Source organism: Leptonotus elevatus, chromosome 19 (assembly GCF_054856555.1).
Source record: "Leptonotus elevatus isolate MCC_2025b chromosome 19, RoL_Lele_1.0, whole genome shotgun sequence".
In the NCBI taxonomy this organism is placed as follows: Eukaryota; Metazoa; Chordata; class Actinopteri; order Syngnathiformes; family Syngnathidae; genus Leptonotus; species Leptonotus elevatus.
Genome location: NC_141257.1, coordinates 14,695,905 through 14,767,993, shown reverse-complemented (window position 1 = coordinate 14,767,993; position 72,089 = coordinate 14,695,905). Strand labels below are relative to the sequence as shown.

The window sequence follows — 72,089 nt, the reverse complement described above, 5'->3', positions numbered from 1 at the left end:
GTTGTTGGCTCTCTTGGGAATGCTGAGCATCACGTCCAGAGCGTCCTTGACCTCACTTTCGTCTTCTTCATAGCAGCTTAGCAGCTCCTGAAAAAAAAAAAATTGTCAACTATAACACCCATTATTCGTTGTTCCCACAGAGCAGAGAGAATTCATAGTATTGTTGTACTGTATACTCTGTGTATGTTGCTGCCCCAGTTCTCTGAAAGTTTACAATTACTGTAACATCCATGCTAATTTCTGTTTATGGTGTTTCAAATTACATGTTAGCAGACTTTTATTAGTCATGCTTATGTTTCAGTATACAAAGTTTTAATTCCTTTGTTTTATGTGTCGCTTTGTTTCTTATTTGGAAATATGCAAACAAGTCTTCTTTTTGTTTACGTGAATATAAATATCTGTTCTGAATTTGACACCACAGGGAAGGGGGTCGTTCATGACACTGCCAAATTTAAACGCAGATTTTTTTTCCCCAAGAATAGAACAGGGATGTCCAGATCAAGATTTATTTGGCTGATACGATCTCTTTGTTGCAGCAATTGGATGTCGCTGTTCGACTAATGTTTTGTTGTAGTGAAAAGTAATCATAGCAGACATGTTGGTGTTATGATTTATGGCAGCCATAAAGCGCGTCAACACCGCAAAAACGTGCAAATCGATTGGACCGATCACATGACTGAATCCGAAAAAGAGCCGGATCAGGACATGCCCTGTATATAAAATGAGGCTTCAATATCATGAAAAGTCTCTGTCTTCTCTGTGGTTAAAATATATCTCTCCTCTGAGTCATTGCTATGCTTTCCACACTATGGAGAAAGGCATTAGCCACCAGCTAGCCCATGAGCTAACGGCCTTGGACCTGCTAATTTATAACTAAATAACTTGCAGCTGTGCCAGAAAATAACTGATGCGAACGGAGAAATGAAGTTCTTATATAGTGTATGGATGCTCGAGGCCGTAATGTGTCATTGAGTGCCATTTTAGTCAAGTAAAAAAAAAAAAGAAGTAAAACCTAAATGCTAAAAAACAGGATCTCCCTCTTTTTCAGCAATTATTTTAAATACATATTTAATGTACAAAGAAACAAATTTGTGAATTTACTTTACAGGGTCTTTAAAGGGGAAGTCAACTCAAAAATTGTCTTTACAATAATATATTGCATGTGGCCCCCTTACTCTAACCACAGAATTCTGATTACTAATGCGTTTGTGGAATTAAAGCTGCATTAAGCAAGTTTAAATGTTAAAATTACAGATTTTTACACATCGATATGCAGAAGCAATGCCCTGATGTGTAGAGCAAGCCCTAACGTGTTTACAACAACTGCGTCAATAAGCTTATAAAGCTCTTCTAAATAGAGGCATTCGGGCAAAAACGCTAACAATGTAACGTCATGCGCGCTCCCATCTCTTGGTAGAATTTTTGACTCTTTTTTTTTTTCACTTCCGCATTGTTGTTTTAATTTCTTTTTTTGCTCAAAAAACTAAATCACATAAAAATAAAAGTTTCAACTTCTGCACCATAACGCGTAGATTAGACGAAGTAGTGCTCACCGTGAGACACTTGGGATAAACAACACGACTGCAAGTGCAAGCTTTTACATTGATGAGTGGAATCTTCCGGGAGTAAAAAAAAGGACATGTTCGAGCACAGCTGGAACTCTGGCACGGATCCCCCAAAAAAGAAGAAAGGAGTTTTATCCAGCGCGACAAAACGAGCCAAAATATAGTCTGATAGGCGCAGACAGAGGATTCGTGTAAACGTCGGAGCACTGACAGTGACAGTTGGCTTCCTTTCTACTGAGAAGGTAAGATATGATAACAACTATACGTCAACGTAAGATGTAAACAATAATGATGACAAATGAAGGTGGAAATCAAAAGCTAATACTGCTTATGAACATTGTAAATGTGATCTAGAGGACATGATCTGTGTATGGCTGATACATACCGGTAAGTGTTCCTGTCTGCATTCTGATGTCCCAAGTGTTAGTGTACGCATTGCACGTCTGGCGGGGGAGAAAGGACTCATAGCTACACGTTTTTGTTAGCTCGTGTGCTAATTTGGCTCGCTGGTTAGTTTCTTGTTTCCGGCGTTGGCCGCGGCCAACAAGCTACTACTAGCCGGTTGTGTGAAAACAAATAAAAAGGGGAGATTACCAAGATTACCAATCATGAATCGGTCTAAACATAGTATTCTCCGTGACAAATTGGGATTCACGGAATAATAATAATAAGAAGAAGAATTTACCTTTAGCAGGAGTTGATACTTTGTGATTCTCTGCACAGGCTTAATCAAGAAGGAGCTGATTGAGTGGACCAGTTGGTGCCTCTTCTGAATGTTCTGTTAACACATCAGAAAGAGAGAGAAAATAATGTAAGACAAGGTAATACAATAATCTTGTGATTATCCTTGATATTTATTCAACTTACACTGAAATAGTTTACAGCACGCTGCTCCAGAATGAGCTGAGAGGAGTCCGGTTGGTTCTTGCAATAATCCACATACATCTGGAACTTTTCAGCCTACAAAAATTAAAATTAAAAAAATTATTGAGGTTCTTTTTGGGTCATTCATCAGTTTGATTATTGAGTAGGTGATACATACCCATGTGACAAAGCAATGGCAAACATCTTCAGGCAATTCAGATTTCCCCAGCTCTTTGAGAAAGATGCTGAAGGAAGAGAGAAAATTGATACATTTCAAAAAGTGGGTGTACAGTTGCAGTCAAACGTTTGCACACGCTTTTTCATTCAATAACATGAGCAAACCTTGATTATTGGTCTTTGGTAATGTGAGGCAGGCAATATGTAAAGTGTTAATTGAGTGTGAGAAGCTGTATTATTTTGTTTGGTCCACTCTGTGTAAAGAGCTAATTGAACACTAGGAGGAGCTATAACAACATCATAATGGCTCATTTTGGTTTGTTTTCTTTCTTCTTCTTTATTTTTTTTTATTTTTTATTTTTAGTTACGTAGACAAAGCTCCTCTGGGGTAAAAAAAAATAAAGAGAAAAAAAAGTGTAATTGCTAATGCTTACTTATGGTGGAATTCATAAAGATCTTGCAAGTTCCCAAAGATGACATGCTGCTTATTGAGGATTCCTGGAGGTATCTCCGCCACCCCGCTGGTCATCTCTGACAGGTAAATCTGCATGAAGTCACACAAAAGTTCATTGTGCTTTTTTTAGTTAGTTAGAGTTAAAAAAAGAATGTTAACAGAAGTGAAACTCACATCAATGCATTCCCGCAGGTTTTGCACGTAGCTCTTCTCCGTCTCAATCAGCTCTGCAATGATGAACCTATACAAAAACATTAAACAAGGCACGATTCTGTTTGTTATTGAGCTGCCAAGCAAATGAGATGCTTAGGAAGGCACTTGAAATCTTGCAAATGTATTTTGCATTGACGTCTTCTTGTAAGCCAGCCAATGGCTAATAACTAAACCACAATCTACTTTAGTTTAATTCAGTAAAGCCACCCCTTGTGTGTTGAACTGTATTTTCAATTTCACAAATAGTATAATGAATCACTTACACTTTTTTGCATGCAGACTTTCTTTTCTTCTCGTCGACATTATGGGTGTTATCTCTCACCTTGACGTCTGACCCCGAAGCTGTGGCAGGAATTATATCCGGTTGGAGATCCTTACTCTGAAAAATGAGAGACAGAAAGTACTGCATATTACTGCATATACTTACTGGAAATTTAGGTAAAGGAATCTGTTGACCTAAGCAAGTTTTTTAGTACTTGTACTTTAATTTGGCTTTGACATTGACTTAAAAAAAGCAAGGCAATTGGATTTGCAACTTTTTTCTTATCCATCCATCCATCCATTTTCTGTACCGCTTGTCCTCACAAGGGTCGCGGGGGTTGCTGGAGCCTATTCCAGCTGGCTTCGGGCAGTAGGCGGGGTACACCCTGAACTGGTTGCCAGCCAATCGCAGGGCACACAGAGACGAACAACCATACTCACAATCACACCTATGGACAATTTGGAGTGTCCAATTCACTTGCCATGCATGTTTTTGGAATGTGGGAGGAAACCGGAGTACCCGGAGAAAACCCACGCAAGCACGGGGAGAACATGCAAACTCCACCCAGGAAGGCCGAAGCCAACTTTTTTCTTATGTTATGTACAATTTGAGTTATGTACAATTTACAGTGTCTGAAAGTAGTTGGTAACATAGTCAAATTAGACTTACAGCCTGGCTAGCGTCGGACGAGGTACTAAAGGATTTCTCCATGTTGCGGCTGTACTTGTCCATTCGCAGGGAAAAGTCCTGGTAGCAATTGTCCATTTCTGTCGCCCATTTCTTGAACTCACATTCGTGACGGTGACCTTTGCCGCAGTGTTCGTCCGCCTGTTGGATGAGCAGCTTCACACACTCCTCTATTTCCTGCAGATGAGTGAGTAAAAGTATGTATGCATGCTCGTATTATTTGTGTTGGAAATTGCTCCACAGAAAAGTTTCTAGACAGGAAAATAGTTGACTAATATTAACAATATGTGAATTTAAAACTAAAACCAAAAGAAAAAAGAAAAACTAATTGTCATTTGTAATATTGTCATATTTTTATTGTTTAATAAAACTAGGCATGTCCTGGTCACACCTTTTTGGCACCTTGAAAAAATAATCACATCTTGAATCACAATCGCAATATTTCATTATGTTCACAATTAGATTATGTTTAAGAAATCATTCACCCCTAGCTTCCATCCAAATGCCAAGACAAGAGTGTGACGCACAACCCACCTTGGCAATGATGTGGAAGTCCTCGCACTCTTTTAACAGGTCCTGCCTGCTGTCGTAGATGGCAGAGCCAGTAGAGCAGTGTGTGGACAGGTAAATCTCCTCCTTGTCCTGAATGGTCCCAAGCAGCTAAAAACAAACAAACAGATGTGTGATGTTTTTGATTGAGTTTCACGGCCAGGAAGTCAGATATAATGTTTTCTAACTCTTTCACCTTTTTGGCATGGCATACAAATGCCACATAATTCTGGCACTGCTCCAAACTCTCCATCTTCATGTTCCAGAAGTGCAGGACTCGGTCCTCTCTCTCCAGCAGGCCATCAAGGATTTCTGTGACAATAAAATAACACTCACACATTAGGGTAACTGAGATGATGAAAAGATTATTTGATTAAAACTGTATTTTACAATTTTCTAGTGGTGCTCTGAGTAATTTTTCAAGGACAATTTGTGCTCAATTAAAGACACTGATTATTTGTACAAGTATCACATTTTCTTATGCTAGCATTTGGTTATGGCTCAAATTTGGCAAATACATCTAATTATTTTGTCCATACTGACTTTTAACTTGTTGCTTCGGTGAGTCGACGTGACTCTGCATTCCCAACTTGACACGGTTCCTTTCCCTGTACTTAAAGAAGATATCCGCGATTCTCCTGGACATACTGCACGCCTGAGTGACAAAAATGACAAACACTTAAGTTAAGAGGTATAACAATGTTTGTATTTTCCAGTGTGTCATTTTAACCTTGAGCAAGACTTCCTTCTGCTCCAAGTGTTTACTGATCCTGAGGGTCAGATCCGCCTCACATTTGGGGTCGAGATTGTCCACTCCTCCACACCAGTCCTCCTCTTGCATGTAGTCCTGCTCCAGGTAGTCCAAAGAATGGCACACCTGCAAGGGAGAAATGAAGTCAGTCCATGGTGTTTTTCTTGTTTCCCAGGAACCAACCTTTTAAGAATTACATGTGTTAAAATTAGCCATCAAGGTAGGTTAATTCATTGATATGGAATCAAATGTTGACGTCTAATGCATGTCCTACTTTTTCTGAGGTCTCGTAGAATGCCACAGAAGCCATAACCAGCTTGAGTTTTTTCGGCGTTTTGCTCAAGAGCTGCGGCCAGTCGAATGTCACACCCTCTGCACAGTCTCTGCCCAGGTCCATGTCGTGGGTTCTGGATTTTCTACAGCAGAACATCCGTCTTGTGTGCACTAATCAACTCTCAAGGCGCACAGGTGGGCCTTCTGTAGGCAGAAGGTGTAGAACAGAAGATTGTTGTGAACTAAAAAGCCTGATTTCGTGGCAGCATTTCTAGTGATTATATTACTCAACTTACACAACAAAAAACAATAGCAGCTGTAATAAAACGTTGTACATAAATTGCACATGGAACATAATAAATAGCTCCTTTCGCATTGGCGGTTGGTACACAGAACATGGACACATATATGACGTACGTCATCAGGTTGAATGCAAAATGAAGTTTGAATATGCAGTAACGGCAGATTTCTAGCATAGTGGACAAACGGAGAACATCCAAACACACACACACATAAACGCAGTAAGGCCTCATAGTGCAAACGGTTTAACATCACGCAAAAAGAAGGCACATTTGAATAACAGTTATCACACATAACCATTCTACCAAATAAAATTTAGTTCTGAATCGAGAAAGTTAAATCAAAACGGAGCCGTTGGGGAAACTGTCGATTCGATTACTCGGCATCCACAATAAGCGCGGTTCTCTCACGTCACGGCTAAAATTCTGTAGTTCACAACAAAGTTACACGCACGACGCAAAAGGAACATTAAATGTTTACAAAAAGAAAACGTTTGGAAAAAGTAACACAAATGTAAGAAGACGTTTGCGAAGCTCTTGTAACGGCTACCAACTCACAGGCATCACACATTCAATTTGATATTTTAACAACATGACAAACACATACACACACAGAAAAATAGCAACACTAAAATGATACAAGTGGCTGACCCACATATTTTGAAAAGTCCGTTTCTAACCAAAAACCTAACAAAATTATACAGTCCCAGCAGCAGGTGGCCATGTCTCTACTACAGGACTATACTTGGTGAACATACCATGCATGCGTAATAGGACTCACCTTCAGCTTTTCGAAGTTATCAGCAGGCTTAAATCCACTGGGTTAAGAAAAGAAAAGAAAAAAAGAAAGTCTCTGTCTTTAGATGATATTTGTGTGTACTCCAAAAACATCCACATCAGCTCCTCCAAAACTCGGGAAGTTCTGTTGATGCGCAGTAGTTTTCAGTTGATCAAAGAGGTTCTCGTGACGTCACGCTCTGTGATCTCGACAATAATTTCAGCACCCTGGTCAAGGTCTAACAGGTGATAAATGTCTGTGATGGGACTATTTTTTGTATATATTATGCCAGATTAAAAAAAATATATATATTTTTTTTATTTTTAAATAATATCAACTTCAACACCAGGACATCACACAACATGTAACCCGAAAGGGAGCCTGGACTTAAAAAAACTAAAAACTAAAAAACTTTATTGAGTTTAAATATATAGGCCTAACTAATACAAAATAACAATTGGGTGAACAGATATAACAGCAGTAGTATTTTAAAAACAGCTAATTTTGGACATTCACTTGCAAACTTTACATAGTAAATGTGAAACTTTAACAAAATTAAAAGAGGGTTGATAATATATACCTTATCTAATCCGGGTAGGCATTGGTTTATGAAACCTCTTAGCTAATGTGGCTAAATATCTCCTAGCCTCACTAGAGTGTAGTCACAACATCATGTGTGTTTAGCTACAATTAGCCAGTCCTCATCACTGGGAAGCCAATGAGCTTGGGGCTAAATGATAGGAAGAACAATCTTATCAGAATTTTGCTGTATTTTATCTAGCTCAGGAAGTAGGACAATTACACTTTACACTTGCTCTTGTAACAGATTGCAAATACATGCAGGACAATTTCAAATAACATTTGTCAATTTTGTCAAAATTGACCTAAGTACGTACACTTTATTTCTGTGTCAAGTGCATCTTTTCCAGTTGGAAAAGTCCGTGACATTACAAATGTCAGACTAGGCATGGCCCAATATTAAATTCTATGATAACCGTCAGCAAATTATTGCCGTAGCACTGTATTAAAATTACAGCTTTGAATGAACTTTATAAAAGTATTTGGGTAAATCAAAACATTAAACCAACCTCCCACCCCCTCCGTTGAACACAATATTTTTTATTCATTCATTTGTTCATTCAAACCTAAAGCCAAATGTGCTTCAGTTTGTGGTAAAAAACTGTTGGACAAATATTCTCCTTCAGGATTTTCTGGTAGAGAGCAGATTTCATGGTTTCATCAATAAGAGCAAATCTTTCAGGTCCTGAAGTAGCAAAGCAGCTTTATACCATCACACTAGCATCACCATGATTGACTGCTGCTATGGTGTACTTTTTCCTGAAATGCTGTTGTCACAACACACACCTTTCATGTTGTTAGTCGCTAATATATTCTCCGAGAAGTTTGGGAATCATTTAGATGTTTGTGTTTTGATTTGTTTTTGTTTTTTTATCTTCTAATTTGGTCAGTCCAGGTTTTCATCTTGGAACTCTGCCAGGGATGTCTCTTCTCCACGGAGTTCTTTAGAGATGTAATCCTCAGATCCTTTGTGACTTCCTGGATGAGTGGTCGCTGTGCTTAGCCTCTAGTGTCAGTTAGTGATTTGACCCAGCATGTTATGTCAAGATTTTGATCCAACAAGGGTACTAAAAAGTAGTCTGAGTCTTACATTTTACTCTTAAAAGACTATGTTCGATCCCAGTTCAAACTGAGTAAACTTTACACTTGGAAGAGAGTAAAATATAAATGTATGTATTTAAAATCACTCAAGGGTTGAGGAACGATCGGAGAACCTTCAGGTTGGGAGACAGCCAATCTACCCGCTCAACCATATGCTGCTCATGGTCAGGTGGAATCCTCCATTTTTGGTCTCCTTTTGCAATAGGTGTGGCATACCTAAAGTGGACGTAGTTGAGTGGCCATCACCCATGCTGAAGGTTGTGGGATCGTTCCTCAACCCTTGAGTAATTTTATTCTCTTAAGTCTAAAGTTTACTCTGTTTAGACTGGGACTGAATATAGTCTTTCTTAGAGTAAAATTTAAATAATTTACTGTGTACTGACAAGTTAAACCTACCAAGAAATCGATTACCAGGTTGTCATTATAGCCGCGGTTAAAAAAAAGAATACTAATTTTATTACCAATATTTTCTCAGAAGAATATTAAACTTTCCCTTCTCATGTCACTTGATTCTATTACTGTATGTTCTGTATAGTTTTTGCACTGGACGCCGGACCAGGATATGAACCTCCAATTATTTATTTATTAATTATTTATTACGGTGTTACTGAGCCATCTAGCCCCCACAAAGTTTTCCAAAAATGTCACATTATATTTACTTCAGCTTTAGTATAGCCTACAGCTGTCAAAATATAGTGACCATCTTCAGCTCTTCAGCCTGCCTAAACCCAATTTTCCATCCAATCTTTATTAATCCAACCTTGGGTAAAAGTAACACAATTTGTTCTAAATCCACAGTTACCAAGGGTTAGAAAAAAATTTGTGCGCAGGATTGTATAATTTTTGAATTTATCTAATGATATAAATTATTTTCTCCACAATATTCTAATTAAGATGCGCCTGTTTATCATTAATAACACTATTTATTATTTATGATGCAGCCTCTCCTCTCAGTTCTGCCCCAAAGCAGCAGTAATATTCCTGGAAATTCCCCAAGATATCTTATATGTGTCACACACGTTGCTCAGACTGCAGCAGTCGCCACGTCATGCAGCCCAATTAACCAATCAGAATCGATCCGGGCTTCTCTTTCACGCGGAATTCGCAAGAAGGGACATAACGCGTGCCCGGAGACGGTCTTAATGACCAGCCCACAGAGGTGGTTATAAGGCAATAACAATTAAACAAAAAAGAGAGAGAGAGAGACCGATGGGTGGTTAAAAACCGCGAGACTGGCATTGGATATAGAGAAGAGTCTGAGACAAAGTGATGCTTCAGCACGTCGGACAGCTCCTCTCTGGAACACGATTCCTGAGGGTTTTTACGTCACCTCGCCTCCAATAAATTCCCAAACATTAGATTACAGGTAAGAATATTGCGGATTATATTGACGATGTTCGGTCATATAGTGTTTTAATGGGTGCACAAGTAATGCAGTTCAATTCGTGGACGTCCTTAAAGTATAATAAACCGGAGAAGTTGTCCTTTCTGCTGTCATGATTGTTTTGCTTCATAGCTCAGTAAAAAGGTGCACACGTGCACGCGTGTGGTCATGGGATTTATTGACGTATTCGCCTGCAGATGTGCTATATTGCAGACAGAATGCGTACGCTGAGTGATTTCTTTTTGCGCATTAGGACTTCTTGCAGTTCACGAGAAGAGGGCGCTATTGCACCACTGCTATTTGTTGGCTGATAACCGACAAATGGCTTCATTAGGCTACAAGTTACGCATACATTTGTCGTTCAGACACTGAGTTAGGTTTTTCAGTCATCTTGTAAGAATTGAAAGTCATACTCATAGTGAATATGTGGCTCATAGAGGAATTTAATTGGCTGTTGATCATATTGTTTATGTTTTAATGTAAATGTGTCTGTTCCATCCGATCTATCTATCTATCTATCTATCTATCTATCTATCTATCTATCTATCTATCTATCTATCTATCTATCTATCTATCTATCTATCTATCTATCTATCCATCCATCCATCCATCCATCCATCCATCCATCCATCCATCCCTTCACCCACCTTGTGCTATCTTCTTGAAATCTGCATTGTGTTTTTAAAACCTGATTTTGATTTAATTGCATTAAATGCTTTTCTTGTTTTCAGAGTCTGACTGCCAGGATGGCAAGGAACCTTTCAGTGTGGGTTTCCACACCTGCATATCCTCTATTCAACAGCTCTGCCCTTTCTCCGTTGAACGCCACTTCACCGCACTGGGAAGCGCCAGCCTTCACTGTCGCCGCCCGCTGCCGAGTGGCCGCCACCCTGGTGCTCTTTGTCTTTGCTGCTCTCAGCAACCTGTCAGTGTTGATCAGTGTGTGCTGGGGCCGAGGTTATCGCCTGGCAGCGCACCTGCGCCCGATCATCGCCAGCTTGGCGTCGGCCGATTTGGTGATGACGTTCGTGGTGATGCCACTGGATGCTATTTGGAATATTACGGTGCAGTGGTATGCAGGGGACATTATGTGCAAGTTGTTGTGTTTCCTTAAACTCTTTGCCATGCATTCGGCAGCATTCATATTGGTTGTGGTGAGTCTGGACCGATATCGTGCCATTCTTCATCCTCTGGATTCCCTGGATGCTGGGCTGAGGAACAAACGCATGCTGCTGGTAGCCTGGACACTCAGCTTGTTGCTGGCATCTCCACAGGTACACTACGATATTGTCTATGTCGCTGATACTGAGCTTGTCAGAACACACGCTTATAGCTTTTCTCCATAGGTTTGGCACATTTCTTAAAACTGAGATGACATTTTCAAAACTGCACGCTCATTTGGCACAACCTATCAGTTCATTAGCAAAAGCATATATCTATCCCAAAACTGCTCACACATGCTTCACTCCAAGTTCCTTTCCCAAACAAAGAGTCGGTACAGTCACAACTGCAAAGATCTTTCTCAATTGCTTTGGCTCATCTGCATTCACTTAGTTATTTTACCAAAAATAACTTGGATGATTTTGCACAACTCTTTGGATCATCTGCAAAAGCTCATATGTGTCAAAATCAAATTTCTATGTCATACAAGTAATCAGTGCCCCCAAAATGCATCATCCCTTTGGCATTCTGTGAACACCACAAGTCAAAATCATTAGATGTTTTCTCACAACAGCTAACAAAATACAATTATATATAAAACTGAGGGAAAAAATTATTTTACAAGAGCAGTTTTCAAAGTTTGCGGTTTTACATACTCAGAGTCAAGGAAATTGCAACACTTTATTGACACAAAGTTACTTACACATTAGAGTGCGACAAAAGATAGTGTAAGTCGAAATCTGTATATTCATGAAAAACTAATAACTAAAATTATACCTAGCACACAGCGTAAATGAAGAACCAACTACTGTAACACTTTCATTACACAGTCAATTTTGTCGAGTAAATTCGACTATTTAGAGTGGGACCAAATAGACTCAGTTTTAGAGTAATATTTACACTTGTAAGAGTGTAAAATAAAGAAGTGAAAAATAAAGAAGTAAAAGTCACTTAAGGGTTGAGAAACAAACTCACGACCTTCAGCTTGGGAGACAGCCAATCGATGCCCTGAGCAACAGAGCTCCTACTGTGTGTTACTGTAGTAAGTATATCGCTCGTGTTAGCTGGAATCTTCATAACTCAGAGACCAAAAACATCTTGGAGCTGAGCAAACAGTAGAAGTGGCGCAGCTCAGGTGGTACTGCGGCCGTCCCCCAACCTGAAGGTTCCTCAACCCTTCAGTGACTTTTATTTGTTTTAATCAATTCTTTATTTGACTCTCTTCCAAGTGTAAATATTACTCTAAACCGAGTTTATTTGGTCCCACTCAAAATAGAGTCAAATTTAATCTAAATAGAGTCAAATTTACTCTACAGAATTTACTGTGTAGTCACTATCGTTACCTTCCCCCTCTTGGCCATTCATACGCTGCTCTTTGTTTGGCCAAAGGTTTTCATCCACATCGCAGCCGATATTTTCCCTTGCAATGCTGCAAGGAAAAAAACGGTGTGATTGTCTCAACCATCCTCTACACTGATCCCCTGTGATATGCTTGACTAATTTGACAATTGAACAGATGATTTGGCATATTATGATTTACACACTGAAATTCTGCTGACATGTTTTGGAGAGTACAGCCATTAGGCTGAAAAACAACTAATCCAGTTCGATCAGCAAGATCTAAATGTGGGTGTCGTGCTAACTGTAGGCTAAATGTACACAACCATTTGCACAGATCCACTGAGGCAATTGAGACATATCCTAAGACGTTGGCAATTTGATGAGAGCAATGGGAAATGCCATTCAGTTGAGACCAATTGTAAGGTAGTTTTGGGATTTGTCCATGGTATTTTGAAAATGTAATCTCAGTTTCAAGAAATGTGCCAAACCTATAGAGAAAAACTGTAACAAGAATGGATCTCAAGACGGTTTTCATGAATTCTGCTAAATATTTATGACAAGCAGGTTGCTGAGGATTTTGCTTTGCTTTGTAAAAATATCTCAATTATCCTTGAGGAATACGACTGGTTTGGTGTCAAGGTGTCCAGTTGTTAACAACTCATAACATCTTCATGACAGGTGTGCTATTTATTACTTTAGTTTCACAAAACAGAAGCTGATCAAGAATGTTTGTATTTAAATCATATCATATCACTCGCCTCCATGTACTCGCATGGTGAGATGACATATCGTATATCTGTAAAGGTTAAACCTATGACACTTTGCCTCTGCAGCCTTTGTTCTCCACAGTTGCCTCTGTGAAACAGAGGAGCTAAAAATAGTGCTAGTGAGCCAGCTTGTTGAGGCTGGGACCAGATCTATCATTGATAGGAGAGAAGGGTGGATAATGGGCTGACAGGGAGCTTGCATTTGGATTTCCTGTCTGAATAACCGAGACCGCAAGCACGATAGCTAAACAATATGCTTGACAATCGCGTCATTGTGATGGTTTTTGATTTGGTATTTCCAACAACAACAAGAAACACTAGGAAACAAACTGGGTCATTTATAGCCTGGGAGAAGCAGAACATTTCACCAGAATTACACTGTTGTGCCTCTGTCACCCCACCTGCCAACTTTGACTTATTTTGTCCCAACTCAATCACACAAGAATTGACATAAATGAAATGACAACACCAGCTAGCTAGCTAACAACGAGCTTTAGCTGGCGACTTGTGCTGATAAACATATTACGGAGTTGCTAACTGGTATGTACTAAATGGTAAATTGGACTGCTTTTTATATAGCACTTTTAATTACACCATATGGTGCCTAAAGCTCTTTACAATGCCTTACATCATAGGTGTCAAACTGCGGTCTTCGAGGGCCGCAGTCCTGCAGGTTTTGGAGGTTTCCCTCTTCCAACACAAGCTGATTCCAATCAGCAGGATCGTTATCAAGCTTATGCAGAGCTTGCTGATGAGCTGATCATATATCAGCTGTGTTGGAGAAAGGAAACATCCAAAAACTGCAGGACACCTATGCCTTACATTCACCCATTCATACACACATTCACACACACCAGTGGTCGGCTTTTGCCATGGAAGGTGCTGCCAGGTTCACTGGGAGCAAATCGGGATTCATTGTCTTGCTCAAGGACACTTTGACATAGTCACCAGTGGTGAGGATCGAACCCACAACCTCACAAATGGGAGACAACCACTCTACCACAGAGCCATGCCGCCCATTTCCATTTCCTAAATGAATAATTATGGCCTCCATAGTGGTAAATAAATTCCACTTCTTATAAGTACTGTTCTCACAAAGGGATGACGAGTAGTAATTAACCAAATATGGAGAAGCCAATGCTAATTGTTAAACCATACTAATTGTTAAGATAACTCAAGACTGACGTGATCATGAAACACAAAAATTACGACGCCACGTTTGGATTAGATTATTTTTTATTAATATGTTATTTTACCTTTAGTTCCTATTACTAATACAGTCATGGGTTTATTAAATAATTGTCACATAAAATAGACACACTTTATATATATATTCTTATTCTTTTTTTTAAAAGTGTGTCTAGTTTGGAAATAAGTCGTCTTACAACGAGGAATGATAAAGTGCTGGTTGAAATACAGTCACAAAACATTCTACAGTTATTAGTAACAGAATTTTTTTTTTTTTTAAATCCAATTGGAATGTCTTCCTAAAGAAACATTTGTTAAATTATCTTTTGATTTATTTATTTTTATTGGGGGACAGTTAATTGAGGGTACTCATCAGACCACAGTGACCTAACAGGATTATTAAATGACACCAGCTGGACTAAGTATGGAGGAGCCGGACCATTGAGGACTCTGTAAATGTCTGTTAAAATTTGGTACGGAATCCATAGAGACTAAAACCCCTTCTAAGGTTATGGCAGAAAGAAGATTTACAGACTCATGTGGATCAAATTTTATTTTCTGGTAAAATTCACTTGTGAGTTACACAGAGTCCTGCTATTATGGTGTCACATTATAAAAGGATCTCGTGCTACTCTCTGCTACGTCACAGTGGAAACACTAAATTGTGCTGATACAGGGAAAAATATAACCATGTGAGCGTGATGAAAAGGTGGCCACGGCCAATAGCAGAAGTGTAAGGTAAGAGGTCATAATAAGCTACCTAGTGGCGACAGCTGTTATTTTGTTCCTGAGTCGATAAAGGGGACGTCAATTTGTGGAGAAGTGTTCATGCATTTTGTGGACTGACTAATTGAGGCATGACATTAATTAGAGTGGAGGGCCCCATTTGTCATGATCTGTGTTTTGGACCGTGGCTTTGTTCGTTCATTGTATTTTCATCTGATTTGGTTTTCTTTCATGTTTTCTGGTGTTCGCTGTTTCCTGCCTGTTTGTTCTGTCATTTGCTGTTTCTCATGATCAATAATGCAGTCTTGTGAACTCCAGTACGGTCTTCCTAAGAATGTACTTGAGAACGTACTCCCTAAGAATGCTAGTTTCTTTGTAAAATGGAATGGCTGTGTACTTGTGAACTTACACTCTGTCTCTGGTCATTTTACACTCTGTCTCTGGTCATTGTCCTGTGGTGGTGAAGCTGTCCCCTGTGTTTCTTTGTTCATGTAATTTTTTTAATTCCGTTAAGGTGCCTTATGGTCCCTCATAGATGGAGATGAAATTACATGTACAGCACTTTGTATACAGCAATGCTTCTTTTTAAGTGCTTTATAAATAAAGTTGAGTTCACTTGACACACTGGGTTCTTGGCTCAGCCTTGTTACCTCCACTCACAAAGCCGTATTTAATATGGTTGAGATTTATTTTTTAAATACTTTTCATGATTTTAGTTGTTGGGTTTCTTCTACCACTTCTTCTATATACAGGTAAATAACAGTCTGATGCCTTTTTGTCACCTAGTGGCAGGAAACTAAATTGTAACTGAGCATCTCCATGGAAACAAACTAATTTATATTTATTTGGTAAAATATACTGTAGAATTAACAGTGACTTTCTGTAAAATAATGACATCAAAAAGTTGTAAATCCCAAAACAACGAAGCATTGTGTAATTTACATTCATATGTTGTAAAACTGAACCAAACACAACTGTGGATTTGACACTAAGACTTGTTTGTTTGTTGTTGGGGTTTTTTCTTTTTTTTGGGGGGGGGGGGGTTAACAAATTACTGTAATTTAAACACAGATAAACTGTAAAAAAAACAAAAACAAAAAAACAACACACACACATTGGGATGCAGTTAAAATTACATCATAGCAATGTTACAATAACACTTTTTGTCAGTAGGTTTGTTGGTACATTTTGTTTATGCCAAAATAATTTAGAATATTTAGATATACAGTAAAACCATGTGAATATAAAGGTTAAACTAAATGTATCATGTTCATTTAAAATTGATATACTGTAGACCTATTTATGAATTTATTAGCACACTTTAAAAAATAAATCTGTTATTTTACGGAAAAAAATGGCAGCTGTTGTTACCAGAATAATTCTGTTAAAACGGTACTTTTTGAACTTGTAGATTCAAAAGTACTTTACTCATAACTTAACAACAAAGTGGTGTGGCTCAGTGGTAGAATGGTCATCTTACAACCCTGAGGTTGTTATTGGTTCGATCCATGAGCAAGGTAATACAACTCCAGTTGTTCCTGATGCTGTGTAGTCAGTAGGTGAATGAGTAGTTAAAATGCGAAACTCTTTGAGGGCCTTGCAAGGTAGGAAAGTGCTATACAAATGAAGTACCAGAGTATGTTAAATTTACACTATTTTGTTCTGTAAAATTTACAAGCAGATTTTGTTTATTGTACAGTAAATCCCGGCAACATTTAGAAGCAATTACTGTTTATTGTACCGGTACATTCAATACCAGTAAAATGCACAAGTTGGTTTATAAAGTTGCTTACATTTGCACTGTATTTTTTTACAGAATTTCTCTGGCAACCACAGCTGCAAGTTTTTTCCTGTAAAAACAACTTTTTTTTTTACAGTTATACGCTACCCCACGATTCTTGTGGCTGCACAATTGTAATGATTTTGCGGCCCACTCACTGGTGCTCACGAGCCAACTTTGGACTGTGAACACAAGGTTAAGAACCAATGATCTACAGTAATCTTTGTTTGTTTTTGTTTTTTACTCTAGATTTATGTAGTCAACTGCACACATAATCCCCATCCCCCTTTTTTTTCAAGGCAAGCTTCATAGTGCTGCAAATAGATAGCTGACTCTTGCCTTTGAAATTGATGCACCCCTTATTAATTAGTAAAGCCAGAGCACTTTACCAAGATTGTTGTCTTTACAGGGTAGATTGTTGTCTTTACAGGAGTGGGGTAATTCCAGATTAGTGTGTTGTCGCTTGGCTCAGGTGGTCAATTGATGGCCTTCTAACTGTAAAAAGGTTGCAGGCTCGATCCTCAAGTCTCCTTTATAACCATGTCGAAAGCCCGATTTGCTCCTAACGCTGCGATTGGATTTGGTGGGCTGAAGAGCTGAGGTTAGCTGCCGTTTTGTGTACTGAAGATCTTCAAAATGGTTTGGACAAAATGTTTGATGCACATTTTCATTGTTGAGTTGAGCTTGTACATGTAAGACTATCACCATATGGTATAAGTGGTGCATTAAAGGGATTTAATGCACACAACAAAGAACTATTGGTTTCAAAGTTCTTTGGCGTTTGTATGAGCTAAACAAATGGCACATTTGTTTACTGCAAACAAACGACAAAAGTGTTTACCTGTGACTGCGTGCATGCTTCATCTTTTCACTCTCCTCATCCTCAGCTTTTCATCTTTCGGGCCATTAAAGCAGATGGAGCTGACTTCACTCAGTGTGCGACCCACGGGAGTTTCCAGCACCGTTGGCAGGAGACGGCATACAACATGTTTCACTTTGTGACGCTGTATGTCTTCCCTCTGCTTGTCATGACCTTCTGCTACACCAGCATCTTCACCAAGATCACTGGGCAGATGCACAAGAGCAAAGGTGTGTGAAAGTTGGCACATTTATGGCCCATTCAGTCCCTTTTTTCCCCTCTTTTTTTCTTATTATTTTCTTCTTCTTTTTTTGCGAGAGAGGCCCAATTCAGTCCCAACACAGCAAATAGATGACTTGAAGAATTTGTCAATTTGTGTTTATAATTAGATTTATGGATTATAGTGCATATGTATTGATTGTATCTAGTTTATATGTCTGCCTCATGGCTGAGATGTTCTACATTTGAAATCTCTGATCAGACTTTTCTGTGTGACATTTGCGTATTATGCGATAATTGAACCAGGCCAGGGTGCACCACCATTAGTTGTTATAATGTCACTGACTCTGAATTAATATACAGTAGACACCAAGTGAGCCATGCCACACTCTAAAAAGAGTTGGGTCAAAAGTAACCCAATTATGGATAATAAATGGACCAATCTACATTATGGGTCAATTTGACCCAACTTTCTGGGTTGTTTTATACAAAATGACCCTTTTTTTGACCCAAGTAAAGGATCGGACTAATATTTATGAGTTGTTTTACACTAAAAGACACATTTCTTGACTCAAAGTTCGGTCAAATTGACCCAAGTAGAGGATCGGTCCATTTTTGACCCATAGTTGGGTTATTTTTGACCCAACTGTTTTTAGAGTGCAGCTTTGAGTTATTTTCTCCCAAACAGCTGCAGAAGTTTGACATTTATTTAAAAATGCATTGATGACCTTTAACAAGACAACAATGCCAAAACTAGACTAAGTGCAATTTCTGTAGAAATTGCGTGGGAATGCTGAAAGCTGAATGCTAATAGCTGGATGCTAAGCTGAATGCTTATGAAGTCAATTCAAAGATAAATTAAATAGTATTAATTGTAGTTCAAAGATAAATGAATAATAAGAACACTTGAACTGAGCATTCACACAATAACCAATTATGCCAAGAATGATCACTTTTATAGGGTTGCTTTCAGTTTAACTTTCATGCTTGTTAACAAAATCAAACACCCAACCATTAATTAGTTATCCTGCTTGTTCTCATCTGGGTAGTATATTACCACAATTGTATTGGTAACAATTTAAATGACTGCACTTTATTCATGGTTGAAATGTGTCTTACAACATGACTCCCACATGTTGCTTTGTTGTTTATACAGGTGCATCTGAATTAATACGTATATTTAATTTATTTCAGTACAGTGGTGCCTTGAGATATGAGTTTCATTTTGCTTCGTGACCACGCGAATAACTCAAATCTATCACATCTTAAATCATCTTTCGCCATTGGCATAAATGGAAACACCATTAATCTGTTCCAGCCCCCAATCCTTAAAAAAACTAAAAAAATGTGTCTTATGTCCTGTTACTACGTCTCCTCTAGCCTCACGATTCACAAGTGAGTGACTGCGAACTGACGTTACATGCGGTATATCCTGTTGAGACACGTTTGTTTTTCTTTTTAAATATATTTTTAATCGATTTTCTGGAAAACTTCTTGGGTGGTGGCCAATTTACTTGGGTGGCCCACCCAAGTATTAACATGGTGTGGGAAACATTATCTCAATGCATGCACCACTTAGTTCATTTAAGTCACTATGTCGCCGGTGCAAGAGCTTTAGTATAGATCAAATTGACCGTTTTTATGTCTGCAGATGGTGAGCGATGCCTGCGACGGAGTGGAAAGGACAAGATTCCCAAAGCTCGCATGAAGACCCTCAAGATGACCATCGTGATTGTCAGTTCCTTTGTCATCTGTTGGACCCCTTACTACATTCTGGGGATCTGGTACTGGTTCCAACCGACCATGATCAAGCACACTCCAGAGTATGTGCACCACATACTGTTTGTCTTCGGCAACCTGAATACATGCTGTGACCCCATCATCTACGGCTTTTACACGACCTCCTTCCGGGCTGACCTGGCCGATGTGATGGCGTGCACCAGACGCAACAGAAATGATTCGCCGCGCTCTGTGGATCGCCTTTCAGCAAGAAACGCTGGAGCTGCTGGGGAGATGGAGTCGGACCTGAGCTCCAACCCACACAGCGGTAACCCGTGAAAGACAGATGACGTTGTTTTGTTTGTTTGCTTTTTTCTGGTTACCTCGGATGTCTCTTATGGAATAATCAAGGGAATAGTGATTGGGGGACTTTTTTAAGAAAAAGAAGACTCCAGTCATGGTAAACACTTTAACTTCTCAGATACAACTGAATATGCTGCACCATCCATGTATACTATGTTAAATGAATGTACACTAGGTGAGCCAAAGTATTGGAACACCTGCTTATTGTGACACGTACTGCAAACTAAGAGCTTGTTTTCCATCTTCTAGCTCCCTGTACTGTACTTCACTCTTCTGGGAAGACTTTGTAAATTTGAGGTTTCTCTAAATTCTAAACAAACTCTTTTAATTATGGTTATTGTGGCACAGGCATGATGACACATAAAAAGTCCCTAAATTGTTCCCACAAGGTTGGATAGACTTTAGATAGATAGATAGAATTTATCAGCAGCTAATCAACCAATCTCTCTTTGAATAATTACCAAATTATATGCATTTGCCGCCGCTATTCTCTTTTAATTCAACAATACAACTCTTATTATTTTTTCTTAAGCTAAGTGCCTAGGGACTACAGATGGAAATTAGCTGTATATCTGATACCAGTGTTAGGCAAGCTACTTGGAATATATAGTGGGCTAAGCTATATGCTGTTCTACCAGAGAAATGTAACAAGCTAAGCTACAATAAAATGACAAAAGTAGCTAAACCCAAAAGCTACTTAATTTAGGTGGATTAGTGTACTATTAGTGTACTATTAGTGTATAAATCAACACTTTTCCCATTTTTTCTTACCTGCTACTGTGGCTACAGATAAAAATTAGATAAAAAGCAACAATCTGGTATCAGTGTTTTAGGCAAGCTATGTCGAAAATGTCGTAAACTAAGCAACAAGCTATAGGCTAACGTTAGCTTAACTACACTATTAGCTACCTGCCAGAGAATTGTACAGTAATTAGCTAAGCTACAATAAAATGAGACAAAACTCAAAGCTACTTAATTTGGCTGAAGCCTCTAAAATAATTTTGTGCTGTACATTTGGTGTATTAAAAAAACAAATACTTTATGCTTACCTACTGGCTTGGTTAGCTAGTGTTGGAAATCGTTTCTTAGATTTCTGCGTGTTCAAACTCAAAGTTGAAGTCTCGTGGAGAAGTTTTTTGCCAGCTTTATTTTCAGAATTCTGAAGACACTTAAGAACCTTGCTCAAACAGCATCTGGTCTAGAAGTGTGCCCCCTCTTTCCTTTCTCCCTTATACACAAACAGTTTACTCCCCCCCTTTCATCTTGTCCTGTCAGCAGAGTGAAATACACAACTTTATTATCTTACTTCAGTTCCTATCTTAGTCCACTCCAGATGTGGGTAAACAATTGTCCCCCGGCTTTTTCAGTGGAATAAGCATAGCATGTGTGAGGTTTAACACTAAATGTTGTTCAAGAAAGCGTGTCGCAATGTATCGGCAGATGTAGATTCGTTCTTGCTTTGAAGTCATCTCTGGTTTGTTCTTTGTTGAATGAGAAGAGTGTCACAGTAGTTTTTCTCTTCTTCTAGAATTTTGGGGTAGACTTCCCTAAATTCTTTGATTTGTCACCGGGATTATTCTGCCCGAAAATGTGACTCTTCGTGAAATGATTGCCCAAGAAAAGGCACTTGATTTGATCTCTGTTGACTGATGTCCTCAAACGGCCGCTCCAGAACCGGACACTGGGTCATCAGCTGACGTGGCTCCCAGGTCGGAGGTGATAAGATTGATGATCATCAGTTGATGAGATAGCTGAGCCTGGGACGTTTCCGGCAGCCTTGTAGACCAGTTGTGGAATGTTGTCTCCTTCTCCTGAGAACTTCGGATAGCTCTCTCATCAAACTGAGAGCGAAAAATGTTCATTTAGTCTCTCATAAACTCACATAAATTTTATTTGGAGAAAAAAACCCTGATAGTTTTTCTTGGTTGGGATTAGTAAATGTTATTTGATTAAGATCCGTAGGTCCTGTGCTGTTGGAACAGGAAAATATCTATTTTTGTGACAGTGAAAATAGAGCCCAGCCTTTGATTGAGTTGAATGACATTCGCTCATTCATTAATACAACAGACAGAGCTTGTAAATATTTATTTTTCAAATAGATTTCATATAATAGTAGGTAATTTTTTACCATGACATTTACTGTTCTAAATTTGCATGAATGTGCCTTTCACCATCCTGAAAGGAATCATTTTACTAGCATATCATATAATCTCTTGCAAACACTGGGCTCCAAACATTACATTTTTCAATTGTTTCTGAGATAAAAGATATAATATAATATAATTACCTTCATTTGGCGATATGCTTCATTATTGTCTTCGCTTGCTTCAAACTTACTTTGTTTCCGTTTGATTTCCTCTGGTAGATTTATTCATATTCAGACTGTGGATTATCACATTCAGACTCACCCAGTCAATTGGAGTATAGGCCGATACCCCACAACCTTTTAATTTTGTTTTTAATCTACTAATTCGTCTACATTAATTAATTTCTTAAACATGAACTGTCCTTTTGTTCACTCTCCCTCTTTTTGACAAAGATCCACTGATCTTTTCAAACACGCTTGGTACATCAAAGGGAAGACACATCAAGACTTCGTAGCTCATAAATAAGGAATACCAGACTATAGCTTTCCGCAAAATACGTCGTAAATAACACAACCCTCTAAATCAGATTGTGAGGTAAACGAGAGAGCTGCAGGACACTGCAATAAAAATTAGCACAAGCAGATACAATCTAAGACACAAGTATATGAGGACTTTGGGGCCATAAAAATAGAGGTAACCACATTAATCCAATTCAGGATACGAATTACACAAAACCTACAAATATCTACCCTCTCAACGAGTAAAACAAAGGTTCATAATCAAAAGCAAAAATTTAAAACAATACTCCTAGATTTAAGCAAACTAAAAATTATTCTCAAACTGCTAATCAACCTCACCTCTTCTACAGAGTAGTGGGGCTCGTAAAAAACACAGCACAAAAAAAAATATCTCTGGGATTCATAAATCACAGTGCTGTGAAAAAAAAATAATCTAAAATTAACCATCAAACTCGCTGTTATTTGTTAAATAACATTAACTAGTACGATAAGATGTATGGTTCAATATTATGTATATAGAACATATACTTAGATAATATATATATATATTTATAATATATACTACTGTGAAGACTTCTGGGAAGTCTTCTACTCATTGCTGCTCTTTTTATTCTATCATCTTTTCTATACCATAGCTGCAGCTGGACGGAGTCCAGGAAAAAGTTCCCCACGGGGAAAATAAAAGTATATCGTATCGTATCAGTTAAATTCCCATTGTACCAATTCAGAAACTGATTCTCCCAAGAAAATAGGCAAACATTTAGTAGGCTAAACCCAATAATAAAATAGAGTAATTATTAATCCCTCATTTCAAATTCACATATGTCGTTTTCAATTTCCTGAAATACCTTGCTATAGATCACATTTCCCCATCCAACACATTAAAAATGCCTTGCATACAACCCGTGTAGCATATCAATGATTAAAGGGTCGCATCCCAGTCGGACCACCAGCTTTTAGTAGTCAATGTTCAGTCCTGGCCAGCAGATGGCAGGGCGGCGGTTGTGTCAGGCAATGTTCAAAAGCAGGCATTGAGATTTCCACTGGATGCAAAACAGCCGTAGGGGATATGTCTCTGTAATGAGGCGTGCACACAGTCACTGGGCATTGTGGAATTTGAGCACCATGTTTGTTGGTCACAGAGGAATGACTTTGCTGTGGCGTGAAGCTCTTTGATCTCTGCTACGTCCACCCAGACGCTGGAGGTTGCTGTCTGCAATCGTGGACCCGATGACACATTTCGGCCCTCCCAGGCGCTCACCTGACCAATGAATGCTCCTGCCTGATCCAATGCACTTCAAATGCCAGACTGAGGATGGTGGGATCATAGCAAGATAGTTCACTTCCTGCTTTCTCAAAAATGTTTCAACTATACCATAACTTGTTTTTTGGGAATGCCCTTCAAAATAGCCACTAGAAATACTTGCAAATACAACATATCAGCAGAGCTGGGCGCATCCCGTTCGCAGATAGTCATCAAACCCCCATCTGCTTTGGAACTTAAGCATCAGTTTCTGAAATGACACACTCAGAGAAAAAACAAATATTAAAAATCATTATTATCATGTCGACTCCAAAAACATTTATAACTTCTTATTCAACTATCTTAAATCTAGCCACAGCCATACAGATGTAGGTATAATTATGTTAACTCAATATAGCTCAAATACAAAATACCATTATATTTTCATTATTCTTGATTAATTTGCCTAGAAAAGAAAAAGGTAACAAGTTAATTGCCCGTATCAAAAATAATATAGTGTAAAAGACTGTCAATTCAGTCAGTAAAAAAAAAACAGTAATCTAATATTCTTCTACAAGAACTCAGCAATATCCTTCAAATACTGTTACTTATTTTAATTTTTTTATCATTCTTCTCTTACCCAGAAAAGAGAAAAACTCCCATCACGAGGACACATTATTACAACCCCCAACTCACACACACACAGCCCCCCCCCCCTTGTTTTTCTCTGTTTTTTAGAGACAGAGGGGGAGCGGAAAAAAATCTTTAACATTATCACATCACAAAACCTATTTTACCACATTCCTATTCGAAAAACAAACGCCATTATCACACCAGTCTCATCTTACTCAAAACCAACCCCAAACTTACAGTTAAGGATATGGAAGAAAAACAAACAAAATCTCCATACCCCATTTCTCACTCACAATCACAACCCACCAGGGCAGCCCCCACCTTTGGTAACTAGGTCACACACGATTACTTAACAAGCCTCTTAATTTCTCAAACTTTTGCAAGTACATACGCACACACTCTTTATTCATTCTAAAACAATAAACGGTTTTGTTCTATCAATTCGCTATCTGCAAATCATGCAGCATTCAAACCGCAGTTTTATACGGTAATTCAGTAAACGGGTTAATAGCTCTAAACAAATCACCCGTACGGCTCAGCACATTTCGGAGGAGAAGTTATTATAGCATCAAAATCAGCCACTGTATCATTACCAGCTTCTATCAAAGCCCCTCCGAGCTATTTTAGCGGAACTGGCCAAAGCCAACATTCTAGCATTTCACATAATTTGATCCACTTATTTCACAATTCCGTACGACTCTCCCATCATTCAAAGAAAATACAAAAGTCCCTCGTACCATTTTTTCCAGCGACAGCCTTTCATTCAATCAACCAATAAGTTTTTTCATTTTTCGTCGACGTTTGTCGGCATGGCTCCGACTGCAACCTCGGAAGCATTCTTAACTTGTGCATCCAAGAATAAGTTCCGACTATAAACCGGAAGCACTTTTAGGTCAAACCATTCGGTGTTGCGTTCAAAATCGCCCTCCATTTGTAGTTTATTCACCACTTCAGTCTATATTCTACTCAAGTAGTATTAATATTTATTAATGCAGTGACGTCTCACTTGTAGTATGATAGTTCAATAGGTTACATTTTTTCGACAACGTTAAACAATTTTACAAGAACAACACATGCGCCCACAAAAACATACACACATCACAGATGTCTTGAACATACATAAATAACAAATCACGTGATCTCTTGATCGCAAATACAGTGGTACAAATCCAATCCCCGCTGCAATCAACCTGATCTCCCAAAACTGTTCAATTTCAACAGGGCGCGCAATTTTAAAATAACTTATCACGTGTAAATGGACGCTTATGTAGAGGTATCATGAACTACCCACAAAGCGGTCCTCACCAACAAAACTGCCGAGGCAGGCGCGCTACCATAATCTCTTAATATTCATAAAAACAACAATTATGGTCTATCGGATCCTTGACAGCGGGACGTAATAAAACAAAACAAATTAATAAGCCGCTGCTTCTTCCTGTATCAAACTGCGCACAACATTTCAGGTCAGCATATACGTCACGTTTCATGCTCCACCCCACGTACGTGTACAGTTGAATGTCGTAGGAAAAATCCCAAATCAAGGACTCCGCGTCCCTTTCTTAATAGAACGACACCAAACTACAACTTGTTCACACAGACCTCATGTAAAAATTTAGACAATTTAGAAGACGAAAACCAGTTGCAGCGGTCCCAAACAGACAGAACTTCCCTACGTGGACAAAAGTCTCCACTTACCGTACTTATTTATCTAGGCCTAGAAGTTCAACCCGTCCGTGAACGCTGCAGCTCGCAAACATCTAGAACGTCACCATTCCTTCAAGAATTCAGCGTCGGGTTCACCAATTGTTGGAAATCGTTTCTTTGATTTCTGCGTGTTCAAATTCAAAGTTGAAGTCTCGTGGAGAAGTTTTTTGCCAGCTTTATTTTCAGAATTCTGAAGACACTTAAGAACCTTGCTCAAACAGCATCTGGTCTAGAAGTGTGCCCCCTCTTTCCTTTCTCCCTTACTTATACAAAAACAGTTTACTCCCCCCCCCCCCTTTCATCTTGTCCTGTCAGCAGAGTGAAATACACAACTTGATTATCTTACTTCAGTTCCTATCTTAGTCCACTCCAGATGTGGGTAAACAATTGGCCCCCGGCGCCTCCTCGCACCAGGGATTTTTATGGACAGACCTCTGATTGCATTTACAGACATCCCCTCATTTAGATTGAATCAGAAACCTTACTTCCCCAGGGAAGAGAACAAAGACTATAGATTGACTAACATCTGAATGAACTGTTGTCTTATTATTACACATCTCTAACTAATATAAAAAACAATTAAAATATAAATTGAAACAGAAAAACAATGTTAATAATCTAACACTAGCTTCTTTCCATCACTGCAAGATCAATGTTTCGGGCTAATGTAGTGACAACAGTGTGTACTAAATAATGAACTATCAGTGCAAATGTGGTTGGTCAGAGTTCTCCTCTATTAAATTGAGTATTTAAAAGTCATTAAGTATCAAATTAATCATTTAAAGAGACTGTAGCAATTTGGTTTGTAGAAAAGAATACAACTGGCACAAATAATATTTCGGATTAAGTTATACTTTAAACATTTTAAACTTTTTTTTTTTAGGATAAGCATGACATTCAATTTAACCAACAACCAACAAAAGTGGTTCATCAAACAGTAGGCGCTACTGAAAGACAGAAAAAGCTGAAAAAGTTTGACACAAGTGAATTCAATAGCTCCACCAAGTAGACTTCTATTGAACTTTTTCAGCATTCTTTGTCATCCAGCAGTGTTTAATTAACAATTTTTGTTGGTCGTTTTGTTAAATTACCTCCTTTGGTTATCTTAAAATAGATATAAAAAAAATAAATCAATAGAGAAGGAAGAGAAAGAACTTGTTAAATCTCTTACACTGTTTACCTACATTTGGACACCCGTGCAAAAATTCATCCTCAGCTTATTTTCCCCACTCAAATTGCAAGCTCAGGTCCCCCGATCCAATATTACCTGTAAGCCTAGATTGTATTTCTTGTTTTTGTTCAGCATCACTCCGTCTGTGTGATGATGACATGCTTACTGATGTCGCAACCAATCAAAGTTCTACATATCGGAAATTGAAGTGACGGTAAAGCCAATTAGAAAATGCGGCAAAGATACCCCACATGTTCAAAAAATGTAAGTGTCTTTGGAATACCTAACAAAGCCTACTTCTTGTAGGATACTATACTTGTTCCTATTTTGGAATTTTGCACCACCCCAAATTTTGCACTCGAGGAAACCCCCTACTTCGCACCCCTAATGCGTGGTAATAACGTGTTTGTTTGCATTTACAGCAATTCCCAGACTAGCAACATTATTGGATCTAATTCAGATTTTTTCCTGTTCTGCTGTTTATGGGCATGAAACACAGCAATCACCCACAATTTGTAAGAAAAAAAAAAGCATTTTCTATGGTGTACATATCATTAGTGTGATAGTCACTTAATTAGGGTTATATCGGAAACTTTTGTCCATACAAACATAACATGCAGTTGAATCAGGCCAGCCTATAATTCACTACAGTGTTTTCCTCCTCCATATAATGAAATTAATTTCAGTATACTGGAGTTTGGTATACTGTAATTGTAAATACTGCAGTGTACACAAAGTAATACAGTTCTGGCAATAAAAAATGGTTGAGCAGCTTGATTGGTAAACCGTTGCCGGGGTCTTAAAAATGGTACATCAAGCACACATTCATGACCCAGACATGAATTACACTTAATATTATATCAGAATGTGTGTTTTTCCCACCAAAATACAGACAATGGTAGTATTTCTATAACCTTGCATGATTGTGAAACACGGAATGTGATATGTGATGTACAATTGGTCACTAGTCAGTGTTAAACTTAATAATTCTAGTGATTGGCAAGAAATAACCTGTTGTGCATAGACAGTACAGTATTTGTATGCTTAAAATACAGTAAGTGCAATATATAATTTACTGAATGAGACACTATTAAACTTATTCGACCAGAAGTCATGTGAAGAATCAAATACGGTACTCAATAAAATTGATGTCAAACTATGTACTAGGTGTGGTTCATGCAGCCTGGTTTGTCTGCAGAATTTTAAACATGGAGTAATGTATGTCCAGTGCCCTGCAAAATTATTCAGCCCCTTAAGTTCTTTTTTTTTTACCCTTGTATGTGGAAAGTTGTATCATCTAAAAAAATCTGCAGTAAAAAAAAAACATTTTTAATTTTTAACCACAGCTTAGCTGATGGTAACCCGTTTCTTCGAAGCTGTAACTCATCAGCATGGGTTGTTTTACCCCTTGTTGAATCTAAAATCTTAACCCAACATGATAGGTCAAATACTTAACCCAATACGGTGGTTATAAATAAGCCATAATTTGCTCAGCCCAGCATTGGGTTAGCTATTTTACCCAATTGGGGTTACTTCTGACCCAGAAGTTTTAAGAGTGTATACAGGGGGCATGTTATCACTGGACTGACTGGGCAAATGTGCTGAAAAATAAAACTGACGCGACACAGAAATTAATCAAAAATGTCTTTATTTGGTTTTAGGCATGTTGGAATATGAGAAATGTAAGTCCAGACATTCAGAGCAGTTTGCAGACAAAAAGAGACCAAGCTGTACAGTAGGAATTAATAGAATGCTTTTTTTCATGAGCTTCAATATGTTCGGATATTCAATGTATTAAAAACATTCACTTTCATATCATATCATGTTGAATCTTGCAAAAATAAATAAATAAATAGCAAGGGTCTGTTCTCACATGGTATGATGCCATGAAGTTAAACACTGACAAATAAGAGACCACTGTTATGTGTGCGTGCGTGTGTGGGTGTGGGTGTGTGCTCCACATACTATGAAATTAACACAAATGCAAATGGATAACTCTTATTTTTAATATAGTGTGCCAATTGTGAGCCAACACTGTTGATGACTAAAATAAATCTAAAATCAAATTTAGTCACAGCTTGGCCTCGGTTCTCTGCTGCAGCTTTTCTCCAGTCTGGTTTCTTACATTAAAACCTTTTCATTATTTTGGTGAAAGACCTCTGTGACAACAGGTTAAAGCTTTTTCTTAAATCTTCAGCATACCGGTGGACAGTTTAGCAAACAAAGAAGCACTTATACAATTATTAAAGCATCATTTCTTCTTGGTACTATAGCAGCCTCTTTCTACTTCCTACATTTTTTTTCCTACCAGTAGATGGTTCTTTCACAACAGATGGTGTGTTTGGCTACCAACAATATCACAGCCTTAGTCTCTGGAAAACACACCCTGCTCAAAAAGCACCAATTTTCAATTATATGGAAAAGAAAATCCATCATCGCACAAGAGAAAATCATTTCAAATCATCATATGTATCAAATCTAATAATCAGAACAACAATAAAAAATAAACATTCAGAAAATATGAACATTTGTTTGGCAACTTTTCCTCTTAACGAGGATGAAGAAACGGAATATTAAAGAAATTTCCAACAGAAACAGTAAAGGCTTTCCTTTTTTCTTTTTTAAACAAAACTATCTTGACCACTACAAAGTTCCCACTACCAAAACACATCTTCTATATCACTTTTTTGGTATCTTGTTTAACAGCTCTCAGGTATGTAAGAAAAGAGACAAGGTGAGAAAACAAAGGCCCTTATCATTATAAACTGCTCTGCTTTGTATAAACCTTTTAAAACTCGTAAAGAGATAAGAAACACTTGTAGGGAAATAGCAGATTGAGACAACTCACTCGAATCCATCTGAAGTCATGTTTTGCAGACAAATTTGGTCAGAGGTGGCAAATCCAGGTCCAGAAAGTAAAAACCCTGACACAGTTTGGCTTTAGTATCAGGTGCTAGCTAGCTAGCACCAGGGGCGAAAGCCAAACTGTGGCAGAGTATTTACTTTCTGGACCTGGATTAGGCACCTCTGAATTCTGTTGATAGATGTACAATAGCAAAGGCCAATTTCAGCATTATCTATAGAGGATACCATATCTAAATCCCTGTTTAGCTTAAAATAGAAATATTGACTAGTAAGAAGTAGAACAGTGGCAACCCTATACGGTGGCCATCAATATTGGCGGTCAGGGCCAAATACCTCAAGAAGTGTTCTTGAATTGTGACTACGAGGGTTCAATTTCAACTCATTTATTTGAAGGAGGGGGCAGACAAAACTAGTTTTACTTCCTTCTGTCCCCTTTCATTTCTTTGACTTACTTTGAATTTCAATATTGCTTTATATTGTTTTTTTCTTTTACAAATGAATGAAATACATTGAATTGAATTAGGTGTCAATTTATGAATAAAGTTTTTTTTGTTTTATGGAAAACAATTATTATTATTATTTTTAGATAAGCGAGTTCTTCAAAAGGACCCCGTAGATGCTGGTCAAAACTGCTGCCCTCAAGTGTCTCTTGCTGTTCACACAAATAATTCTAATGTCATGCACACCAGCATGTTTTTGTGCTTTGGTTGTGACAAAGTTTAAAAGGTAAAGACTATGAATGTTAAAAATGTATTTGGTTACATATTTCTCAGAGGTATCTAAATATTTGGCAAGAAATTCTGACTATTGACATCTTACAAAATAGCTGATATTTTCATTCGTTACTCTTAAAATGCTTGTATTAACAAAAATATCTCCATTTTGGAGATGGCCAAGGAAGGACGAACATGGGAAAAAATGGCATGAAATTATGAAGAAAAGCTTTGTTTTTTGGCTTGGGTTCAGTTAAAGCAAGGCAGGTGACCCCTTTCAAACAAGAACAATCCAAAATGTCTTATAAAAAAACAAAAATGAAAGAAAACCATCAAAATGTTAACGTCTTTGGGTGTCATTTAGCTTGGTTTTCATAGAAGAACTTTTTTTGGATAGGCTGACATCAAGTCTCTCCTTAAAACTTCTTCAGCCGCCAGTTGGGTACCATCGAGGGCCCTGGAGTGACCAAATTTGGCATCTGGAGAGCAAACTCAGCAGCGTCATTTGGCATCTTCTGACAAACGTCCTTCAATTTGGATTCTTTGAAAAGATCTGAAAAGGTCTCAGGAAGGAAATTCCAATCATCCTCTGATGTCACATCAGAAGAAATGAGGATTTACATCACAAGTGGACACAAAAGGGCTGAGGCGAGAAATTCCAGTTTTGGAGATGGAAAAGATCAGACTGCCGCAGTGGTTTCTCTCCATGGTAGTCGACCCACTGAGCTCTCGCTGGACTGGCACGGCACACTGGCATTGGCACTGGTCAAACAAGAATTGAACTGAAAGTGGAAGTCAACCTTAAAATGTTATATGTGACCTCACTTAGTCTAAACATGACATTAATTATTAATATTCAATTTGTGGAATAAGAGGTATGAAGCAAAATCCAGCCATTTTTATCCATCTTAGGGGGAGGCCATTTTGCCACTTGCTGTCGACTGAAGATGACATCACTGTTGCTCAGGTCTCAGGTAACAACCAATCACAGCGCACCTGGATAAAAAGTGGCTGGATTTTGCTGCTTTACTCCTACTACTTTATTCCACTAATGCAATATTAAGCAGAATGCCACCTTTAGACCAGTGGGACTGCCTGGAACATATTATTGTCAAAAATATATATATTTTTGGGTTGACTTCCACTTGAAGGGATTTTTTTTTTTTTTTTTGAGGGGGTGAGGTAGGTTGGCACAGACAACATTAACCACTTAATGTTAATCTCAACTATGGCTCAGGCATTCTGAGGTAGCTTTCTTTGGAGGTGTGCAACTTTGTTTTTTTTTGTTGTTGTTTTTTTTAATGGCTTCTGGTACAATGAAAGGCCATCATCGCTAATGATGACACACTCACATCCGTAAGGCTTTCGCAAAGGCCGCTATGTTTCTTCCCTTATTATTGCAGACGAACTGAAGGCAATGTCAAGAGTTCTGTCACAACAGATCATATGGAGCGTCAGTCAGGTGTCGCTATTTGGCTTAGTTTTGTGTATACGTTCACATGTCAGCATGCCAGGTGAGATCTGAGAAATATAAAACATTTTGGTTATAGAGTCTCCCAAAAGCAAGCTGACATGACATATTGTATAATGCGACGCAGAACCAAAATCTGGTGTGACAATGCTCTGTAAAGGCTTTTTCAACATGTACTGCTTGTACACAGGCAATAAAGGCAATATGCTTTGGTTTGACTTTGAGGTAGGGACATATTAGGGGGGGGTAAACTGTCGGTCCAGGGAGTTGCACTATGTCACATTTTTGTAAACTCAAGTGTTAGCAGCAGATTTTGTGTAGGTAAGTTGCAAATAACTGGAGAGAAGTGTAGGGGTGTTTGACCAGTGCTAGCCTGTGCCAGTGCCAGGAAGACCTGCTGAGTGTTGCTCAATGACGACTTGGCATTGTGCCGCACAAACCGCTTGCTGCTGACAGTAAGGAGATAAGAGAAGCGAGACAAGGAATTAGATTGAAAGTACAGCATGTTAAACACTTAGAGAGGTTTTCATTGCGCATGAGAGTTCTCCAAGATTGTCCTCAGTTGGAATCACCGCACTTTCTATTTTGGTTTCAGCTGCTGACGTAAAATAATGGCTACATGTTGGAGCACTTTTAGCACAGAAGGGATATACATTATTGTGACTTGCATATCTATTTATACCGATGTCCCTATTGTTTTTATATAAATTATTATTATTCTCTCAAATAATCCCATTTTTGAGGGCCTAAACAAGTGCAAAGTCAGCAATCTACAGGAAGTGAGCTATATTTCTTTTTAAATGTCCAATTTGGGCCCATTTTTGCATTTGCCATTTACAGGGATAATGCTATGTCCTTGAGCAGGGGTCTGCAACCTGCGGCTCTGGAGTCACATGTGGCTTTTTAGTCCCTCTCCAGTGGTTCCCTGTGGATCTCTAGAGAAATTTAGTAGAAATTATTATTATTATTATTATTTATACATTTATTTTAGTTTTTGGATAAAATATTATTTAAATGAATTAATTATTAAATTAAAATGAATAACTAACTATTAAAATTGTTTTAAAAATGGCCTAAAAATGTTCTAAAAGTGGCGATAAAATGTCCAAAAAGCAAGAGGAAAAGCAGAAATTTACCATAAAATGTCCATGAAATTGGCAAAACTGTCAGAGAACTGTTTTAAAAAAGTCAGAAAAGAAAATGTTCAAAAAGTAACCAAAAATGTCCAAAAACAAAGGAAGAAAGGCAGAAAATTAACATAAAATGTCTTTAGAATTGCAAAAAAAAGTCAGATTTTTTGGGGGGAAAGGCAGAAAAGAAAAAGTTAAAAATTTGACATAAAGGCAGAAAAATCAAAAAATCAATGAAAAATTACAAAAAGTTTAAGAAAATTAATTGGATGCTGCATAGTTTTGTGTTGCGGTGCAGCTCTAGTGAGCTCTTGGGCCTTCAGTACATTAGACTAACACTAACACACTGTTTCGGTCATCACAATGTTCAAATGTTTTGCGGCTCCAGACTTTTTTCTTGTTATTTATTTGGCTTAAAATGGCTCTTTTGACAGGAAATGTTGCTGATTCCATCTGATGGACGTCAAACTTGGTCTGTACCATCTTAAGATCTGGAACATTGAAGCTAAAGTTTTTGACATACTATATGACATGCCGACAGTTGACAGAAAGGAAAACCCATTGGGGCATAAAAAAAAAAACATTAAGAAGAGATTCTAACTATGCATGACAACTCATTAAAGTCTACAACTTATCTTTATAGCTGCTTGCAGCTCTAGATATTATTTCATTTTGTAACCTACCTGAGACACTGGCTCCATCCTGGGACGGTTTGTTGCCTCCTTGTGAATGCCATTGTGTCCTGTGTTGTCACTTGGTACAGACCAACTGTCCTGAGTCCCTTTACCGCAAAACAAACTGAAAACACGTTCCAGGAATTAATCCAGAGCTTGTGTACAGTGCAGTTGTGAAAACATGAATCACAATGGTATGGGTAAGTGGTAGTTACCTGCGGCGATATCCAAACATGAGGAAGATGACGCAGAAGATGATGCAGGCCGTACCAATGTGGATGCCAATAACAATGCTGCCCAGAGAGGCTTCTCCATCCCTGCACTGACACGGTGTGTTCTCGCCTGTAGGTAAGATTTGATTAAATTGTGGGAATGCTGAAAGCACAGGACCTGGGTTCAAACCCCGCTTGGACAACTTTTTAGTACAAATGCAATATTGAATACTAATCATTGTCAAATTATTTTACAGCCATTATTTTTTATGTCATTCGTCATTAATATGTTTTTTTTCCTATATTATCCGTTCTATATTCAAAATTCTAATTCAACGCAAGGTTTCAGGTTCATACCTCAATATTCACTACAATTACATACAATGTCACATATTCTGCTATGGCAGCAATGGCCTAGTGGCTAGTTCAGCGGAGCTTTGACCAGTAAACAGGAGGCAATGGTTCGAATCCCACCTTAGACAGATTGCAGTTCAAGTGCTCTTTTTATTCATTTATCTTTCAACTACAATTAATACTTTGTAATTTTCACATAATTTATCTTTCACTTTCCTTCATAAGCATTCAGCTTTCAGCATTCACACGGAATTTCTCCAGAAATTGCATTTAGTCTAGTTTACACAGTTATGTTACCACACTAATCAATATTCATCTAATGAATTACAATTCAGATCTTAAAATGAAAATGGGTAGCATCTTCACACACCTTAACACGTTAGCATTAAATTTATTTTTAAGTATACTAAATTTATGAAAGAAATGTTTGTTGAAATCCATTATTAAATGTAGAATCCATACCAGTACAAGTATAAACAAAACCTGGACAAATGTTAATACTAGGGATGGGCAAGTACTTTTAGCCTTGTTTTAAGGTATCAGTACTTGCGACAGCAGCCGATAGCAATGGCTAAAAAAGCGCTCTTCAAAGTGAACTGTATCCATGAGCATCCTTTCATTTGTCCAAGATGCAATTTCTGTACAATTATGTATGTTTACAAGGTTTATATCAATGCTTAGAGTGCATTATTAGTGTGTTTTAACCAAAATTTGTATGCTTTTGTTAAGTCCATTTCGGCATGGTTGACAGCGTTTTCCTCTTTTGAATTGAATCCATGTCCATCCTCTTATATGCTAATTAAGATGCATTTTTTTAAATAAGTTTGTGCTTATAAGAGATATATTAAATTTTTTATTATTAGTTTGCATTTTCCGATCTTATACTTTTATTTGCTAAATTTTGAGAGTATGGCAATTTTCTCCATTACAGTATTTCATGCAGCAACTTATTTGACACATCTACCTGCTTTTCAACGACTGAAAAAAATTATAATAATAGAATGTTAAATAGAATGTTGAATGAAAAAAAGAGGTATCTAACATCCCTACTAAATATAATAGTTTTTTTGTAATTTTCCAAACAGGATCCTATGAGTGAGCTATTCCTGCTATTCTGCTTTTGCTTTTCCTAAATGCTACTTTGTCATTTTTTGCTGAAGCAACAGAAAAGCTGCAGATAGCTGTGGGATGCGACTCACCAGTGTTTTGGGTACTTGTCCTTTCATCTGCCAATGATACCAGTCTCTTGGAACAGTCACTCTCCCCATTTCCATTGTAGGCCACCAGTTTGACTTCATACACAGCATCCGGTTCTAAAAGAGAGACAGGAAGTGAGTTTTGCGCTAAAATGCAAAACGTTTCATTGATTATTTATTTCCACTTTTGTTGGTTTTGCAAGATTTGACATATTTGATTTGATATTTAAATTTCCTTCATAAGCATCCAGTTGAGCATTTAGCTATTAACAGTTAGCTTCCAGCATTCCCACGCAATTTCTGCAGAAATTGCACTTAGTCTAGTTGTTAAAGTTATTAACAGTTCGATCAACTGGAATAAAGACAAACATTTTATAAACAGTCTTAACAAATTTAAAGGAGCAACTAACCAAAACCTAAAAGTGTCACATCATCCCATAAAATATATTGAACCACAGACACTCAAATGATGAGTCCTCTTTGACTCTCCAGAGAATTTTACAACATTCTATAATGTAACAATATTGATTCCAGACCAGAGATTACCGTGTTTCATGCCATGGCATAAATTTCCTCCATCAGACTGAGGCCCATCCCATTATTCACTTCTGTCATAATCTCTGGCCTCATTTCCAGGCCTGCCCATAACAGTTAGAGGGTGAACTGATGAGGAAATTGTCATGCCACATATTTTAGGCAAACAACTTGGGCCGTAAAAATCAACAAGGGATCAATGAATGCTTGGTGCAACTAATTTCTGTCAGGCTAAAAGTCATGACCAGCCATTTGTGAGGCATTCCTCTGCCAATTTCTCAATTATTGCTCAGCAGGGAAGAGAGATGTCACGTCAGCGCTATTTTGTGAGTGACATTTTAATACGTTTGCAATTCTTTTCAATTTATTTTGTCTAACATACATTTAAGTTGAACACAGTTATAGACTTAACCCTTAAAAACATTTGTAAATATATATAAATGTAAAATTATCTTTATTATTGTGGTTATGATTTGCATTGCATCATAGTCAGGGCTGTTTTGAATGTATAATGAAAAAGACAAATATGAGAAGCCCCTCTACTATGACAAGGTATATAATTTAGATCTTTGTAAAAAACATTTTTTTATGCAACTCTTGCATTGTATCTCATTACATTCTAAAGTGAGCATAATATATTAGGCAGTGAGTCTGTAATCAAATAATTGTTGCACAGTGCAGCAGATATGCTGTTTCTCACGTTGTCTAGTTGTTATGGTAACAGTGACTCAGGTGGTGAACAAATATAGGAGAACGACATATGCAGAATGTAGTGGAGAAGGTATCGTCATAAACAATACACGTTAGTATTTAATAACTGCAGAGATTTGTATAATAACAAGCCAAGTTCAATGCTTCGTTATAATAAGGAGTTTTATAATATACACTGTAAAAAAAAATATCGTAAAAAAAAATGTAATTTTCCAGCAGCTGGGGTGCCAGAAAAATACTGTGAAATAACAGAAAATCACTTTTCTATAATTAAAGTACATTTTTTAACTGTAATTTTAACAAGATTGTATGTAATATAACAGTATATGACAACAACATAATGTGATTAATCTTTCAAAACATGGCCAATAACTGTTAAAAAACTAGATATTGCATTTATTATTATTATTATATATTATTATTATTATTATTATTCAACCTCTCAAACTTCCTCCTTTACCTATATCTCATTAGATGTCCTTTCAAAATAAATGTTATTAAAATGAATGCTAGGACGCTACAGAAATTGTAAAAAAAGTCAATTCACAAAGAAATTATGGTAAAATTATGAATTTTTACAGTTTATTTCTCAGTAAATATATATATTTATTTAAGGTGTGAAAGGTTTTTATGTATAAAAGTTGAACTTTACATTTTATTCCATTAAATACCAGACAAATATTTGTGAAATTACGATACATTTGTGAACAATCAATATATGTATTTCTAATGGAGATTTTTTTTTTGTAAAACAATATAAATATTTACAGTTACAGTGATTTCATAAAATACAGAAAAAAATGGTAAAATAAAAAAGTACAATTATTTTATATTACAGTTTTGTTTTGTTTTCTTTACAGTGTAATTAAAGTAGTATTTGGAGATTTTTTTTCTGGTAATTGATACACACATACCCAGATTTGAGACGGTGTGGGCATTGATGTGACAAGGCAGCTGGATGGGTCCCTGGAAATCAGCATTGGGGACCCTGCGGTAGGACAGCCTGAAGCCCTCAGCTTTGCCTGCCTTGCTTGGGAGCTCCCACAGTACCTGGACAGCGCTTGAATTCACCACCTTGGTGAAGAAGTTCGGAGTGGGCGGTACTGTGTGGACAGAAATGGAAAGAAGTGAACTAATACATAAAAATAACCAAAATAAATTTGTTTAAAAAAAAAGGTATGGCAGAATCAAAATGTGCCAACCAATATTGTTAATAAAGTGAATCAGCAAAGATGACAAAAGCTCTCCAATTATGGTATGAATGAGTCCTTAAGTGTCCTTACCGCCACCTAGTGTTGTTGCTACCACAGTGTGGGACTGCTGACTAGCTCCAAGGGGTGAATAAGCTTTCAGATAAAGGGAGTAGGTGGTGGCTGGCTCCAGGTTGTTCACATCATGCTGAAAGGCCCCTTTGCTGATGGCTTCTTGCAGCTCCAAAGAATCTGGTTCTAAACGCCACACACATAAGCAACATTTTAAATAGGAATTTTAAGGTATTTTGTGGCGACGCATAACCTACCTCCTATTTTGCGGATATGCAGCACATAGCCAATGATACCCTCAATGACCTCAGCGGGCGGTTGGCTCCATGAGATCTGCAGAGCGGTGGGGGAGAGCACGCTGGCCGTGAGGCCCTCGGGAGCGGCGGGCAGGTCTTTCGCCTGGGCCACAGCCAGTCGGGCGCTGGCCTGGTTGGTTCCGGCGCTGTTCTCAGCAATGCACTGGTAGATGGCCTCGTCCTCAGAGCTGATACGAGTCAGAGCCAGAGTACTGCAAAGATGACACACAGCTAGATCAGTTTTCACAGCCACACATAACCGAAAACATGGATAGAATAACATGCAGCTCGATAGTGATACTATAAGTGCCCTCCCACATTCTCAGAAATAGCAGCTTACTCCTCAAGGTACAATTAATTCCTTCTACTGGGCAAGCTAGTTAAGTTTGATACCTTTTCCAAGACAGAAAATGTACATGTATGTTAGCCAAATGTAATGATAAATTAGTCAAGGACACCAAATTAGTGCCATTGTACCACTAAAGCTACAAAATTATACTGGATATTAAATCATTTAAACAATCAAATGCTAAGTAATATTAAGCAGCGATGGTATTAGTATGACACATGAAAGCCTCAGTGCTGCCACCATGTGGTGTCAAGCTTACATGGAAATGGTGCAGCTCGGTCAAAAGTGGACTTGGAAGAAAAAAATAATTTGTAGCAAACACACATTACCACACAGTGGCTGTGTCCGAATGTGCACCATACTCCCTACTGAGGGGTCACGCCATTTTCTATAGGTGTCCAAATGTCCAGGGAGCATCCACTGCACTACAAATTAACCACAATGCACTCTGAAAAGTAGTGAACATCGATGTTCACTGAAACGGGTTGATGTAGACCACAATGCATTGCGAGTATGAAAAAAAAACATATCGCGAGCGATAGCGCAAGCGCGGGAATAAAAGCGATGCATTAAATATATACTATAGAAATAATTAATTCGTTTTAGTTGAAAATATGTAAAACAATGGAAATGAAGTACAGTTTTAAAACATTTTCATTCACAGTAAATAGTCGGAGATTTAGCGCCGTGCGTCATGACAGGTACGGCGGTCACGTGATTTCGGCGAGGAGAAAGTAGTGAGCTGGCTGTCTGAATCGCCAAACAGAATTCGGACACAGCCAGTTTCATATAACATCACACATTCCTGTACTCCACCTGTTGTTATTGGTCAACTTGACGTTGTGCCCAGGCATTAAAACCTTGCCGTTCTTCAGCCAGATAAGGTGAGGCTCGGGGACGCCCTGTGCCACGCAAGTGAACACCGCACTGCCCCCTGCTGGTTTGGAAACAGACTGCGGCCACTGAAGGAACTCTGGAGGTGCTGTGGAGGATCAGGGACAAAAGGGGTTTTAAATGTGTATTTAATGTACAATTTTTAGATAAAGAGAAAGACAGAGACCAAACCATACATAAGGGTATTGCATTCACTTGGGAAAAAAAAGAGACAAAAACTGAGCTTTGTTCAGTTTGACTGAATATTTATTTTCTGTCATATTAAAAAATTATTCCGTCAAACGTAAGTAATTTTTCCTCCGTTTGTTCTGAATTACATCTCCCCAATTTCCCCCCGGATTTTTTATGGCAAAAAAAAAAAAATGCAGTAAAAGAGAAACAAAAATATTAAGAAAAACAGGAAATAAAAAAAATACACAAAAAACAAAGCTCCCCCCCAAAATTTGTCAAAAAAACTGGATTTTTTTCTCTCAAGTGAATGCAATACGCTTCCGTAAATTTAATACAATTTAAAGTAATAATTAAATAATCTACAATGCAAATATATATATATATATAAAAAAATCACGTGAATAATGTAAATAAAAAAAATCTCTTTCCCACACACATAGGCACATACACACACTGACCAGATGCAGACAAGACTACTTCCAACACAGGGCAATTATGGCATCACAATAGACGTGCATATTAATGCACAGTCCCCTTTAAGCCTTTATAAGCCCCTCCCCACTTCAGCCCCAGCTCAGCATCTCATTGATCCGCTGATCTCCCAACCACCGTGACCTCCCCAACCCCAAATTTCTTCCTATAAGCCGACGGAGATGTGTCAACAAGATGCCCAGTTCAATAGACATTCATCAGAGCAGACCGGGATTTTGACCTTTTTGTTTGGTCTAATCTCTTTGCTTTTTCCCCATTTCTCAGACCCTTAAAAGGAGTAATGTGTTAATGGTGGGGCTTTCTCTGCTACATCATCAGCACGTCATGTAGATGAGACAATGCATAGTGTTGTCACTTGCAAGTTCCTAAAAATAATTGTTGAGTTTTTCAACATCAATGTATTTCTATATGTACTGTATTGACAAAAATAAACATGCTTCTAAAATGTCTGAAGATGACTTCTTTGTTTACTCAATTTTCCCACACGCCCCTTTTGTGGGGGTGTGCGGGTGTGTGTGTGTGTGTGTGTGTGTGCGCACGCGGTCATCATGCATCAAAAGGGCAGACTTGTCCACCTCTTCGTCTGTTCAGCTGTCCCAACGTCACATTGGAAATTGTCAGGCGTCCTCAACTGACAGCACATTGGTCGATCTATACTGTGTATTGATCAGTGATTCTGTTGACCTTGAGTTTTACTGCAGCTCATAAATCATGTCCCCTTTTCCTTTGTTTGCATTCATACATCTGGAAAAAAAACACTTTACATTGTTGTGCAAAGTGCATAATATAGTCAGATAACATACAGTAGCTAATTCTCATTTAAGATGAGATCAAATTTTAATAACGTGTCAAAAGTACATTTAATGGTAAACTTGCGTTTAAGTTTGATATCAGTTTATTGATTTATTTGTACTTTTCTTCTTTTAAGGCTGAAAAATGACATTAGAGAGTAATGGAAAAGCATTTAGTATGTTAAAATGTGCTTGATTCGAGGAGTGTGAAATGCAATAACTATATCAAATGGAAAGGATATTTGGACCTGAAACAATAAAAAAAAAGAGTTATTACATTTGGACTTATGTTTTAAAAATCAGTCAGTTTTAATTAGTTTTTAGAGTGGGCTTATTATTTTGAAAACACATAATTTTATTTTATTTTACTAGTGTTAGTATTAGTTGTAGTTTTTTTTAAGGTACATACCGAAATAAATAGCTTAAATCAACCCCGATCATCCATCATTTTTAACGCACTCTTGTTTTTATTTCATTTTCTATCTATCTATCTATTTATCTATCTATCTATCTATCTATCTATCTATCTATCTATCTATCTATCTATCTATCTATCTATCTATCTATCTATCTATCTATCTATCTATCTATCTATCTATCTATCTATCTATCTATCTATCTATCTATCTATCTATCTATCTATCTATCTATCTATCTATCTATCTATCTATCTATCTATCTATCTATCTATCTATCTATCTATCTATCTATCTATCATCAGCTAGCTAAATAGCGGTTTCTCTATCTATCTATCTATCTATCTATCTATCTATCTATCTATCTATCTATCTATCTATCTATCTATCTATCTATCTATCTATCTATCTATCTATCTATCTATCTATCTATCTATCTATCTATCTATTAATTTATTATTAATTTATCTATCTATATTGTTTCCATATTTTACTGTCCACCTTTGCAACAGTTTTGTAAGTATGCATTTTATGCTCAGTCCCTTCTGTGGGAAAGTTGCTGATGTTGATATAATTTATGAGAACTGAAGGCCTTTGTGACATCTGCATAATAAAAGATCTGCATATCTTTTTTGAAAGGACTTTGTGGACAAATCCAGAGTGGAGGGGGTTATGAAGGCTGAGACAGAGGGAGTCTGGGGATTTTTTTTCTTTAAACACAATTCTATAAATTGGCCGGCCGTCTTTTGTGTCTCCCCCTAACATGGTGACACCCCGGTCACCCTAAGCACCCTGCTCCCCCTTGTGGGATGCTATCCATCTTCCAACCCTCCATAATTAACTAAGAGACCACACCCCCTGCTTCTTTTCATTTCAATGTCCATCCCAGCACCTCCTCCCTCCACTCAACCGTTTTCACACTTTTATGCCCCTAGTCCTCCTGTTGGGGTTAAAGGTGAGAGGTCACAGATCACACCCCTTCCCCTTTTTTTCCCGATCCATGCGCAGCGGTATTGACAAGCTCGTCATCCTCTGCTTTGTCTAAAGCTTTTCTTGTCCTCTTTGCTCCTTCTCCCTGACCATGGCCGTGGACACGCAGGCACACAGATGGGCTGAAGTCACGACTGTGTGAAAGTTGAAAGTTGTTTGCTAAAATCCCACTGAACTTGGCTGGTGGGAGACCCTTGCTTATACACTGGGAATATATCACACAACATCTGCTGTGGTGAACCTTTACAACCTTTTCAAAATATCTAAATTAGTGCAAATTAATTTGGTGTCTATCAGAAAAGAGGTTGAAGATTTCATTAAACATTTCACAATTCTAGTTGGGACTATACTGAGTATGGGATTCATGTTATAATGATGCTATAGTGTTCTCTGATGCCTCATCTCAAAGCACTTTTGGGTTACTCAAGTTGAATACAGTGAAGTTCTAAACTCAATTTAAGCAGTCAAAAACCTTCTGTGGTAAACAGATGTCCAGAATTCCTTATTGTTTATAAACCAAGGGAGAAACAAGATCAATACATTAATGAATATATTAGAGATGAACTCAATTCTCCCTATTCTACACCAAAGGCCCTGTCAATCACTGTAAGAGGACGACAGGGGGGGAGGAGTATTGATTGATAAGAGCGTTAACTTGGACACATCAACTGAGGGAGGTAAGATGGCAACGCTGAATTGTATGAAGATATATTTAGATTCATGTTATAAAAAGGACACACACAAAAAAACTATTTGTATCATCTTTGGAATCGAGCTGTATCAAAAAAATGTGGCCTTTATAAAGATTATCCTTTTCAGCTTTGATTGATATCATTATATCATTTATTTATTTATTTATTTTTGGGGTGTCAAAATTAGTGCATTAATTTTGGGTTAATTTAAAGTTCCTTTAACACCATCAAGGTTTTTACCGCGCAATTAATGACTGCCCCTTACTACACGTCCACGTCAATATTGAGCAGTAATACATGTAATAATAATGCATATATTTATGGAGACTGGGGTCAAGTTATATTTTACAATTTTAAAAATGTTCAGAATTTCACAAATTACTTTATGTTAAAGATTAGATAGCTCTTAATATGAAAAGAAAAATGCACTGAGCTGTCTCCAACGTATTACAAATGCAGTTATGCCATCTAGTGGCAGAAAAATGACCTCAACACAAATCAATATCACACTCGTTTTTTTACAGTACAGTATGTCTTTTTAATTGTAACTAAATTTTATGAATTATTACGAAATTACTGAATTGATTGAATTACTGAAAAAAATAATCGCCTGACACCCCTAATTTATTTATTTATTTTTAATTTCCCAAATAGGATTTCTTTCCCCATAGAGGGAAGCACTGGTCTTCATGGCTCACTGGGAATCAGTGAGTAGTTTGTACCTGTTTCCCATTCATTTAAATGGTTAAACAATGTTTGATTGCTATGTACCAGTTAAAGTTTCTTCATCACTGATAAGTCTGACAGTGTTTATCATAATTGGGCAATTAATTGCGTAAATAACGCATATTTAAAATCATGGTATGCTTTCACATTCTTAATCTTTTCTCATCTCTTGCCAGCCAATTTTAACTTTGAAGATATAGTAGGAAAAGTACTTTAGATCTGAGCAACTGCTAATGAGCTGGCTGCTGGGCAGCCAATTAAAACACATCTAATGACATTGAGAAATATGAGTGGGCTCAGGCTATGGACATCTGCGGGGTGATGGATGAGTACGCATCATCAGTAGCCCTTCAACAATTATGCGTTGGTGTGTGTATGTGTTGGGGAGGGGCGGAGGTGTTTGGGGTCTCATGCTCAGAGTCAGGGGCAAAGGTGAGAAAAAAGGGTGGAGCTTTGCTATTGACCCTCTTCTTCCCTTTCACTCGCTGTCGCTGCAAATTAACATGGCCAAGTACACACACGCGTGCACATACACTGGCCGCGGATGCTCCAGTCAATTAACAATGGAGGCTGTTGTTGGCGGATGAGGATGGGAATGACGACGTTCAACAAATTCATGTGTTTATTATTGTGTGACTGTGATTGAAAATAACATATGTGTATACTATACTGGTTAAAGCACTTGTATACTATACTGGTTAAAGCACTTGTTTTTATTTCATTTTCTATCTATCTATCTATCTATCTATCTATCTATCTATCTATCTATCTATCTATCTATCTATCTATCTATCTATCTATCTATCTATCTATCTATCTATCTATCTATCTATCTATCTATCTATCTATCTATCTATCTATCTATCTATCTATCTATCTATCTATCTATCTATCTATCTATCTATCTATCTATCTATCTATCTATCTATCTATCTATCTATCTATCTATCTGTCTATCTATCTATCTATCTATCCATCTATCTATCAAATGTGTGTACAGGGGTTTAAAGAGATAATTGACTCATTGAGACATTTTCAGCAGTAAAAAGTTAATATTTTGTCCAGAATCAATTTGATAGCTTCATTATTTTTCATGTACAATCAATACCATTAAAAACACATCTATCCACTTGCTTTCGACTGAAGGTGACATCAACTGTGGTGAAGACATAGGTAACGACCAATCTCGGCTCACCTGTTTTCTGGGTTTGGTCAGCAAACTCAGCCATGATTGGACATTACCTGTTTCCTGAGCACGGGTAAAGTCATCTTCAGTCGACAGAAAATGGCTAAATTAGTTTTTAAAGGTGTTAATTCATGAAAAATAATGAGGTTATCACATTAATTATCGACAAAATATTACCTTCTTGTTGTTGAAAATTGCTCAATGAGTCAAGTATCCCTTTAAGCGTATATGCCTGTCATGGCAGGTGAGAAAACACATTGGCAATAACTTGATCGAACTCAAACATTATTTCCATAATTCACAATCGCTTAAAAGAGAACAGCAGGAATATATCAATTTTCTTAAGCAATGACTTATTTCATTGATATGAATGATCATGAATTGTTGTCACACTTGTGTATCATGAAATAGAGTACATTAATTTAACATACCACAAAATCCTGTGTATCACACGCACCCCAGTATAGTAACAACAACAACAACGGACAAAACATCCTTAAAAAGCCCTTCTCTGTCTTTACTTATGTAGAATATCTGCTGCTTCTGATTTCTGAGTAATTCTGGACTGCTGAGTTTCTTTGAATTGGCTCTAGTTTTAGAGGTATTTATTTATTTATATATATATATTTTTTACAATTATTTTATTCGTTTGAGGATATAAAAAACGTATGTGAAACAAGCTTGATGTTTAATCCTAACATTGCCCAATTCTCTAAAATTACATGAAAAATGATTGGCATATATCACTCACAGAAATATTTCAAGCCTAACTTAAGATTTATGTAATTTTTTTACATGACAAATTCCCATTTACTTTTTATTTTATAGATAATTTTAACACAAACCTACCAAATAAACCTTATATGATACATATTCATTAGTCTAATAATGCCTAAATGCATAATCCTCAGGTGTATGTATTTAGTATTAATAAAGTATAAATACTCTAAATTAATAATAATAAGTACATTGTTTGAATTGCATAATAGTCAGGGTACCATAAATATGTATCATAAGTTTTATTTGGTAGGTTTGTAGTAAAATTATCTAAAAAAGAAAGAAAAAGGAATTTGTTATGCAAAAAAATTGCATAAATCTTAAAAGTTAGGCGTAAATATTTCTGTGAGCGATAGAAGGCTCACTGTGATTGTCATCTTTCACAATATTGTCTAAAAAAATGAAAGAATACAGCATGGAAATGCTTGGAAACACAGATACAGCCTCAAAGTTGTAGCATAAAGAGAATACCATTGTCATAATTTGTGTATTTTTAGCACTTTTGTTAAACAAAAACATGGAATATCTCAAAACTCGAGCTAATTCGCAAAATCCAATACAGTAATTTATTATTTTTTTTACTTCTTGGATTAGATCAGAGCTCATTTACAGTATATTTACAGTACAGTCGATGGTAAAATTGCACTGACCTTGTACCACAAGTCTGCCAAGTGCGGTACGTCTCATTCTGGTGCCCGGCCGGTTGGCAGCGCACACGTACACACCAGAGTGCTGTAGCGAAACATCTGAGATCATCAGGTTCCCCGTTCCAAGAACCTGGATACCTTCCACTCCAATGGAGCGGCCGTCTGATGGAGTGAAACAAAATTCACATCAACTCCCAGGCTTCAAAATTCCTGCTAGATTTCAGTGTACTATCGTGTACCTAGTCTGCTCCAGGAAACGATTGGCTTTGGGTTTCCTGTGGCAATGCATTCTAAAATGGCGGTCTGATGGACGGTGATGGTTAGATTCTGGGGTCCTGACAGGATGACTGGCTCCTTGTAGGTTCTCGAGGCTCCACCTAAAAATTAGAAAATTAGTGATATTTATATAATTGAGTTATATTAATATAATTATTAATATAATTTTAGACTAGCAAGAATCTCTCTCTCTCTCTCTCTCTCTCTCTCTCTCTCTCTCTCTCTCTCTCTCTATATATATATATATATATATATATATATGTATATATATATTAGAGTTGTCAAACCAATACATTTTTAAATCACATTATTCACATCTTAGAATTTTGATAGATCATGATTAACTGCTGAATTGTCTTCAACATTTTTTGATCAACTGCACATTCTCATCTTCCTCTTTTGCAACAGTTAATTACTTGTACTTTACACTCTAAAAACAGTTGGGTAAAAAAATAACCCAACTATGGGTCAACAATGGACCGATCCTCTATTTGACCCAACTTTGAGTCAAGAAATCGGTGTCATAAACATTGGTCAGATCCATTACTTGGGTCAAAAAGTTGGGTCATTTTGTATAAAACCACCCAGAAAATTGGGTCAAATTGACCCATAAAGTGGCTAGGTAAATTTTTGATCCAAAATTGGGTTACTTTTGACCCAACTATTTTTAGAGTGTAAAAGTCATTTATAAGTAATTAACTGATTAACATGACAACAATTAATTACTTGTAATATGCAAGTAATTATCTGATTAGAAAAAGAGGAAGATGAGAGTGTGCAGTTGATCATAAAATGTTGAAGACGTCCTCATAAGATTAAATGTCGAAAGAATCAACACATACCAGGTGTTCTTTATATATATATATACTTGTACATGTGCATCCACCTACCAGTGACGTTAAGAATGGCCTCGTGACTATACCGAGTGTTTGCAATGTTGGTAGCAACACAGCGGAACACCCCGATATCGGCCTGTCTCACACCTGTCACCTGAAGGATCCCCATTGGTAGAAGTGTGTACCTGGATGTGGAAAGAGTGGGAAGTCAGGGTGCAGTTGGGCTATAAGCCAAACCAGATCATTGCAATCAGTATAATTTTACATTCATCCTTATTAAAGTTTTATAAATGTTTTTTAATTGTATGTCATCTCTATTTAATTATATTAGAATGATAAATACTGTTTACAAAACAGCGATCTCTCTCTCTAGCTCCCCTGCATCACTATTTTGTTCTTTTTTTAAATTATGACATGCCATATACGTGATGTACACTGTTACTTTATTTTGGTCAAATATACCATGTCAATGCACAAGTAATTTATTTTTATTTATATATTTTTTCATTTTTTTATTTCATATTATATATTCATATTGTCGATGCACATGCTTTACCTGCTGTCACTGGTGCTCAGGAGTACTCTGTCTTTCTCCCAGGTAATGTTAGCCTCAGGTATTCCATTGATCTGACACTGGAAGCGTGCGACCCCTCCCTCATCAACTGCCATGGACATTGGGTGGGTGTGGAACTTAGGAAGTGCTGAAAAGGGAAGACAAAGATCAACATACATGGGAAATTTATTCACGTTGTTTTGTGAAGTATTCTGGTAGAAAGTGACTGTTGTTGTCAAGCTGCTATGATATCTTTTTTTTTTTTTTTTACAAATTATGTAAACTTTAAATAAATGCGATGCAGTTGACTGTTCTTGTTCACTACTAGTTGAGCTCTATAATTGCCAAAATAGTGTTTCTAATTTGTAGACTCCCATAAAGGTTTTTTCATGACTTGATGGCCATAATCGATACAAGTGTATGGGCGGTAGCAAATTAGAAAAGATCACCATGGCGACTCATTGCATTGAGGTAAGACGAGATAGCTATAACTCTCCTAGATTACCCATAAACCCGTTTTTATTGGTGTGACCCAAGTGGTGGTCAGTGGGGGTAGGGATGACAAGGTTGAATACTGTTTGTGTTCAATAAAGAAACAGTGCTTAAAAATGTTAGTGCAAACGGTAATTAATGAGTGTTAGCCAGAATGAAAAGCTAGCATGGTTGCCTTTCCTTGCAGTTCTTTAAAGGACCAGTGTGGTGCTTAGGTTGCCAGGTATGATGCAGATGTGTTTGCTATGTATCATCTATTAGACCAAATAATGTTTTGACAAAGATAAATGCAACACCTGCTTCACCAGTGGTCAAAGTGTATGAATATCAAAAAGCCACGGGTTATATGAAATTAAATTATTAACGCACAAAGCAATCTAATTTTGGGGGGTTGTTTTGTAAGTTGAGTTATTTATTAGACCCAAATGTTTGGGTTAATTTAATAACCCAATTGAATTGGGTAAAAGAAGATAATACTAATATCGAACCTAACCAATTGTTTGGATTAAAGGATTCAAATTGGGGGGGGGGGGGGGGGGGGATAAATAACTCAAAAAGTTTGGTTGGTTCATTTTTACCCAATTCAATTGGTTTATTCAATTAACCCAAATAGTTTAATAACCCATAAAGCAATCCCAATTTTTTGGCCCGACATTTTGAGTTCTTTAACCCAAAAAATTGGGTAGGTTCATTATTAGTATTATCTTCTTTTACCCAATTCAATTGGGTTATTAAATTAACCCAAACATTTGGGTCTAATAAATAACTCAACTTACAAAACAACCCCCCAAAATTAGGTTGCTTTGTGCGTTAATAATTTAATTTCACTCAACTTTTTGGGTTAAATAAGTGAAAAAGTTAGGTCGGTCCAATCTTGACCCAATTTGGGTTACTCAACTATTTTTAGAAAGCTAATACTTTTTAAGGCTTTTTCACACTGCACTTAATTTTCTTGATGTGTACCAACAACAGCATCCTGGTGCCAGTTTGACCGTATCTGAAAGTGTTTGTCGGAACCTACTAGGAAGTAATAGGGAGGCTTTTCCACCAGTTGGTTTATTGCTGTTAGCACTCTGAAATCACTCTGCCAGCCCCTCTCCTATTGGACGCTGCTTTTGAGATCACCATGATGTTGGTGTTGATTGACTAAAATACTACCTTTATAATTGTACTTTCTAGTTATTTGAATCATTATATTTTGACATACTAGGAATAAAATATATATATTTTTTAAATCAATACAGTACCATCTTTATCTTTCTTTACTGATTCCTTGATTCTACTGCCATATAGACAGGCATGAGGCATCTATGTCAACACAGTTTTTAATATGGTTCCTTCCCTATCTAGGCCCTAGTTACACAGCAAATTATGTAGAGTAAATTTGACTCTATTTAGAGTGGGTTCAAATAGACTCAGTTTTAGAATAACATTTATAATTGGAAGATAAAAAAATAAAACTACTCAAGGGTTGAGGAATTAACTCACGACCTTTAGCTTGGGAGACTGCCTTTTTTGGTCTCTTGGAGTTAAGAAGATTCCAGCTAACATGAGCGACACACTAACACACAGCAGGAGCTGCGTATCTCAGGGAGTAGATTGGCTATCTCCCAAACTGAAGGTCGCGAGTTTGTTCCTCAACCCTTGAGTGACTTTATATATATTTTCAATTCATTATTTTACTCTCTTCCGAGTGTAAATATTACTCTAAACTGAGTCTATTTGGTCCCACTCTAAATGGAAACAACTGAATTTATTTGTAGCTTAGGCTGTAATCCACTGTTATACACTTACATGCCAACAGGACTTTGGCCTTGCGGCTGACCAGCATGCCATATCGATTCTGAGCGGCGCAGTCGTACTCTCCCATATCGGCATCACTGCCATCTTTGCGTTTCTGGAAGCTGTGGATCAACAGGGTTCCATTTGCCAGCAACTGAACTCGGGGATTGGTGGTCAAAGGCACCCCATTTTTACGCCAGGTAATTTGGATGGGCTCCTCGCCCTGCACGGTGCAGTCCAACATGAGCGGGCGATCCCTCACTGCAATCACATCTCTGGGCTCATGCAGAAAAGACAGCTCTGAGGCCAAGCAGGCACCTGGGAACGAGAAAGACAGGTCATTAGGGATTTACGTTCCAATTTATTCACGTGAAGTAAAATTGCAACTTTTCCAATATCTTTTTTTTTTGATTAAACAATATAAGCCAAGTCATATCAATGGCACACTTTTGTAATACACATGGACTTTAGAACATAGTGTTTTTACTGGAAAATAGTACCAGATGTGAATATAACATGTCCTTAGAGAACTTTCAGTGTTGGTTGCCAGAAAAGTTCATTTATATTCATTGATTTGGATAAACGATGATTCCTCATTCCTCATATTGCACTTTCTTTCAGCATTGTCATGAGAGGTGCTTTATGCATAAATGTTTGCTAGATAAACAGTCAGCAGTGACTATTTGACAAAGCAGCATGTCATATCATGGACTGTGCCAAAAAAACTAGTTTATTTTTATGTTGCATATATTGTGAAATGGATGAATGCATAGTGGCCCTATAAAATCAATCCACAACTTTAAAAATTAATCCATACGCCAAGGTTGTTATATTTTTGGAATTGTCATTTTGGGTCGTCCCCCCCCCACGTTTTGAGTTTTTTATTTTAATTTTATTTAGTTACAGTAGTTTTAATTCGTTTTCAGGGCTTATTTTTTAGTTTAGTTTTAGTTACAATATTAGTTTTCATTTAACAAAAACTGTGTATTACTTGTGTGCAATATTTAAATAAATTTATGGTAAAAAAAAAGAAAAAGTAACGCATTTCTTATCTAGCGTTGCATTTCGAATAAGTTAAATGAAAATGCAGGCGAGCCAGGCCATTGGAGCCAAAACTCAAGCATGCAAAATTGTCGCAGAGGAGCGACATCATCTGAAGGTGCTTTTCTATTGGCTGGTTAATATAAAAATAAATATACTTAAAACCACATTTAAAATAAACCCCAAAAACTCATGTATTAAATTAAATATCTAAGACTAAGGGCATTTTCGCTATAATTGTGGGAATGCTGAAGCAACTTTTTCTAAGTACCACTTTCCACGCCCACCTCAAATTTTTACTTCAAAAATGCATGCATTCCTGGGAATATATTGTCTGATTCCACATTACTTAAAGTTTTTGCATAATTTAACATTAAATATCATATTTTCCTCATTCATTTTCAATGGGACAGTACCAAGTACTTTCCATGCCCACTTCCACATACAACTGATCATCATTGCCAGGTGTATGATATTGCTCAGTGAGGCAGTTGGTAAAGTGCGTTGTCCAGTAACCAGGAAGTTGCAGGTTCAAATCCTACCTCCGACTGTACATTGCAAATATATCTATGGCCATTATGCCAAGTTATATACAGATATAACAACTAACTACTATATCAAGATATGCATTATAATTTCACTGAAATTATTTCAGCATCAGATGACACTTTTCAAAATATGTACGCCATTAGCCATGAATTTAAAGTCAAGTTAAGTCAGTGCTTAAAGCAATTGCCTCCCACCGCAGAGAACCTGGGTTCAAACGCCGCTTGGACCACATTTTAGTACAATCGTTGTTTCAATACCAACTGACATATCAGGAAATTAATTATAATTTTTCTGAAATGATTAAATCCCACCTTAGACAGATTGCAGTACAAGTTTTCTTTTTATTCGTTTGTCATTTAACTACAATTAAAACAATTAATTTGTACATAATTTATCTTTCAATTTACTTCATAAGCACATGCATTCAAATCTTTTTCATCTTATTCAGCATTCCCACACAATTTCTACAGAAATTGCACTTTGTCTAGTTATAGTTAATTTTAGTTAGTCCCTTAAACATAAAACGTACTAGTTAGTTTTCACTTTTTAAAAAGCATTTTCATTTTTATTTTATTTCGTTAATGAAAATGTTTTCATTTTATTTTATTTTAGTTTTAGTTATTTCGTTTGTTAACTAAAATAACCTTGCCTCACCCACAGCCCCTTGCAGTAGCCTAGATCATGCTAAGTAAGGAATGACAATTTGAACGTCCAACTCCTGCTATCTAACTATAGTTTGCTCGCGTGACACCATCAAAGCTATTCAACGTTTTTGCCCAATTACACTTTGATTAATGATTGAGATTGAATGAGATTTTAAATAAAATCTAGAGGAGCTATCTTTCAGTGAGCCATACAAATTTTACATTCACACAGGATTTATGGAGGAACGCAATCTAAAACTGCAGGACGTTAATGATTGTAGAGAAGGCAGCATAGAGGCATACCCCAAACAACTGCACTGGGCACTTCTCCTTTGATCGATGATTTGCTGCATCTATCAATTTTACGAAGGCGAGCAATAATAGAGGCTGAATGCCACTGAGCCATCCATGCAGAGAGGGCAACAACAACGCCTAAAAGGGAGGGGGAGAACACTGGCAAGGGTTGCAGGGGTCAAGTTTAGGAGAACGTCTATACAACAAAGGGCCTTCTGCGACAATGGTGTTGTGACTATGGTTATTTGCACCCAACCCCCAGTAACCTCTGTAAAACTTTGTCAACTACTACGCACCCAAAGGGCACCATCTGCCCCTTCTTATGCATCCCCTCCACCCCGCCCATCTTTCTCCATCCTTTCAGATCTATCTCAGAGGTGACTTTCCCATGCCACCAGATCTCCTCCATCGCACCCGCGTGCCCTCTCCTCCGTGACCTTGGCGACAGCAGCTATAGTCTTCTCCATTTTCTCTCAGCTTTAACGTGTTAATGACCTCATATGCAAAACACCACCAGGGCCTCAGTATGGCCGCCGTCGCCTTCCCAGCTGCGAAGCTGGAACAATCGCAGTCTGCTCTTGAACCTGCACAATGCCCGATCAAGGTCATGACGAAGCCTTGAATCTGTCCTGCCAAATGCACCCGCTTTCATTGTTGTCCAGACAGCATCAGCTCCCAAATCCAAAACAAAGCAGCTTGACGTTGAACTTGACTTTGGATTGATTTCAGTCGTCTGGTAGTTAATAGGGTGAACATTCTAGTTGGTGCAACTGTTGTTGTTGCTGTTTTTTTCATTTCAGGATTTGAGACTCAAGAGTTCGTAAACTACCTGCAATTGTATCCAACCTTTCAGACACCACGAAATACAGAAAACTCTTCATCAAAATCTGTTTCTGATGTTTGCTCATCATAGAAAGTATTCTGGTTACTCTAGATCAGAATTATTCAGTGCAACCCACATTAAACTGGTAAACAAAAAACACTAGACATTGTAATGATGACCAGGTATTTTTCTGATATTAAAACAAGACGAGAAAATAATGGTTTCACCAATAGTTTCGGAAAGGCCCAAGAAATGTGGATGGTCAACTCAATAGCAAATATTGCTATTGCTATGAAAACACAAAGTAAAAGGTAAGTCAACAAACAGATTAATTTTCTCATTTGACATTAATTTAATATCCCCACCTGAACAGATATGTTTCTTTCTCAACTGACCTGTTTAGGCAGGCAAAATCAAATCTGAGCCAGCTGTAGGGACACATACTGTGATCTATAAGTTAAATGTTGTAAAATTTGTTTCTAGCCATATATGATCATGCATGTTCCTAAACCATTAAAGGAAAAGTAAACCGATAAATATTATTTACAAAATTATGTTCTATGTCCCTTCACTACTCTAAACACAGTATTCTGATTACTATTGCGTTTGTGTAATATGAGGTAAGCAGCTAAATTCCCCTGTTTTTATTTATCTCAAGAGGCAGCCATTTTGTCACTAGCCGTCAACTGAAAATGACATCACAGTTGCTCAAGGCTCAGGTAACGACCATTGGCCTTACTGTGCCAGATTGTGAGTAACTGTGGTCTGTTCTAAAAATAGCTCACCAATGATGGGACACTGATTTGCTCAGAAGTAAATGGAGTAAAATGTCATCATTTTTTTAAACTTACCATGGTACACGTTTCTTAAATGTAATACATTGTGTTAAATGGAAAAAAGAGCCGTTTTTATTTACTTAAAATTGACAAAAAAATGACAAAAATAGCAGCATAAATCTCCCAAATAAAAATCCGTAGAGTGAATCGGCAATAATAGAACCACAAAATAGTGGGGGGACACTGTATTTTTTGGGGGGGATTGACTTCCCCTTTAAAGAACAGTTAGGTGCTTACAGAACTGTAGCGCTCCCCCATAGGTTCAACATCCACCTGGCCATCCTTCTTGAGATCTGCGTCATTGCTTTGACTAATGTGTCACATCACGACACCAGCATCTGCCCCCTCCTTCTAATGAGAAATCTCCCATGGAGCAGATGTAGCAGGATTGTGGGTCTAACGGTCAGCTGTTCCCGAATGAGCTGACATGGCCCAAAACACCCCCCACCCAGCTGATCTTCCCATCCCTCTGTGTTGGTAATGAAATTCAGAGCTCCCAAGGGGTGACATGCATTGCATTTTGTGGCTTATCGAGCACATGGCGTTGCAACCTAGGAGGTTGAAAGGGCATACAATGATATTTGGTGCAGGGTATAGTAGTGATGCTGATATCAACAAGGATAGGAAAGGCAAGAATTCCCTAAAAAAACAAATAATAAACATTACTCTTTAATGTTATCCAACACTAATCGTCTGTTGGAGACAAAGAGACAAGGATAAGTTGTGATGTGACCTGAACTGGCATCATTATTTTTGTAAAGGCACAACGTTTAACAATAAAATGTAAATTATTCAGAATACAGGACTGGACTGAAAGTTGTACATAATGCCTCCCCTTCACAGTTTAAAAAATTCAAATTCAAAAGTCCATCTTTTAATGAGTAATTTGCCTGACAACAAAATGTATTGGGCAATGGGTATTTTACATTAATGGAGGATTTACTAGGATATTATGATGCATTGATTGTAAAGAAGAACCAAGTACGATGACAACAAAGATTTGTGCCGTTGCGCATTAGCATTGATTGTTGCTGTGTTTTCTTTCCCAACTGAAGCTTCAAATGAAGAATATTGGGCATTGACTGAGTGCACAGCATTGAGATTGGGCCATTTTCAATATCGGGGAAGGATTAATAATGAGATTTTATTAAGGGAGGGGGTTGTCCAGCAACCCCCATACTAGCACCCTGTGTCTGTAACCTCGAGCCCCTCAGGGGTCATGAGAGTCAGAAGTGAGGAGGATGGATGTATAGAATGGGGGAGGTTGTACGTGTCCAGCCAAAAGTACTCCCTGAGCCCTTTCTGCTATTGTTTGGTCGACTGCTACCCGTGAACTTCACACATATGTCCACCACTACAAACAAAAACAAAACAAAAAACGTTGAGACCTGACAATAAGCTCGGCATGCTCACATTTGTGCCGAGTCTTGATGGTCAACTTTTCGTCTGACTATTGCCAAATCCTGAAGACTGTATCAAAGTTTCAGTTTCTTATCAGGACAATTTTTCCAGACAAGTCAACATTCAAATACCTGACAGATTTTTACCAAATCAGGTGCTTAATGTTTGTCTGTCTTGCTATCCATTACATCTTCCTTTGAGAACTCTGTTAAGGGACCAGTCTAAAAAAGAAGTGGATGGATGAATAGGCATGAAATCCATCACCTCAGGGCTTCTCTTTTTATTCACTTGAAGGGAGTTAAACTGTTGTTGCTGCGAGGCTCTTACCACTGTGTTATGCAAACATGCTTAAAGCTTTTGTCACTGCTGTGGAGGGGGTTTGTCACGGATCTTTTCGACAGGCCCATTAATAAGAAGATGTGCCAAATCCAGGTCCAAAAAGTAAAATCCCTGCCACAGTTTGGCTTTAGCCCCCAAGTGCTAACTAGCGAGCTCCCTAGCTAGCTCCCCCGGGTGCTTGGTTATCTGCTAGGGAGCTAGCTAGCACAAGGGGCTAAAGCCAAACGGTGGCAGTTTTTTTTACTTTCTGGATTTGGCACCTCTGTTCATAAGTATTTAATTGGTGGCCAAGTTCTGGAAAAGTCATTTAACGCATAAAGATTTACTATTAGCATTAAACTGTTACCCAGTTCGACTTTACCTACTTTTTTCTTAATGCTATGATCACTTTTAGTGACCTAATAATTCCTGACCAAAAGAAGCAGTAAACCACCCCATCATCATAAAGGAACAATCTCTTGTGAGGATCTGTCAGTTTTAATTTGTTAAATGTCAGCTCACAGTAGTGTTAATTTTATCAGCCATTTTAAAAATTTGTCTCAGTTTTAGTCCAGTTTTAATCAGGCTTATTAGTTTTTAACAAAGTTAGTCAACCTCATCCCGTTTTTATTTAGTCCATTTTTAGTCAACTATAAATCTACCATTTTAGTCTTTATTTTAGTCCAAAACGAAATTTTATACGTCAATTTTTAGTCAACAAAAACTGTCAACGTTTTAGTCTAGTTTTAGTCAGGACAATTATTTTACCCCTGTATATTTTTTGTCAGCAGATAATGTTGACCATTTGAGATCTAAAACTATTTTACATAAAATGTTCTCATCTTTTTGATGAAAAACAAATTCACACACAATTACAGTATATCAACAAGTGGCTACTATGGCTCTATGCTATGAGCTAGTAGCTAGTTAGCGGTCGGATTAACGTTATTGTTGGAACGTTATAGCCGTTGGATTAATGTTACATTCAAACTATTATTTACTTCTTCTTCTTTTTTTTACCGTTTACCGCACATCCACCTCCTGTTTGTCCCATGTGTTTATGCATGTTGCACTTGCTAGCTGCAGATTTAAAAGGAGGTTATCAGAGACAAGAATAGCCGATTAGCAGAGACAAGATTGTACAAAATCATGTAAATTTTGTTCACGAACTAAAATATCCGTAGATTTTAGTCCAGTTTTTATTAAGTGAAGTACATTTTTTTTTTCGTTTTCATTAGTTGACGAAAATGCATACTGATTTAGTGCCAGTTATTTATTAATGAGGGTTTTAGTCTAGTCTAGTTTTAGTTCGGGGGAAAATGTGTTGAAAAAAGATTTTTGTTTAGCTTTTGTTGACAAAATTAACACTAGCTCCGTATCACGTTTGGACACATACAGCTGACATTAGATACCATAGACTGCAATTAGGTAACATTGTGATTACTAAAAAACTCAATTGTATCAAAGTTAACAAAGCCGTGTGAGTGAAGGCCACTACAGTGACTGTTGAGCGCATTCATTTACAGATAGAGATGTTAGGATTTAGGGTTTTAGGTTGTGACATTGTGTCCCTGCTGTGGATTAAATCAAGGGGTGTTTCTGCTAGTTCACTCTACCGCGCACCCTGTGTGAGGACCCCTTATAGAAGAGAGGAGGAGGTGTAATGGCGACACGGCCATGGGCAGCTATAGGCAGATTACCTCCACACTCATATGTTTAATAATGTCTCAATCTGAGCACAGACTGGCGGTAGTCTCATGGAGATGAGGGTGTGACAGTCAGGTCAGAAAACACAGAAGAAAAAGGGCAGCCTATTGTGTCCATGGCGACCCCCCTTCACAGGCCCTACCGCTGGCCAGGACGACCCACAACCCTACCCCCTCCTGCACAGGTCAGAGGTTATTGACTTGAACCCTTCATTGTGGTCTGAGTTAAAGACACAACCTCCCACAACGTCTGCACAGCACCCCTCCAGACCATTGATGCAAATTTTTGGGGAGGTTTGGGTGACTGTGACTGAGGACAACAAAATCAAGATAACCTCAGCATCTTTCTGATATTTGGAAAGTTTAGAGATAAATACATGTAAAGTTACGCTTCATGAAACATTTTAACTTTATTTACACTAGCTATCCATAACATAAAGACCACCATTTTATCGTAGCAAAGATGCTAATGGTCAGTTTTATTGATTATAAGGACAAATGTTTGTAATATTTTAGATACCTCATTTCACTGCATCTGTGTTTTTGTTGACTTTGTTTTGACTAACTTTTGTTTTGTCATTTTTTCCTTGTGTGCCATTTTTCATGACTTAGCTCACTCGTTATTGTTTGCACTTGTTCTCATCAGCCGTTCTCTTGTGTTTACCAATAAGCTCACTCCAGGCGTATCTCGTTGTCTCATCAGTTTGCTTGCATTTTGTGCCCTGGCTTCTTTTAGTTTTGGTTGGCTCATTGTCTCGGTTGTTGTCAGTCGATCGACAATATTATGTGTATATACACTGAATCTGCACTTTACTTCCTTTAAAAAAGCAAAACAAATTATTTTTTTATTTACTTATTTTATTCTATTTATTTTTCTGTCTAATTATGTATTTTAATGTGACTCGCTGCTGCTATTGAGAGATGCAACCAAACTAAATTTCATTGTATTTTATAATGACAATAAAGTATCTTATCTTATGTTTTGCTAAGTCATGTCTTGTTTCCTATTGTGGTGAATTTATTCCCAGTTTTGATATGTTACAGAACTTTTAATTTTGAAACTACATAACAACAATGTATTTTTGTTTACTTTTAGTCTTATAGCCCTTAATAATGCATTAAGGCCTCTTCTTCTTTGAGGGACAAACTGTTATTAGTCAAAGATACCTGGGGATGGTAACCAATTGGACGATTCAACAACGAGCTGCTAGCTAGCTGGATAAGGTGTTCTATAATGGCCTACAACTTCACCCAACCAAACTGTTTGTGACGTTTTTCTTTGTAGAACAAAGTTTATGTACCCCACTTCCTGCAGCCCTGGATGAGCTGAAAACGTGTACCAGAGTAACCAGAACTGACTGTAAAGCTAGAATACATCACATAAAATAGTATAAAATCATGCATATGTCACAAAAAGTGTGAAGGAATATTACAATAAAGTTACAATCTTTTTATTTGAAATCTGGGTGTGTTTTTGTGGAGATATTGGAAACAGAGTAATTTTGTACATCATGTAAACTACAAACACAATAAACATTGTTAATAGCCTTCTGCTTATGTCAATCAAAACTGACTTTTTAAAGGGATACTTTTTTATACTGCTGTATAAATCCTTAAATTGTGCAAGCAGAATCTGGCGTGGTTACATTGGGCTTTACTTTACTTTATAAATCCCATTCACTTAAATATGTAACTCACTATCTTTCACTTGATCTTGTTGGATGGATGACAAAGAGTAATCATGACCTAAGATCCAGCTGAACATCCAAGCTCAATGCAAACTTAGTTTTAGTTGCATTAAAGTTTTGTTAGATTCAGTATTAAGATGAACACATCTCGTTTAAAAGAAATAAAAAATATTTTGACACTTAAACCGATTTTAAGGCACTCCAAAAAAAATTATTTGTGTATTTTTTTCAAAATGTTCCTGATCATGTCAATGATTAACAGGAATTAGTTAATTTTATTTTGTTAAAACTAACTTTCAATTTTTCTGAGTTCTACTGCCATGTGACATCAACTTCAACTCAAATGGAAGTTAATAAACATGAATTCTTGCCGTTTAAGGAGTTATTTCAATGTGTGCAATAATATAGAGGATGAAGAAACTATTGACTAAATCTGCCACGCATTGAAAATGAAATCCATAGATGTGTCAATATTTCTTGCCACTATCTGTGTAAGCAAACAAAAAAAAAGGAACAAAAATGCTCAAGTATGGCATACAAGCAAATGAAAACAATTTAACCTCAATATTAGCTATTAATACAAGCATTCTTCAAAGTTAAAGCAGGTTAAAAGGTGAACTATACTTACTCAAACATAACAAAGCTGTCAAGCCAGTAAGCAATATTCTTGGTTTCATTTTGGTTTTCTTCTGCTTTTGTTTCTCAAAACTCTTCAAAATCAAAATGATGGAAAAGGGTAATCCAAACGAAAATGTGTCCTCTTCTGCCTACTCTATGTATTCTTTGGTTAGTAAGCTAAAAATCGCTGTTTCTATTACTAAAGCATTTCTATTCGTTTGAATTCTCAGTCCGGTGACGGGCCCACTGAAGGCTGCTGGTCATGTCCAAAGCCACTCTGAGAATGCTGAAAGGATGACACCTCAGCCTGGATCGGGCTCATTAGTTATTCAACCTCATTGTTGCCGCTGAACGGACAATGATGCAGCGCCTTTCACCGGCTGATGGCAGGTTGGTCTCCTCTGGACCAATCGCAGCCCAGGGGTTCATGGAGGGGTGGTGGCTCACTCAGCCTGGGAGGCATGATTGATATTCATTTAAACAGAGAGCTACCGGCCACTCACTCTGTTAGCCTTCTGCCTGATGGACCAGCTGTGGCCTGAGCTGGACGCTGCACCCGAGTCAGCTGTCAATGAGCCTTTTGACCCAGGGCAGCTTTTATTTAGATTGCAAACAATTGCTGAACTCGGAAACTGCAAGTTCGCGATGAGCTGGAACTTGAATTTGGGCAAAAGACTGACTACACCTTGGGAAGCTAAACTAAGTGCAATTTCTGGAGAAATTGCGTGGAAATGCCGAAAGCGAAATGCTAATAAAAGCTGAATGCATGTGGAATGCTTGTGAAAATGTATAAAGTACATTGAAAGATAAATTACTTCAAAATGACTAATTATTAATTGGAGTTGTATGATAAATGAAAAAAAAAAAACACACAGCAGACTTGCTGTTGTCATTGAAGTGTTGTGTAAAATGGTATAGAAGGATGGCTTGCTGTGCCAAAGTGAATGTGTCATTGAAAATGAATGGTGTGGAATAGTGGGTTTATCATGTTGGATAACGCTAAAACTGGGTATCTTACGACGATCTTGAGTTGGAATGGTTTCAGTTGGATGAAAAATGGGCAAGTTGATTGAGCGTAAGGAGCTTCAAACAGGACTCAAACCCAGAACCTTGCACATGTAAGTCATGTGCTTTAACCACCGCACTATTGTGGAAGCTATCAATGCTAAATGGGGACGTGAGTTTAATAATTTCAGTGAAATTATAATGCATTTCCTGATATAATAAAGTCAGTTGGTATACATGTCTATACACTTAGCATAACGGTCACGGATATATTTGCAATGTACAGCCAGACCTGGGATTCAAACCCGTGACCTCTTGGTTACTGGATAATGCACTTTACTAACTTTGTCGTATGTTTAAAAAGTTGTGTTTACATATATCAAATTATTTGCTTCAGCAAAATTTCTGTAAACACAGCCTGTCAGAATTAATTTATAGAAATAATACTTAAAGGGGAAGTCAACCTTAAACACTTCTTGACATTAATGTTATATGTGACCTCACTTGCCTAAACATGACATTCTGATTAATATTACATTTGTGGAATACGAGCAAAATCCAACCATTTTTATCCATCTCAGGGGGCGACCATTTTGCCACTTGCTGTCGACTGAAGATGACATCACAGTCGCTCAGGGCTTGCTTTCCCAAATATTATTTTAATGTTCAAGCATCCATTACTACAACTCAACCAAAGCTACCAAATGAAAAAAAACTCTCTCTCTCTCTATCAGTCTCTCAGTCTCTCAGTCTCTCAGTCTCTCTCTCTCTCTCTCTCTCTCTCTCTCTCTCTCTCTCTCTCTCTCTCTCTCTCTCTCTCTCTCTCTCTCTCTCTCTCTCTCTCTCTCCACATTTACATATACGTTTTTCTCACAGCATGCATTTTATCATGCAGAACATGTAATCATGAACTGAAAGATGGGCACATGTACAGGATATCCACAAAGTCTGGGAACATACGGAATTTCACTATTTTATTATTATTTATTTATATTACTTTTCCTTCCTAGAAGGAATATGGCTCTGTCTAAAGAAGAACAAGTCAATTTGGTACTGTTTAGTGCACGAGAAGGATGGTCTTACTGCATTATTGCAAAATTTAACATTTGACCTATTCCATCAGAGTGCACCTCACATTATGCATTGGAAATGATGGAGGATGGATGTTGGAAATATTATTTATCAACATTACAAATGAATACAACTGTTTTGTTTTAAGAAGTACAGTACTTTGTGCTTTTTATTTATTTTATTTATTTTACCATGTACCCAGACTTTATATAGTTTATTCATTTAAATGTTTTAACACATAGATTTAATTACAAACTCTATTTTTGTATATTTCTAATGCTAGCTTTTGCTTTAAAGTAAGGACGAACTTATTTAAGATATTTTGAAATGTATTTCCCAATTCCCCAATGGTTGATAGTTTACTCTCACTTTCATCTGCATTTAGGTGACTTTACACTTTCTTGCCTTGCTGTCATCTAGTGGTTAGAATATGAAACTGCAGTTGCAAAGTAGACATGCACATAAAAGTTTTGTTTTCGCACCCCTAAAGCTAATCACATAACATATTACCATGATGCTTTGCAATTCATATGAAAGCAATGATTGTTTATATTTTACGTGCTTTTATTTCCCGCTGTGCCTGTGGGTAGTACATTGCAGTACACATAGTTTGACCATTTGTGACCCACTGCCTGTTGTGAAAGATAGCACACTTTTTTTTTTATAAAGAAAAATCTAACAAAAGTTGAATGTTGCAACATACCACACTTTTCATTTTAAACCATTTTAAAACAGAACACGGGTGTAATTAAGAAAAGTTGTCACACGATTGTTTTATTCAAAATGGTAGCCTAAACACATTTTAATGTTATAAATGATCAGAATTGTATTTATTTATTTTTAGATCCAACACTAAAACTCATCACCTTTTTTTGTTTGTTTGATATAAAAAATGAGATTAAGAGTTTTTCCTTCGATATATGAATGTTTCAGAAACTCAATGTAAAGCAATGGGATTAAATGTGTGGCAAAAATAAAAAAAAACATTAAGAGATACAGTATAACTCAAGCGAATAAAGTAATCTCAAAAGAAGCACTTGCAGACGTATTATTTTATTTTCGGGATTGGGGATTTTTTAAATGTATTTATTTATTTTTATTGAAACTGCTTTTAACGTTCACAACATTAGCACATCAAGCAACAGTTCAACATTTCCATCTTTGCTTATGAACATTATGTTAATACGCAAAAATGGAAACATTGAACTTAACATTTAACGTTTCGACATAAAAGGGAAAACCCAAAATTAAAACAATAAAGATAAAGAAAAATAACTGTAATAACTGTCAACTAAAGATAATACACGAAGGATTTTTAACGTACAGCATAAATACTTTTATTGTTTCTTTTCAACTTCAAGGAATGAATATACAAACCAAATTCTGCAAGGATTGGGGATTTGGAGTAACAAGCTTCACTCACCATACGTGACGTCTGCTGTCATGTGACCGACCAGGAAGGGCAGGATTTTTTTGACGGCAAGAGAAAACATTACGTCTATGTGTTCTTGCACAGCCAAATAAGCAAGTATTTCCCTAATCTATATCATTCTGCATGAAATAATCATTGTTATTAAACCGGTATTGCTGGATTAAACCATAGCCGATTTGAAGGTGACATTAAATGTCAATTAATTCCTTGAATGTTTTTCTGGTCTTTCAGCTTCACGTAGCTAGAATGCTAACAGCTGAGCGGAGCTCAGTTTCGTCTACGCAAATTTGCCTTAATCCACAGCAATGTGAATCCGTATGCGAATGTGGTATCTGGGCCTCGGCGCTTGTATACATTATTCACACTATATGTTCTCACTGTGGGTGAACAAATTTAATGTACGTGTTTGGGTGTTTATTTCGGTCATTTCTAGCGAGGCTTTAGCTGGCTAACCACTCAGCAAGCTCTGGTTAATCAGTGTTAACTGACCTCATTCGAAGTCCAATTAAATTATTCCGGAACCGTACTGGGATCACTTCAGTCGTCACTATAGTCACCACTCATTTGCCACACTAATAAAGCTTTCGTGATAAGCAGCCATACTGTAGGTTTGCTCAGTTTACCCTTCTGACAATTGAACCATTACACCTAAAACTCAATGCATGTGTACAGTATTTGACACGTATGTCCATTTGTGTGCAGCCAAAATTTCAAGCCAAACGGTCCTCGGAGAGATAACATGTCGTTCAGTCAAGGAGACAGTTATCGTCCAGTCCCTCGGGACTTCACCAGCCTCATCCAAACATGCACCTCCAATATCCAGAAGATCACACAAAACAGTAAGTGCTGCTGCCTCGTATTAATCTCAAACTAAAATATGCCACGAATCACTCATGCTTTAACTGGGGACTATGCCAGGATGTAACACATGTAAGTGATTGCATGAATGTTAGTAGATAATTTTCATGCAGGTATTGTTTTGGAATGGATTGTAATTTTTAGACACAATTTGTTTAAGGAAAGTCATTTTTAAGTTAACAAGTCTCCCACAGGAAACTAGCGATTGAGAATTAATGTTGGACTTGTTAGCCACACCCTTTTTTGAATTTACTATAATCAGTGAGGCGTTGCAGTTTTCAGGCTGGATTTACACTGCATGTCCATGCGTCCAATTCCAATTTAATGTCTTTATTCATTTATTTGAATGTCTATTTAATTGTATATTTCGAGTGGCACATATCCCATATTGCAACTGATTCTGATTCTGTGCATTTTTCCCCGTTCCATGCCACCATTACTCATATCCGAATAGTGCCACTCGAGCAAAAAAAAAAGAAAAAAAAAAGAGGGCGTAATTGTGTACCTTAGACCATGCAGAGGTTGACCACAAATTCCACAATCCATTGTGGGAGGCTGCTCTCTCTTTCGGGGGGGGGGGCGTGGGGTGTTGGGGGGGGGGGGGGGTGGAATGCAGAATCCGTGGCTGTGCAATTAATCAAAATTAAATTACAACTGCAATTATTACACCCCACAATTACAAAATCAGCATAATCGTAAAAAAAAAGAAAAAAGATTATTAATACAAATTTTTGAGTTTAAATTCAGTCATTTGCACCTTTTAAAACTTTTAAAATAATTAATGTAATACATTTTGTTTCATCCAAAATGAACTTGCATTATTGTTTCAAATAATTTAATTTGTTTTAATATTTTTTACGGTCAAACATTTTCTTGTTTTGCACCAAAATATTAATGATCGAGAGTACATTTATTACTAAAATAATCATGATTAATATCCCTTATAACTATAATATGTGTTTGTTGAATTCCAAATTTTGAGGTTCACTGGTTGAAATTGCCCAAATCATAACACAATAAGGTTGTTTTTTAATTACTATTTTTGTCAGATTATTTTGCGATAACATCACAATTTCTGATATGTGATTTAGCACCGGAGTGGAGCGTAACATTCATGAACCGTATTTTACTTGCTACTATTCTGTTAATGATTACCTTGTGAGTTATTCATATTGCAAATGTAGGCAGATATGAAAATAATTATTTTATTTCAATGAAGCCTCTCTTTGAAAAGATTGTGTGTCTCATGATGTAACTTGTGAGTTAATGACGAGAGTTAAAATAAAGACAGAGGGCCTTTGTTTTCTCCCAATGAACAGAGATTGGGCCATGTGATGTGACTGTCACATGCTGCTTCTTAAGCCACTTGCACATTGCCATTCCGATAAATCGTCTCATCAGAGGCGTTGCAGTGGAGATTAATTCACTCGCTGCTTTCAGACAAGTCAAGGAAGTGGGACATTGCCATGTTCTAATTGTGTGGTCTCGGAGTTGTTGTGGCTTGCTCAATTAAGATAATTCGATACACTACATGGCGATGTCAGTACGTTAAACATATGACAGTGAGTCAGAAAGAAAGCCAGTTTAGCTGACCACTGACCAGTATGTAAGGGGCATTAGAGTGCTATTAGCTCCTTACACATTAGCCACTTTCACACTGCATTCTCGGTAAATTGATGTATCACAGGGTTTATATTTATAGTACAACCAGGATTTATTTGCCTACCACTTTTCAGACAGAACTCATTATAGCATGACATTGCCATTTTCAAAATACGTCCCGTCCCCATTAACTCATTCACTCCCAGCCATTTTCACTGAAGCAACCCCCTTCGCTGCCGGCTGTTTTACTGGATTTTGCAAGGTCCGCAGAATATTCTGTTCTATTACTGTAAAAACATGGAACCTACCAAAAGAAAGATTAGAGTCTCTTCTATCATCAGGACAAAAAAGTATATTTGTATCTGTTTCCGTTTTGCAGCAATCAGCATTAGAATATAGCTAAGTTTGATCATTATTCACAAATCTGTTGAAAACACTGTCAAAAAGAGCTTGTTGCAACATGGCGCTGGCTGATCTCTTATACTCTGCTGCCACCTGCTGGCCGTTTTTTTGCAATGACTACATTGCTTTAAGCGACCTCTTCATGTCAGAAGCTGTATCAAAGCCTTCTGTATGCTCTAGCATGCAAAAAACTAGAGCTGTCAAACGATAAATTTTTTAAATCAGATTAATCACATTTTGGAATTTTGATTAATCTTGATTAATCGCTTAATAAAAAAGGCTTTTTTAATCAACATGTTTGTCCCTCCAAATTTGAATAGCACCGTTTATGTGTTAATTATTTTGATATTTAATGTTATGAGGACGTCTTCAACATTTTTTTATCCACTGCACACGCTCATCTGCCTCTTTTTCTAATCCGTTAATTACTTGCATAATTTAAAAAGGAAAAAAAATGACCCCAATATTTTGACATGCACAAATATTCTAAATGTGATACGCAAACATTTATTAAATGCTTTACTTTAATGCATGTATTTATGTTTATTGCTCAAACACAACCTGTGCTACCTTAAACGTAGCCATCCGCTGTCACGCTAAAGGATAATCTATGGTAAAAATTATTAGTGCGATTAATCTGCGTTAATTCATGATTAATGCGACAATTTTTTGTTATTAATTAATCAGTTAACGCTTTAACTTTGACAGCACTAGAAAAAACATAAAAAAAACGTTCTACTAAAACGGCGTTCTACTTTCTGTTGTAAATATTATGAGTTAGCGCAAATTCCTTTACTGAACCCCTTAAAAGACCCTTGCCACGGTTGCCACCATGTCACATCCGATCAAACAGACAAGTGTTGCATTTTCTCTACAGATTCACATTTATTTTCTTTCTTTCCTCTGACAGCCACTCAAATCAAGAATATGGTGAGCCAGTTGGGGACCAGACAAGACAACAGTGAACTTCAGGATCGGCTGTATGTACTCACGAAACAGAATTTGTCAGCTTCATTGTTTGAACTGTTAACTGTGCAAACACATTTTTCAACATTTTAACACTTTTTAGGTCACTAAATGTAATGAAGCAGACACTCACATATTTCACTGTTGAGCACAACACTAACTTACGGTAGACTTAAATTAAGCACATATACACATAGAAAGTTTGTCTATATGGTAAAAACACCCACAATATATCGTCTCAACTTAATTGTCACATAATTGCACAGTCATGCTTGAGGAGTTGCAAAGTTTTACATATTCCTCATAATCCTTCATATGGTTGTTTGCAAGCGGAGAAACGGATTTGTCGTTGAACAGCACTTCACTTTCACTTCATTTTTCAGCAGATCTTATATACAAAGTAGGCCACGACCTATATGCGTTTTTTAGGCTGATGCGATACTGATTTTTGGCAGAAAAAAAATACTGATTATCGATTAATCGGCCGATTATTTAAAAAAAATATATGTATATAATGCATCCATGGTGTACACACTTAAAGTGAGTACAGAAGAAAGTTACGATTGAATTCTATTAAAATAACTAGTTTTTTACACATTGGGAAGAATTTGTGCCTTTGCGTAGTGTTATCTCACCTATGGGTATGTGTTCCCACAGCATTTTTGTGTGATTATTCGTTATTTGAAGGAAAAACACACAGTCGATGCTAACTTCCGGTTCGCTTTTAGCATTAGCGCGAGGCTAGCAATGTTTTAAAAACGAAACATGTTTTGTATTTAAATATACAGGGGATGTTATTATTTTTTTTTGTTTGTTTTTTTTCTTCTTTTTTTTTTCTAGAGCTCAGTATTGTTCATTCGGAAATGTCATCATCGTTGCTCTTTTTTTTTTTTTTTTTTTTTTTTTTTAATATATATATATATATATATATATATATATATATATATATTTTTTTTGTGTGGGTGTGTATGTGCGTGCGTGCGTGCGTGCGTGCGTGCGTGCGTGTATTTGTTAGCTCACCAGAAAACCTATTAGAAAGAATCTCATACCGTTCACCTAAACCGAACACCAGGAGACCCGAGGGGACCAAAGAAAACCAAGGAAGGTGAAATCCAGCACCGACCAGACACCCCCCACCAGAACTCCTCCCCAGCCCAAGAAACATCCAGACCCCAACAAATCCAAAAAACATAAAATCAGGGGATGTTATTATTATTGTCGTGTGTTTAGTTTTACAGTTACCTCCAACTGGGATGTCATTGAACAGCTTAAAGGACGCTTAGGGACAACAGAATAAACAGAATAACATACGCTACACACTTGCTAGTTGCTAATGCTATGCAAGCAAAATGGTGCATTCGGGGTACTTTCAAAGCGTCTGAAACTTCGGTTTTCTTTGATTATAACATTTTAAGGGGAAAATAATCAGCCATTTGGCCCAATTGGCTATTTTTTTGGCAGATGTTTGAAGGGAAATAATCAGCTGATTATAATCGGCGGCTGGTTAATCGGTCGGGCCCTAATACAATGTTATTTTGACCGACATCAGTCTTGTCCAACCTGAACCATTTCTAGGGTAGAAGCCGTGGAAATACATTTAAAAATATGCGGGAAGATGACCTTGAAAAAATAATCGCATGATAAATTGCAATCGCAATATTGAGAAAACAATCACATAATTTTTCCAAATTGCTTGCCATTGAGTCACGAAGATAGACTTTCCAGTTTCCACCTCCTTGTAGTCCATGCACTCATTCGGTTGTTTTCGTTTCAAGACAGTATGAATACTTGAACTTCTTGTGTATATTCTTCTCGTCATATTTCAAAGTCTTGTTGAGTCTTTTGGGTGAAATGTCAGAGAAAAGCCACAGAGCAGCCATTACCCTGTGAAGCCTGCCAAATTATGTCACGTGAGGTTCTTTGAGGTCTTGCACGTGCAACACACTGTGGCAGTTTGACTTTCAATAATCCCCCCCAAACTAAAATTCCATAAAAGGACCTAAGGGGTTTTCAACACTAGAACAATTGAAGAAAACAGACACTCGTACCATTCTTTGTGTAACAACAAAATAATAATCATGATGTCGTGATAGACTGTGAACTTGTTTCTGTTTCCACAGGCAGCAGATACAACACTACACTAACCAGCTTGCAAAAGAAACCAACAAGCACCTGAAGGAGTTGGGCTCACTTCCTTTGCCAACCTCACCTTCAGAGCAAGTTAGTACAGCACACAGTAATCTTATCTTGTAGCCCTGAAATGTCATTTTAAAATCGCTGCCATCAATGTAATAATGTGAAATGACATATTATTAAGGTCTACATCCTCATCAGGGATAGACCGATTATCAGCTGGGGCGATTATCGGCGCCGATATTCAGCATTTTGATGAATATCGACATCGGCCTTTTTGAAGAATCATACGGCCGTTAATAGATCCATTTAACTCTATAACGGCAAACGTATCATTAAATATAAGACATTTTGAGCCCTCTATTTCACGAGTATAATATTTTTTTCCCCATTAAAACCCTGACGTAGATGATCTGACACATGCATTGCACGGATAATCCACTAGAGGGCAGTATCACCCAGCTGATGGATTTTCCAGCGACCTTGCAAGATCGCCCCAATTGAGAAAAGAGAGACACCTATACTTATTAATAGTGGGAAATGTTCTTTCTGATTTTTGGAAATACTAATATGTTGATATGTCTGTTTATTATTATATTTTTGACGGTTTTAAATGTACAAATTTAAAGCATTATGACCGGTTGTATCAAATATGACACAAATCAAAAGTCATATGCGGAAGTAATATATATATATATATATATATATATATATATATATATATACAAACAAATAAATGCATTTGTATTCAATTTTTGAATTATATTTTTTATATTCGTATTTATTTTTACTTTTAGTCATTCATTTATTTATAAAGTCATTTATTTTAGTCATTTGTTTATTTATTTAGTCATTTATTTATTTAAAATTTTGGCAGTTTTGGTCTATACTGCCAGGACGAAATGTTATTCTTGGGTTGGACTTTGTCATTGCAAACTGCCTTTCAATGGTGGAGTTTGTATTTTTTACATTTTTGATGCCGATATTTTCCCTTTTAGTGTAAATGAATATTGGCTCTAAATATCGGTTATCGGCGTCCCTGACTACTAATCATCGTTATCGGCCCTGAAAAAAAAAAAACATATCGATCTATCGCTAATCCTCATGATTGTGTTCAGTGTTACATGCAGAGTGCTTGCTCTTCACACAATTTCACTTATCTTGACTGCGGCCATCTTTCCTTCACCCTGCTGTTTCTAGAGGCAGCAGAAGATTCAGCGGGAAAGGCTTATGAATGATTTCTCCGCCGCTCTCAACAACTTCCAAGCAATCCAGCGGCGTGCAGCGGAGAAGGAGAAGGAATCAGTAGCCCGAGCAAGAGCCGGATCTCGCCTATCAGTACGTAGCAGGCTGTGAACTTTTTATAAATTATTCACGGTAACACAGTAGTTAAGCTTACATAGTAAACTCATATTCCACAAATGTAATATTAATCAGAATGTCATGTTTTGACTAGTGAGGTCACATATGACATATTATTGTCAAGAAATGTTTAAGGTTGACTTCCACTTTAAACATTTTTCTTTGTTTTATGTTTAGTTTGACAGGCAACCCCCCCCCCCCATTTTTTTTTTATATTGGTTCGTTTGTGCTTACATTGCATGACACTTTATTGCAAATGATGCTCTGACAATGAACCGAAGTCATGTAAATCACCTCACCTAAACATTTGAATTTTAAACATTATAGCCAGTGAACATTTCCCCCCTTGTTTTTCAGGCTGAAGACAGTTTGCGAGATGAAAAGCTTGTGTCTTTCGATAAGTAAGCGAATGCAAGATTTTTCCAGTTATGACATTT

General features: G+C 37.3%; 4 protein-coding genes across 11 annotated transcripts in view; 2 read left to right on the top strand and 2 right to left on the bottom strand.

The window, feature by feature from the left end:
* Nucleotides 1-25,379, bottom strand: part of LOC147158110 (triple functional domain protein-like) — a 31,388-nt gene extending 6,009 nt beyond the window's left edge. The window contains exons 1-17 of one of the 5 annotated variants that reach the window (XM_086062766.1): nucleotides 25,278-25,379; nucleotides 22,347-22,441; nucleotides 21,109-21,900; nucleotides 17,741-17,964; nucleotides 5,797-5,999; nucleotides 5,502-5,648; nucleotides 5,315-5,426; nucleotides 4,968-5,083; nucleotides 4,757-4,882; nucleotides 4,205-4,399; nucleotides 3,537-3,652; nucleotides 3,235-3,301; nucleotides 3,041-3,150; nucleotides 2,608-2,674; nucleotides 2,433-2,525; nucleotides 2,251-2,343; nucleotides 1-87 (exon numbers count right to left, since the gene is read on the bottom strand). The exon at nucleotides 1-87 is cut by the window's left edge and continues 25 nt beyond it. In XM_086062766.1, coding sequence (XP_085918892.1) covers nucleotides 1-87; nucleotides 2,251-2,343; nucleotides 2,433-2,525; nucleotides 2,608-2,674; nucleotides 3,041-3,150; nucleotides 3,235-3,301; nucleotides 3,537-3,652; nucleotides 4,205-4,399; nucleotides 4,757-4,882; nucleotides 4,968-5,083; nucleotides 5,315-5,426; nucleotides 5,502-5,648; nucleotides 5,797-5,952 — 1,485 coding nt within the window. In that variant the 5' untranslated portion in view covers nucleotides 5,953-5,999; nucleotides 17,741-17,964; nucleotides 21,109-21,900; nucleotides 22,347-22,441; nucleotides 25,278-25,379. Of the gene's footprint in view, nucleotides 88-2,250; nucleotides 2,344-2,432; nucleotides 2,526-2,607; nucleotides 2,675-3,040; nucleotides 3,151-3,234; nucleotides 3,302-3,536; nucleotides 3,653-4,204; nucleotides 4,400-4,756; nucleotides 4,883-4,967; nucleotides 5,084-5,314; nucleotides 5,427-5,501; nucleotides 5,649-5,796; nucleotides 6,000-6,875; nucleotides 7,151-17,740; nucleotides 17,965-21,108 lie in introns of those variants that run through there. The other 4 variants (XM_086062764.1, XM_086062765.1, XM_086062763.1 and 1 more) reach the window with 4 other exon arrangements.
* On the top strand, nucleotides 9,633-28,575 carry gnrhr1 (gonadotropin releasing hormone receptor 1). The gene is made up of 4 exons (XM_086062770.1): nucleotides 9,633-9,918; nucleotides 10,668-11,210; nucleotides 17,787-17,988; nucleotides 19,629-28,575. The coding sequence occupies exons 2-4, from the start codon at nucleotides 10,683-10,685 to the stop codon at nucleotides 20,033-20,035; spliced, it is 1,137 nt and encodes a 378-aa protein (XP_085918896.1). The 5' UTR covers nucleotides 9,633-9,918; nucleotides 10,668-10,682; the 3' UTR covers nucleotides 20,036-28,575.
* A 3,546-nt stretch (nucleotides 28,576-32,121) lies between these two features.
* LOC147158108 (immunoglobulin superfamily DCC subclass member 3) lies at nucleotides 32,122-60,880 on the bottom strand. Of its 2 annotated transcripts, none has more exons than XM_086062769.1 (14): nucleotides 60,832-60,880; nucleotides 50,916-51,221; nucleotides 48,633-48,777; nucleotides 48,131-48,261; nucleotides 47,204-47,341; nucleotides 46,968-47,126; nucleotides 39,999-40,164; nucleotides 38,795-39,045; nucleotides 38,559-38,723; nucleotides 38,190-38,378; nucleotides 36,034-36,147; nucleotides 34,484-34,610; nucleotides 34,278-34,392; nucleotides 32,122-32,913 (listed from the first exon to the last, which is right to left on the bottom strand). In XM_086062769.1, exons 1-14 carry the CDS (start codon nucleotides 60,878-60,880, stop codon nucleotides 32,833-32,835), a joined length of 2,136 nt encoding a protein of 711 aa, XP_085918895.1. In that variant the 3' UTR covers nucleotides 32,122-32,832. The 2 variants fall into 2 exon arrangements, with proteins under 2 accessions (XP_085918895.1, XP_085918894.1); XM_086062768.1 differs by having other exon boundaries at nucleotides 32,122-32,910.
* A 3,454-nt stretch (nucleotides 60,881-64,334) lies between these two features.
* Nucleotides 64,335-72,089, top strand: part of stx12 (syntaxin 12) — a 10,915-nt gene continuing 3,160 nt past the window's right edge. The window contains exons 1-6 of one of the 3 annotated variants that reach the window (XM_086063285.1): nucleotides 64,335-64,421; nucleotides 65,032-65,168; nucleotides 68,102-68,171; nucleotides 70,278-70,377; nucleotides 71,491-71,628; nucleotides 72,010-72,053. In XM_086063285.1, coding sequence (XP_085919411.1) covers nucleotides 65,069-65,168; nucleotides 68,102-68,171; nucleotides 70,278-70,377; nucleotides 71,491-71,628; nucleotides 72,010-72,053 — 452 coding nt within the window. In that variant the 5' untranslated portion in view covers nucleotides 64,335-64,421; nucleotides 65,032-65,068. Of the gene's footprint in view, nucleotides 64,512-65,031; nucleotides 65,169-68,101; nucleotides 68,172-70,277; nucleotides 70,378-71,490; nucleotides 71,629-72,009; nucleotides 72,054-72,089 lie in introns of all 3 variants that reach the window. The other 2 variants (XM_086063287.1, XM_086063286.1) reach the window with 2 other exon arrangements.

Bases quoted from the DNA above. Each gene is read 5' to 3' on its own strand.
- gnrhr1 (XM_086062770.1), top strand. From the start codon at position 10,683: ATGGCAAGGAACCTTTCAGTGTGGGTTTCCACACCTGCATATCCTCTA. The intron at 11,211-17,786 runs GTACACTACGAT...CCTCATCCTCAG, and splicing joins TGTTGCTGGCATCTCCACAG to CTTTTCATCTTTCGGGCCAT. The intron at 17,989-19,628 runs GTGTGTGAAAGT...TTATGTCTGCAG, and splicing joins GCAGATGCACAAGAGCAAAG to ATGGTGAGCGATGCCTGCGA.
- LOC147158108 (XM_086062769.1), bottom strand. From the start codon at position 60,880: ATGAAACCAAGAATATTGCTTACTGGCTTGACAGCTTTGTTATGTTTG. The intron at 47,127-47,203 runs GTACACGATAGT...TCACTCCATCAG, and splicing joins CGTTTCCTGGAGCAGACTAG to ACGGCCGCTCCATTGGAGTG. The intron at 38,724-38,794 runs GTAGGTTATGCG...TGTGGCGTTTAG, and splicing joins GCATATCCGCAAAATAGGAG to AACCAGATTCTTTGGAGCTG.